This window comes from Nuphar pumila, chromosome 13, assembly GCF_984573655.1.
Source record: "Nuphar pumila chromosome 13, dmNupPumi1.hap1.1, whole genome shotgun sequence".
In the NCBI taxonomy this organism is placed as follows: Eukaryota; Viridiplantae; Streptophyta; class Magnoliopsida; order Nymphaeales; family Nymphaeaceae; genus Nuphar; species Nuphar pumila.
In genome coordinates this window covers 65,098,512-65,170,600 of record NC_143261.1, presented here as the reverse complement: position 1 = coordinate 65,170,600, position 72,089 = coordinate 65,098,512, and positions in this window count along the sequence as shown.

Below are 72,089 nucleotides of genomic sequence, written 5' to 3'. Positions count from 1 at the left end.
ATCAGGACTCTGTCCCAGAGTCCTAGTCTAGTCAGGAGTCTGTTTTGAAGTATGTTTTTATTCCATTTTCATTTATTTCCATTTGTTTTCAAAAATTAGGTCATTTCGTAGAGTCCAGTTAATTCAAGACTCTATTTCAGAGTCCTGATCGAGTTAGAAGTCTAACCCTGACTGTGTTTTTGACTTATTTCGTCAATTTTTGATAAAATCTTTCAAAAATTCTTCCATTTGAATTCTAAAATCTAAAATCTCAGAATCCTAAGAGTTCAGGACTCTAATTCGGAGTTTCAGTTCGCTTGAGACCCTATTTTCAAAGATCTTGAATTTCAAATACTAATTTTAACCCCTTTTCAAAGCCATTTTCAGTGTTTATTTCAAAATTCTTCAAAACTCGATGTGGGCCCACTCAGTTGGCACCATATCCAGAGGAGTTCTGACTCGGTTAGAACCCTATGCCATTTCAAAAATTCTAATTTTAAGTTTACTTTTGAAAATCTTTTAAAAACTCCTTCAATTTCAAGTTTTAAAATCGCTTTTTGAAAAACTCAAGTAGGGCCCACTCGGGGTGGCGCCATATTCGAGTAAGTCAGGGCTAGACTAGGGTTAGTCATTGTCCTAGTTAGGTTAGGGGTTTAGAGGAGTCAAAATCAATTTAAAAAATCCATTTTATTTAATTTTTAAACCATTGGTTTTTAAAGGTTTTAAATTCAGGTTTTAAAAACCAAATGTGGGTCCATACTAGGTGGTGTCACATTTGGACTTTTTAGGGTTTAATTAGGTATTAATTAGAGTTTAATTAGAGTTAATTTAGGGTTAGGAAACCACAAAAAATCGTTGCCCTTAGTGGATTTATTAGAAAGAGTCCTAAAAAAAATGAAAAACCTCTTAATTAACCCTAATTAAGTGACTTTTTGAAAATCTATAAATAGGGGACCTAAAGGGGGTCTTTTCTCTCTCAAATTTTCATGGGTTCTCTCTCCTCTCCAGCATCTCCACCTTCCTCCATTGCAGCTGCAAGCACCAAGGTAATATTTTTAATATTTTTTTAGTTTTATTCAATATTTTTTCATGTTTTAAATCAATTTTAGCCATTGGTGCCATCCCCTTCATGGATTAAACCATGGATTCAAGTCCAAGAACCTCAAGAGAGGTTCAAGAAAGTGATCTAACTCTGTTTCATGGTGTTTACAGGGATTCTAATCCATTAGAATCAATTTTAGCATTAGTCTTTGCATTATTAACCAATAAAATACATGATTTACACTTTTAATGGGTTAAATCTATGTTTTAAAGGTAATATTGAATTCCAGCCATTGATTCCCTGCTTTTATTTTATTTTCATGGTTTATTCATGTTTGTTTTACGTTCTATAGCATAGAAATAATTTTTATTTACTGTTTTATGGTTTATTTTATTGTTTTAATTAGTTAATGCATATTTTCTCAAGTTTCTTAGATTTCTGTGTGTTTTTTAGTTTAGAACAGAAAAGAGCATGCTGTTTCGGATTGAAATATGTGTTGTTAATTTCTGATTTTTTTATACGTGATGCATGCATATGTTATTGATATACTGTAAAAAAAACAGAGTTTTTGGACTTCGGGAACCCTATCAGAAAAATCAGACATCAAATCGGGTTTTTAAAACTTTAAAATCGTTGTTAAAATCAAGAGGGTAACTTGCTGTGATGATATTTTTCTCATCTTATATCCGATTTTAGATCTGTAAAATGGCATGGATTCATGTTAATTAGATATGTCTACTGTGAAATTTTCAGAATTTTTTATTACTGTTTAGTATTTTTCCTTTGTCGGAGACTCTGATTTTCAATTTAAAACTTGTTAGGGTTTACCAAAACCCTAATCAGACTTGTGTTGTTTATAAATCTCAAACTACAGATACGATTCATGATCTGTAAAACGTGAGTATTGTTATTTTTCTGTCAACTATTTACTATTAAAATCTCAGATATTTTGAATGAGTTCTGTTATTTATCCCGAAATTTTCAATTGAAAGTATCAGTCAGGACCAAAGTTAAAATCAATATATTCAAGTCCGGATTGTCGGATGAGTATCTCCCTGGTTTTAAAAGATTTTTCATATCTGTAAAAAAGAAAAGTTTTGTTTTCCTGTCTATTTGATCTCTGTAAAATTTCATAGATTTTCATGGGGGTTTGACCCCTGGTTCGGGTCTTGGACTGAGACTGGTTGGTGAACTAGGTCAAAAATAGCATATTTTTAGGGTTTGATGCTATTTTTGGATTAAATTAATGCCAAAAAATTATTTTTATAATTCCAATCCAATATTAGTGTTATAATAAGTGCAGGTGCCAAATTTGATGAATTTTGGAATCTGATTGATGGCTGAATTAAGCAAATTGCAAAGCAGGGTACCCGAAGAATTCCAAAACACTGCAAAAATCACAAAATTTGTGATATTCTTGGATTTTTGTGTATAAGCATATATTTTTAGGGTTTAATCATATTCATAATCATATTAGGATACTTTAGGTTAAATTTGATATTCATTTGATTTCATTTAGTGCATAAAACCTAAGTTTTACCAAAATATTTTCTAAAAACCCTGATTTCAAGGCCATAGTCTTGCTATCGGGGGCAATTTGGTTATTTAACCTAAATTTCGAAATCCCTAACCCTAATTTTCATATTTTTAATCATGTCATAGCATATTTAGTTTGATTTATTTTCATTTGAACCTCAAAACTTGCATTTTACCAAATATATTTCTAAAAACCCTAAATTCAAGGCCATAGTCTTGTTATTAGGGGTATTTTGGTCATTTTGACCCTAAGTTCGAAATTGCATATCTTATCTTCCTTATTTATTCAATTTTATTTCATATTTAATCATTTTGATTTAAGGGAATCATGGCAAAAAGGCTTATATCTAGCAAAATCCAGCAATTTCCTGATATTGCTGGATAAATCTAGAAAAGCCAACATATCATTACTAACAAAGTTTTCTAGTTTAGCAGGTACATTGAAGACTTTATTTTTCATGTATTTAAATTTCAATAGTGATGTAAACTAAATTAAACTTTGGAATAAGAATTTACATTTCCTGCTTAGCTTAGGCAGCATTGCATATAGTTTATTTTTTTAAATAATGTTAATGTGTGATGGATGATGATTCATGCATATTCAAACTCACTGTGATCTACATGAATGACACATACACTAGCTTTTATGAAGTTTATAAACTTGGTGGAATTCGTATTTATGGCCATAGTCAGAATATGAAGGATATCTAGATTTATGATCTTCACATTAGCCACATTCAGCCTACACTCTTAGGTTAACTTCAAAATGCACTGCATTTCTCAAAAATACAAAAAGTATTTCTCAATTCCTCAAATCCATATTCATTCATTTCATGCATTTGCCAATTCCAATTCAAATTTCAATTCAAAGAAGTTCATTTTTTCAAAATTTTCTAAGTCTATTTCAAAAATCAATTTTCTCAAAATATTGATTTGCCAATGATATTTCAAGTATTTCCCAATTTCCAAATTCGATTTTCTAAGTTATATTTTCAATTTCAAAGTTTGAATTCAAAGAAATCAAGTTTTTCAAAGTTATTTCACATTTCTCAAAATCGATTTTCACAAAACCTCTAGATTCTTCAGAAATCGATTTTTACTTTTCTCAGAAGTACATTTCAAATCCCAATTCACGATTTTCCATGTGATATCTATTCTAAGTGTTTTAGTTATTCAAAGCAAACATCATGTTTTCAAATATGCATTTTCAGAAAATTCATAGCACATGCCTGATTCTATGTGCATTTAGAAATTAGAATATGATTTAGATAAGTTGAATAGAGCAAAGCAGTGGATTGATCCTTGGTTTGATTACCCCTGTTAAAGGTGGCAGGAACGGTCGAACCTCGTACCGACATGCGAGTCCCATTCTACGTAATTTTCCCGCATTTTAAAACGGAGGCGAGTTATTTTCAAAAACTATTTCAAAGGTCAGTTTGACTCGCAAAAAGTTAAAAATTTTGCGATGATAACAATATCCTAAAACCAAATACCCCTCTCTTCTCCCTCTCGCCCAAAGTGTTTGGATGTGTTTGTTTTGTACACAAACTTGGCCCTGACCGTGATAAATTAGCTGCTCAAGCTACAAAATGCATATTTATAGGTTACCCCAAAAATCAAAAGGGATATCGATGTTATGATCCTACTTCTCGCCGAGAGTATGTCAGTGCAGATGTATCTTTCTTGGAATCCACTCTATATTACTCTAATACCGGTTTCCCGTTGCAGGTTGATCCAGCTGAGTCATGTCCATTACCTATACCTCCTTTTCCCTTGGAATCCGTGCCCTCATTCCCGAACCACACTTCATCCTCTTCCAGATTTCATAATCCTCCATTGGTATATGTGCGTAGAGATCCACCTCCGCAAGTGCCTCCATCTTCTTCTTCCCCTGAGGTAAGTTCTACTGACAATAATGATCTTCATGATGATGATAACAGGCCGATTGCTCTACGAAAGGGGACACGACAATGTACTTTATATCCCATGTCTCACTTTGTCTCCGAAGCCATAATTGGAAATCAGATGAAATCTTTTATTTCAGCTTTATCTGCTGAAGTTATTCCTCTGAACTATCAGCAGACAGAGCTTGATACTCGCTGGAAGATGGCTATGCAAGAAGAAATGGATGCCTTAATATCTCAGCATACTTGGGATCTAGTTGATTCCCCAGCAGATGCTGACATTGTTGGATGTAAATGGGTATATACGATAAAGTACAAATCTGATGGTTCATTTGAACGGTACAAGGCCAGATTAGTAGCCAAAGGGTATACTCAGACATATGGTATTGATTTCTTTGAAACTTTTTCTCCTGTTGCACGGATGGGTACCATTCATCTTGTTCTCTCAGTAGCTGTGCAGCATGGTTGGAACCTGTACCAATTAGATGTGAAAAATGCATTTCTATATGGGGACCTATCTGAAATTGTTTACATGCAACAACCTCCAGGATTCGAGGTTGAGGGGGAGTGTCAGAAGGTGTGTAGATTGAAAAAGGCAATTTATGGCTTGAAACAAAGTCCTCGTGCATGGTTTCAGAAGTTGTTTGAAGTGATGTCAGGTTTTGGCTTTAATAGGTCAGCAGCAGATCATACACTATTCATAAAGAAAACTAGCTCTGGCATAGTTGTTATGGTGTTATATGTGGATGACATCATTCTTACAGGTGATGATGTGAAAGTTATTGAAGCCACAAAGGCTCATCTTCAAAAACACTTTGTTACAAAAGACCTTGGTTCACTCAGGTATTTTTTGGGTATAGAAGTTGCCAGGAGCAGTGAAGGGATGGTTTCGTCTCAACGGAAGTATGTTCTTGACTTATTAAAGGAAACAGGAATGTTGGGAGCTAAACCAGCAAATATTCCCATGGACCATAAAGTTCAGTTGTTTGAAGAAGGGTCAAAACTGGTTGATAGCAAAAGCTATCGCTCCCTAGTTGGGAAACTACTATATGTAACTGTGACCAGGCCGGATATTGCTTTAGCAGTAAGTAAAGTCAGTCAGTTTATGGACAAACCAACTGAGGTACACTGGAATGCAGCTATTATGATTCTCAGATATCTAAAATCTTCTCCTGGAAAGGGGTTATTGTTCAAGAAAGGTGGAACTCTGGATATAGTGGCCTATTCTGATGCTGACTATGCAGGATCTGTAGTAGATAGAAAATCTACCACAGGATTTTGTGTGTTCCTGGAAGACAACTTGATCTCTTGGAGAAGTAAGAAGCAAAATGTGGTTTCTAGGTCGAGTGCAGAATCAGAATATTGGGCTATGGCCCAAACAACTATTGAATTGATGTGGGTTGGTACTGTTCTTCTTGATCTCCAGGTGAAGGTTTCCTCTCCCATGACCATGACGTGCGATAACAAAGCTGCAACATATATAGCGAAAAATCCTGTATTTCATGAGAGAACAAAGCACATTGAGGTTGATTGCCACTATGTAAGGGATATGGTTCAAGCGGGTCATATCACTACCCAATATCTAATGTCGGAAGACCAAGTTGCAGATATGTTCACAAAACCTCTTGCCAGACCCAATTTTTCAAAATGTTGTGACAAGCTGAGCATGATTGATATCTATGCTCCAGCTTGAGGAGGAGTGTTGAGAATAGGTGGTTTTAAGTAAAGTTATTTTACATTAAGAGGCTATTTGTAATTTAGTTTTTATAATGGGGCTTTATTGTAATTATGTCTTTAAGCCTCTCTCTATTTAACATAGAGAGAGGCCCTAATATCGAATTAAGTTCTGAGGTTTTTCTGTGCAGCCGCCTCTCTCTCTTTCTCTCTCTCTCTCTCTCTCTCCTCTCTAGGACTCGGTTCAGTTTCTACAAATCCAACATGTACAGCCAACTAAGATCACGGATTAGTATTGATCCCAAAATCAATGCTATGGATCGAGTATTCGAATCTGATGGTAGATAGATCTCACATGTTTCATTAGGACAAGACACCCGATTCATTTGATCATGGCAGATTGATTCTGCTAATTGATCATACATGGCACAGTAAAAAAAAAATTAGCAAATTTTGCTTAAAAAAAAAGCTTATGACTATTCAGCACATTTTGGTTTCACAAGATCTCTCCAAGGGGGTTTCACCATAACTCAGGATAACCTCCTCCTATAGCAACAGAGTGATAATATATTAACAATGGATTCTTCAACACAGAACGCCGACAGCTAGGATACAGGGGTAAGCTATCAGCTTGTGATAGTGGGGAATGTAAACACCCCAAATTTTCACTCACCTTCTTGACATCGCCCTCAATCGGCACATTTCAGTTCTCCGGAAGCAATGAAGGGCAAAATGGTCATTTTCTGAGATTAAACCTTGCAGAAAGTCCAAAATTTCATTCTTGAACCTCAAAATTTCCATATTTAGGTTCAGAGACATCTTCAAATGGCAAAATCTCAAAATCCTTTTTCTGGACAAAAAGCTAAAATTTTCAAGTCCGAGCTCAGAGTGACATTTCATAGAACATGCCTTTGCATAGCATTGCGTCATTTCACTGCACAGCATGTCATTTTGAGATCCAGAACTCCTGATTTTCAAATTTGTCAATCCAAATTTGATCTTTAAACTTTTTCAAATTGATTTTTTTTAAAACCCTGGGTATTCAAAATTACCATTTTTTCCCATTTTACCCCCAGGACTTTGAATTACAAAAATTTTTCTCAAGAAAAACAATCTGGATATTTGAATATTGATTTTAAAGATTTTATCTCAAAACTTTTTGCAAAAGATTTGAAATCTCTTTACAATTTTTTTTTACATTTATCCATATTTTTGCCCTGAAAACCCATTTTTTCCAAATTCTTGAAAATGTTTTATCTCGTATCTTCAAATAAATGGAGCGGGACCCGCCTTTGAACTAGCATCATACTTAGACTCTCTGGTAAGTTGTTTATTCTCAAGCGGGACCCACCTGAAGTTCATACCAATTTGCAAATTTTTCTTAATTTCTCAATATTTATTTATTTTTTTTAGCTAGTGTGCCCACACACATGTGGCACCCCAATTGAAAATAAAAGATTCTCCAAAGAAAAATAAAACTTTATTTTCCAAAAGGATTTTAAAAGTGGGTTGAGGTGGCATTTCCATAAAAGCCTCTCATTTATTTCAATATTCATTTTTTTATTTCATTCCTTTTTATTGCTTTGTTTAAATAAATTTTTTTTTTTTAAAAAGGATGCAGCCCTTAATGGCACAGCCGAATTTTCCTAAAGTAATAGATTTGATTTTGCCTAAAACTTAGGGAAATAAAACCAAATTTTGAAAAAATCATAAGGTGCGCTCCTCTTGAAACGACTGTTTCAAATTTTGAAAGAGGTAACGGAACCTCATGAAAGGGCTGCATTTTTTTTTTCAAAGGGCTGAAAGTTTTTAAAAAGAGGAGCCATTGATCGATGAAAAGGGGGAAGCTTTTGGGCTTGAGGCAGGAGATTCACCAAAGGGAGGAAGCCGATTGAATTTTCTTTTTGATTTTGCAGGGTTATTCTTCTCAAACGTGAAACTGCATCTTCTTCAACCCATCCAGCTGCTGCCTTTTCTTCAGAGCCCACCAATAAGAAACTCCCTCCAGCATAAAGGAGTAAAACCTCTCAGCTTTTGGTGGGTTGGAAGATCCATTTGCTGCAGGAAGCCCCAAACAGCTGCTGCAAGTGGACAACTGCTTGCCATCATCCTTCAGCCGTAGCAGAGGTCCAACCCACCAACAGGAGATCCAACGGTCATCCAGTCCATTTCCTTCAACCCATTCAGCTGCTGCCCTTTCTTCAGTCCACCAGGCAGAAATCCAGCAGTCTCTGCATATCCTTCACCTCACCTTCAGCCTTGCCACAGGAAATCCAACGGTTGCTGTCATTTTTCTTCAGCTCACCTGCAGAAGCTCCAGCCAACGGCTGCTCCCCATCTTCATGCAATCCAGCAGAGATTCAGCGTGAAGACCATCCTCTCCAGCCTAGTCGCAGTAGAGAAAGCAGCAGCACACGCTGCAGAAGGTCCCCAATCCAGCCCAACGTGTACCCCATTTTATTCAGCCCAGCTGCAGCAGAAAACTCCAGACAGGAGGCTGCCCATCCTTCATCTTACCTTCAACCCAGCAGCAAAGGATCAACAGAGGAACGATCCTTGCTAGCTGATCATTTGACGCAGGTCGCTGCCTCTTCTCCATTCCCCTCCTTCAACCCAGCCAGCAGAGAACTCAACGTGTTCTCCATTTCATTCAGTCCAGCTACATCACCATTTGATTTAGGTGACCATGTTTTGTTTAAAGCTTAATGCTAAATTTCTGTTTTATGAAGCTATGTGCTGGAATTTCACCATTTGATTTAGGTGATCATGTTTTATTTAAGCTTAATGCTAAAATTCCTGTTTTATGAAGCTATGGCTGGAATATCACCATTTGATTTAGGTGATCATGTTTTGTTTAAGCTTAATGCTATAATTCCGGTTTCATGAAGTTATGGCTGGAATATCACCATTTGTTTTATGAGATTTTGTTTAGCTTGCTGCTAAAATTCATGTTTTATGAAGCTATGGCTGGAATATCACCATTTGATTTAGGTGATCATGTTTTGTTTAAGCTTAATGCTACAATTCCTGTTTCATGAAGTTATGGCTAGAATATCACCATTTGTTTTATGAGATTTTGTTTAGCTTGCTGCTAAAATTCCTGTTTTATGAAGCTATGGCTGGAACATCACCATTGGTTTTATGAGATTTTGTTTAGCTTGATGCTAAAATTCCTGTTTTATGAAGCTATGGCTGGAATATCACCATTTGTTTTATGAGATTTTGTTTAGCTTGATGTTCAAATTCCTGTTTTATGAAGCTATGTTGGAACATCATCATTTGATTTATGAGATTTTGTTTAGCTTAATGCTAAAATTCTTGTTTTATGAAGCTATGGCTGGAACATTCACCATTTGATTTATGAGATCATGCTTAGCTTAATGCTAAATTCTTGTTTGCTGTATTATTATAATATCACCCCATTTGCAGCACCAATTATACATATTGTTTCATCATTTTCCACAACATTTTCACCTTTTCACTAAGCTTTTCATATCCTTTTCATGATATCCTTGAAATAGCCCATGATGCTTCCACAACCCATTTCCTGCACATATTCATTTTCTGCTGCAGGTGTGCAGTCTTGATAATTAGCCACATTCATGAACGGATATATCCATATCCGTTCATGATCTCTATGCCATATTTTTCATGCTTCATTATTGATATATAGAGGAGCTTCATATCCGATTTTACTGAAAAATATGTTATAATTTAGAAATTACAGCTTTGTAAAATCACCTACAGAAACTGTATATACCTGTATTTTCTTATTTTACCCATTATATGGAATTTCCATTAATATGTATATATTTTTCATTATATGTATATATATGTCTATATATATGTATATCTATTGTATATTTACCTATATATATACATATATATGTATATATATGTATGTTATATATATATACATATATATATATATATACTTGTATATATGTATATATATCCCTTCATGTGCACTTGTTATCACATATATTTTCTTTTCTTTTACTTCTTGTAAATATATCTTCATTATCCTATATCATTTATCATAAATTCAAGTATTTCTATATCTACATGTATATCTTCGTTGTACATAGTATATATACCCATTTTCTTGTTTATCTTGTACTAACTCTCATTTTGCAGGAAAATCTAGAAGATGCTGATTCCTTGGTTCCATTTCATTTTTTTTTACTTTATGTTAGCAATGTAACAATCCAATGTAAACCTTGGAATAAGATTTACTTTTACTGCTTAGATTAGGCCGCATCTCATATAGTTTGATTTCAGTAACATCCTGATTCTATGATGCATACATCTCAATTTTTCAAAATTCACCGTGGATGAACACGAATGGCACGTGCACCAACTCTCAGAGAGTTGATGAACTCGGTGGAGTCCATATTTACGGCCCTAGTCGGAATATAGATGAGACCCAGATCCATCATCTCTCTACCAGTCACATTGAGCCTACACTCTTAGGCTATCTTGAAAATGCACCTCATATTTCCAATGTTTTCAAAATATTGTGAATTAACTCAAATAAACCCTGAATATATTCATGGCCCCAGTCAGAATATGTGAAGGATTTACTTTGGCTTAATCCACATTTTTTCAACAATTTTTTTCAGAAATCTTTTCAAACTGCATTCATTCATTCAAATCATCTGCATCATTTGTTTTTCTCATGATTTTCTCAAGAAATTTTCACTTCATGGAATCGATTTCTCAAGAAACTATGATGATATTCGGAGTTGGATTTTCTAAATCAAAGTTTTCCTGTGATTTTCCTTGAAAATATTATTTTCTTAAGATGCTTTCAAAAGGGAATTTTCATCTTTTTCATAAAATCAAAATCGATTTTTAGAGATTTCAAGGACAATGTTTCCAGGATATCAATTTCCTATGTTTTGAATTTCTTTCTCCAATGAGTTTTCCTACAAAATTTGCTATTATTTTCCTAAGAAAATTCTCAAAATCCGAGTTTTTCCTGACAAGTGTTTTCCTTTTCAAATATTCATCTTTTCTCAAGATTTTCCTGAGATTCTCATTTCTTCATGATTTTCCAAATCTTTATAAAGTTTCTCAAGATTTTCCTGAGATTCTCATTTCTTCATGATTTTCCAAATCTTTATAAACTTTCTCAAGATTTTCTCGAGATTCTCACTTCTTCAAGATTTTCCAAATCTTTATAAACTTTCTCGAGATTTCAAACCTTCTTCGTCTGAGTTTCCTGAGAGATTGATTTCCATCTTTTTCCTGAGAAATGCTTTTCAACTCCAAATGTTTTCTAAGCATACATCATATTTTCCAATTTTACATTTTCCAAAAATCTCATAGCACATGCCTGAATTCTCTGTGCATTTAGGATAGAATACAATTTTGATAATTTCGCTAAGTCAAGCACAATTTTGGTCCTTGGTTCGATTACCCCTGTTAAAGGCAGCAGGAACGGTCGAACCTCGTACCGACAGGTCGAGCCCCATCCCAAAGATTTTCCCGCAATTTTCAAAACGGAGGCGAGTATTTCAAAACAATTTCCAAAATCCGGTCAAGTTTGAATCGCGAAAGCATTTTCCTCTCTCTTCCGCAAGGAAGAGAAGACGGGAAAAATTTTGCGACGATAACAGGTTTGGCGACCGTGATGGGACCTGTCCTTGTCTGACTTAAATTGTGCTTGACTTAGTTCAATTATGGAAATTATGTTCACAAAATGTCAGCTCTTTTACTTTTTATAACATGCGAACCTAGGAGCCTAGATTCTGACCTAGCTGACATTGACTGCATATAGCTTAGGCATGGTTTGGTAGGACCAGATTGAGGAGATATTTTCATGTTCAAATAGACTTAGGTCTGAATACAACTCTCCTCAATTTAGGATCTGAATGTAAACAATGTATGCTTCTTCAAAGATTTTCAAAAGTCTATCTCTCTAGGTTTTAGAGCCCTCTATTTCTTGCATGTGATCATTTTTTAAACCTCAATTACCTATCATTACCCGGTCTTCACGTTGATGGGCTCTCTTCCAGAACCCTAGTTCGGGACAGAGCCTCACAACTGGGCCAATTATTTGGGTTAACACCCCCCTACCACGTACCGCGGGCCACAGTCTGAAGTATATTGGTAGGCGCTCAAGGATGTTGGAAAACCTTACCTTAGAACCGGAGTTGAAATTATATGCCACGTACCTTGGATTTCGGTTCGGGTATATCGGCATAACTGGATTGGACAAAGATAATCTGAACTTAGAGTTAGGATTAGGGTCCTACAGCTATTTTCAAAATAATGCATCTAGAGTCAGCCTTTTAGGGAGTGTTGTATATGCATGAATGTTTGTGCAGGATGTGATTGTTCGTATATTACCTCTATTTCCTTACATTTTCCTAAAATATTTTCAAATACCCATATTCTCATTTTTTCCTTTTATTTTCTCAAACCTTAAAAGATTTTCCCAAATATCCAATTTCTTTCAAAACTTCAGGTGATTTTTCCTTCTTCCGTTCTACTGGATCTCGAATTTCCAGCTGCATTTTCATCCTGCCTGCAATTTTTCAAAATCATATGTTTTCTTTTATTGAATTTTCAATCATTTTGTCTATTTGCAAAATTCTTCATCTTATTTTCCTCGTGCATACCTTGATTACTGTGGTGAAAATTGTTTACCCACTTGCCTTCTCCTTATTCTAAATCCGTTTGCGGATTGTTTTCCAAGAGATATCTCTTTCCTTCAAAATGGTGTTTTTCCTCGTGGTTGACGACCTCGCCTAGGTAACAAGGCTCATTTTCCGTTGTTATTTCTCTTACAAAGAATGACAACACAATTGTCGTGATTTCAGCGGCGACTCCATCCCTAGTAATGGGATATTCTTCCAATTGTTTACCATATCGTCAATAATCATTTTCCTCCCAATCCAAAATTCCCTCAGAGTCTAATTAAGACTTTATCCTGCAGAGAGCATCCACAACATTTGATGGTTCGAACAAGGTCAGGAAGAAGAACCACATCACCACAGTACTCCTCAGCTTCAGAAGAAGAGATGGGCTCCCCACGATCCGTCAGAAGTCAAGAAGAGCAGCAAGAGGACGATGGCATAGATCCTCAGGTGTACGCGATGTTTCAGAAAATGATGAAGAGGATGATGAGTGAGCAGGCTGGAACCAGTTCAGACAAAAATCCATCTAGTCAGAAAATTAGAGATCGTGTGGCCAAGAAATCAACCAAGGAGCATGTTCAAGATACTTCGGAAGAAGAAGAATCAACAGATGATACCGAGGAAGAATGCGAGATCATTCATGGAGCAACTCGCAAACCAAAGGTACAAGCAATAGAAAAACCGCTTCAAGCACAGTTCAAAGAAATGGCCAAAGTTGTTAAAGACCTGCAAGCTCGCAACAAGGGCAAAAAAGTCTTCACTAGCGAGGATTTTTATGATGGATTAGAAGGAGACGAAGAACTGGAAAATCTGCCCCGCAAGTTCATCAAGTTCGATGGTTTTGGTGATCCCAAAGCCCATCTCGCCATGTTCTTCGCCGAATGCTCCAAATTCAAGAGAGACAATAGGGACCTATTTCTCTGTTTTCCTCGTAGCTTAGAAGGCACTGCCGCCAAGTGGTACTCCAAGCATATCAATCCAATCGAGCTGCGAGAATTCGATAAGGTGGTCAACCTATTCATTAAGCGATTTCTGTTCAATACTGAAGCGCTCCCAACATTGAGCCATCTCTGCAATCTAAGGCAAAATGAAAATGAAAAGGCAAGGGACTTCATTCGCAGATGGAGAGAGACCTGCAACAAAATGAGGGATCCTATATCAGAGAGGCATGCTTTATCGCTGATCCTGAACAACTTCTCACAACCTTTGAAAAGTCTTATCTCCACCTCGCCTTCCAAGTCTCTCATAGAGCTTACTGAACGAGCCGAGTGGCTCGAGATGGGGTTGGAGAACGGTGTCTACAATGGTATCACCCTCGTCAAGAACAATCTAGATCCAAAGAAAAAGGCAAATTTCACCTCCTCTGCCAACATCAGCCGCAATGATAACAAAGGTAGTAAGGGCAACCATGCGGATCGAGAGGAAAGACAAAATAGCAAGCTATCTCAGCCCAACTTTCCACAAAAGGAAAAGATAAAGCGTGAAGGTTGGAGTAATGATCATGTGTTCACTCTTCTCAAACAAACACTCGAAGAAGCCCTGGAATTCATGCTGACCAAGGGATTAGTGAAGCTCCCAAAGGCCACAACTCCTCCCACCATCATGGGAAGGTTCAGGAATCAGTTCTGCAAGTTCCATCGGGCAGTGGGGCATGACATTGATCATTGTTTTGTCTTTAAAAATATTGTTCAGGATTGCATCGACAAGAGCCTCCTTGCTGAAGATGAAGAAGAAGACGAGATGGCCATCTTGACCAAGCCTTTCCCAGATCATTCAGAAAATTGATGATGTCAAAGTTTCCTGTTTTCTTCCTTTCGTTATGCCAGTCACCTTGTAGGGGCAAGTCCGCCCAGTTTTTGCAACTTTTTTGTCGAGTGCTTATAAATATGCAGTCTTTTTGTTATCAGTTCTGCTTATCAATAAAATGTCAACTTTCTTCATACAATACTTCTTTCTTTTGCCCCATTAGGGCACCTGTTTTCATTTTGAAGAATCTTCTTTGCCCATTCTTTTCAAGACGAGGGGCAATTTATGAGAGAAATGAAATTACCTATGAGGGTTTTTCAAAAATCGTGAAATTTTGAAAATTTTTCTATAAACATCTTCGTTATGATCACCAAAAAGTTTAATATTTCGGTTCAATCTTTTTCAAAAATCAACCATCGCGGTGGTCTTCTTTTTTTAAATTGGTTTTGAACCATTATCTTTTAAAATCAACCCTTGTGTTGATTTTCTTTTCTAAAATTATTGTTAAACCAATTCATCTTCAAAATCAACCCTCATGATGATCTCTCTTCAAAATCAACCCTCGTGTTGATTCCCCTTTCAAAGATCAGTTCTCACGCTGATCATTCTTCAAAATCAACCTTGCAGTTGATTTTCTTCCCAAAATGATTTCTCACTTTCAAAATAACATTCTCCTTTTACTTTAAAGATCCCATGTGAAAACACTTTCTCACTTCTCATTTTGTTTTTATCACTTCGAAGGGATAATATAATTTTGTTTCCTTTCCTCAGCATCAATAAAATTATTAAATTTGCCAATAGTTTGGCACCATTTTATTTGTGCCTCTTTCCTTTTTACAATATGTCTCTTGTAAGGAACGATCTTGAGGACATCTCTCAATCAAGAATCTTGTTACCTTATTCCTCGATTATCCTTCTTTTATTCAAAATTTTCCTTCCTAGTTACACTGGGGCATTTTTTTTTTTAAAATCTATCTTTACCTTAAAACATTCTGTATGCAGGCAGGATAAACCAATCGCTCATTTTGCATGTATATGCACCCACTTGCATTAGTTTTGCATTCATTTACATTTCATGTGCATTTGCATTAAATCTGCATCCATTTTTTTATCCCCTTCAGGTTAAGGGATAAACCTGAATCATTTTCCATGATTTTCCAATTTTTATTCATATCCCCGTTCAGGATAAGGGGTTTAATTCTGAAAATGAGACCACACACATCTAAATATGATGGTCTTTTTCATTGCAAGTCAAATAATCCAGTCCTCGAACTGGCCATTCTCAAAACTTTCAATCCCAGCTCTCGCACTGTCGATTTTCAAAATTCAATCTTTTGATTAAAGATTTTCCTTTAAGATTCGAGCCCCGACTCGGACTTTCTAGCCTTCCTTTAAAGATTTGAATTTTAACTCAAGTCTTCTTTCCTTCAAAATCTGAACTTCCCAGTTTTCCTTTGAGATTCGAGCCCCGACTCGAACTTTCCAAATTTCCTATGAATATTTGAGTTTCGACTCAAAAATCTGCATTGACCTAGTTTTTCCTTTTAAGATTTGGGTTTCGACCCAAACTTTATCTTCTTAGAAACCAAACTTCCTAGCTTTCCTTCGAAGGCTCGAGTTTTGACTCGAATCTTCCAGCTTTCCCTGTAAAACCTGAGTCCTGATTCGGATGGTCTTTCAAACCAACTTTTGAGTTAGGCTTACCTTCAAAGTCCAGCATTATGCTAAGACTTACCTTCAAAATTCCCACTTCGTATTGGATTTACCTTTGAAATTGAGTATCATCGTCATGGATGTGTGTTATCATCGCAAAATTTTACTTTTGCAAATCAAACTGACCTTTGAAAAAGATTTTTGAAAATAACTCGCCTCCGTTTTAAAATGCGGGAAAATTCCGTAGAATGGGACTCGCCTGTCGGTACGAGGTTCAACCGTTCCTGCCACCTTTAACAGGGGTAATTGAACCAAGGATCAATCTTATGCTCTACTCTATTCAACTTGTCTAAATCATATTCTAATTTCTAAATGCACAAAGAATCAGGCATGTGCTATGAATTTTCAGAAAATGCACATTTGAAAACATGATGTTTGCTTTGAATGATTGAAATATTTAGAAAATGTAAATCTTGGAAATGATATCACATGAGAAATCGTGAAATGAGATTTGAAATATACTTCTGAGAGAAATAAAAATCGATTTTGAGGAATCCTTGACATTTGGTGAAAATCGATTCTGAGAGACTTGGTTCCTCTTAATTCAAACTTGGAAATTGAAATTCTAACTTAGAAAATTTGAATTTGGAACTTGAGAAATATTTGAAATATTCTTTGAAATTGAATGCTTTTGGGAAAATCGATTTTGCTATAAGACTTAGGAGATTTTGAGAAAATGAACTTCTTTGAATTGAAATTTTGAATTGGAATTGGCAAATGCATGAAATGAATGAATATGATTTTGAGGAATTGAGAAATACTTTTTGTATTTTTGAGAAATGCAGTGCATTTTTGAAGTTAGCCTAAGAGTGTAGGCTGAATGTGGCTAATGTGAAGATCATAAATCTAAGTATCATTCATATTCTGACTATGGACATAAATACAAATTCCACCAAGTTTATAAACTTCATAGAAGATGGAGCATGTGCCATTCGTGTAGACCATGGTGAATTTGTAAAAATATGCATGAATCATCATCCATCACACATTAACATTATTTAAAAAAATAAACTATATGCAATGCAACCTAAGCTAAGCAGGAAATGTAAATTCTTATTCCAAAGTTTAATTACAAATTACATCACTATTGAAATTTAAATACATGAAAAATAAAGTCTTCAATGTACCTGCAAAACTAGAAAACTTGGTTAATGAATATATGTTGGCTTTTCTAGATTTATCCAACAATATCAGGAAATTGCTGGATTTTGCTAGATATAAGCCTCTTCCTTGATTTCCTTAAATAAAAATGATAAAGTATGAAATAAAATGGAATACATATGAAAGAGAAGATATGGAATTTCGAAATTGGGGTCAAAATGACCAAAATACCCCTAATAACAAGACTATGGCCTTGAAATTAGGGTTTTTAGAAAGATATTTTGATAAAATGCAAATTTTGAAATTTTAATGGAATAAACTCAAACCAAATATGCTATGACATGATTAAAAATATGAAATTAGGGCTACGATTTCGAAATTCAGGTCAAATGACCAAATTGCCCCCGATAGCAAGACTATGGCCTTGAAATCAGGGTTTTTAGAAATAGATTTTTGGTAAAAACTTAGGTTTTATGCACTAAATGAAATCAAATGAGCATCAAATTAAACTTAAAGCATACTAATATGATTATGAACATGATTAAACCCTAAAAATATATGCTTATGCACGAAAATCCAACAATATCTCAAAAACTGTGATTTTAGCAGTGTTTTTGGATCTTTCAGGAACCCGGTTTTGCAATTTGCTTAATTCAGCCATCAAATAGATTCCAAAATCCATAAAAATTGGTACCTTCACTTTTTATAACCCTAATGTCGAATTGGAATTATAAAAATAATTTTTTGACATTAAATTAATCCGAAAATTGCATTAAACCCTAAAAATATGCTATTTTTGACCTAATTCACCAACCAGTTTCAAGCCAAGACCTGAATCAGGGGTCAAATCTCCATGTAAATTTATTAAATTTTACAGAGACTAACTAAGAAGGAAAACAGAGATTTCCCAATTTACAGATCGGAAAAATCATCTCCGGTTAGGGAGAAACCCTTCCGGCAATCTGAGCTAACATATTTCACTCTTAACAGGGATTAAAACAGCTATTCCAGATTGAAAATACAGACATAAATATCAATCCTAAACAAAAATCTCTGAAATTTTAGTGGTGAACCGTAGACAGAAAAATAACAATACTCATTTTTTACAGATCATGAATCGGATCTGTGGTTTGGGATTTATGACTAACACAAGTCTGATTAGGGTTTTGGTAAACCCTAACGAGATTTAAATTTAAAAACAGATTCTCTAAAAGAGGAAAAATACTAAACAGTGATAAAAAAATCCGAAAATTTCACAGCAGAAAGATCTACTCAATGTGAATCCATATCACTTTACAGATCTAAAATCGGATATAAGATGAGACAGAGTCCTGATCGGACCGAAAACAAACGAAAAAGATTAAAAATGGAAGTAAAACAGACTTCAAAACAGACTCCTGACCGGATCAGGTCTCTGAGACAGAGTCCTGATCGGACTGAAACTTTCAAAATTTTGAGAAATTTGATGAATAGAGGAATTTAGAAGCGACACCACCTCAATGGGTCTCATCTGTGAATTGAAATCGATTAAAATTTGAATTTGAAATGAATCCAGATTGTTTCCTTGAGAAAATATTTCGAAATATAAAGTCCTGGGGTTGGAAAATGACAGAGTATTGAATAAAAACCCAGGTTTTGAAATTGATTTTGGAATAAAAGCTTTAAAATTCAAATCTGGATTGAATGTTTTGAAATAGGAGTGCTGGATCTCGAAAATGAGATGCAATGTCATGCAATGCTATGCAGAATACGTGCAATGACATGCAATGATCTGTGATGACTTATGAAATGTAAGTACTGGATGAGGGTGAAAATTTGGGGTGTTTACAGATGCCCCTCTTTGCTGCTAAGCCGGTTGAAAGCCGTGCTTAGTGGCAAAGAAAACACACCAAATTTGGACTATAAAAATGCCCCAGTTAGATGAATCTGACTGGGTATGAAAGAATTAGTTCAAAGGATGATGATAGATATGAAATGAAGAATAAGGAGAAAATTTTACTTCGAAAAGAAGTGAAATTCAGGTTTTGCCCTTAACCTGGATGGGACAGAAAATACCTCGTGTAGAAACGAAGCTCAGGTTTGACCCTTAACCTGACCGGGAAATGAAAATGGAATACCTCATCAAAGGAGGCTCAGGTTTGTACCCTTAACCTGATCGGGCAGAAAATGGAATACCTCATCAAAGGAGGCTCAGGTTTAACCCTTAACCTGATCGGGAAATGAAAATGAAATACCTCATCAAAGGAGGCTCAGGTTTGTACCATTAACCTGAAAGGGGACGACACCTCGTGGAAAAATGAGGCTCAGGCTTAACCCTTAACCTGAAAGGGGACGATATACGGAATCCTCAAATGAAGAAACCATGATGGGACCTTCGAATTTTGCACAATAAATCCGAGAGGGGTTTGCAAAAGGAAGAAAGGGGGTTCCCTAAAGCTTGAAAAGGGATTGATCTTGGACGTCTCATTGCTAAGACTGAATGGCTTTTAAGACAGATGGCCTTTTGCGGAAAATTCAGGTTTAACCGTTAACCTGAACGGGAAATGTCTATGGTGGGATAGTGGGGAGCACAGGGAAGTGTGCGAATCTGAGAGCCCAGGCACTCAGATCAAAACAAGAAGGGAAGGATCTTGGACAACTCCCGTCATCCGATCCTAAAAGGGATAACAACAACGCCTGGATACATCAAAATAAACATCAAGTTCTCACTTCATGTCAGGATAACTTAAAAAGATTGCCAATAAGATAAAAAATTGTAGTTAATTCAAGAATGATAAGCACATATATATATGAAAAATATTCCCTCTTTTCTACCTGAAGTATTACCTCCGACTGGGCTTAACTCCGTAGAATCAAGATTCGAATTCAAATTACTTGCAATTGACTTTCCTTCAAGGAGGCTATCAATTTCATTGATATGGACGAAAAAGAATGTATTCTTGATATTGCGAGAGCTATTAACGAAAGGATATTGATAAAAGAATTTCTCAAAATTAAAGAAGATTCTTGATAGATTCGGCAGTCTAATATCCTGAGATTCTTTTCTCATGATGATCTTTCTGCACTCTTTTTTGACAGAATTGGAGCTCTCTTGGATTTTTTGGGAATTACATCATCCTTCATTTTGGAGATGTCCTGGCTTTTCTCTCTTTATTTTTTTTGGAAGGGTACGTCACAAACTCCTTCATCTCAGAGATGTTCCGATCCTTCTTCTCTTTCAGGGATTATATTGACGGTTATTAGCTCATTGGTTGGGAATCTCTTGATGATAGCAGAAATTAAATATCTTTTAGGGTTTGTCGGTAGGCTCATCACACTCGCCTTCATCTCGACGGTGATCTGAACTTTCCCTGGAAGGATCCGTCACAAACTCCGTCATCTTGGAGATGATCCAAATCTTCTTTAGCCCTGGGGGTCGACTCGTCTAATTCGCCTTCATCTTGACGACAGTTGAGAGATCCCTTTTGCAGATATTTAATTGCAGCTTAGGTGATGGAGGAGATGTGGAGATTGAGTGGATTTTTCTGTATCACCCAGGATATTTTGACTGCTTATTTTCCAAGAATGGTCTTTAAAAATATGCCATTGACTGCGATCAATATCAATCACTTCTGGCTTTGCAATAACATTGAATTTTCTTTGTTGGCCATATCGCGGATTTATTCTTCATCCTTTTGGTTGGCCAATAGAAAGATTTTGAATTTTGAATCCTTTTTCACAAAAGCTTTGTCCTTTCGTAAGTAATACTAAAGGTATTCTGAGGTACAATTTTATGCAGTAAAGATTTTGAGATCAACAACTATTTTTCATGACAAATTGGCAAAATATTCCTGAAATCCTTGGTGAAAGAAATCACTTGAGATCTAAATGACACATCCGTGGCTAGATTCTTCTCTCCTTTCCCCAAAGGAGAGACTCAGAAATTGGAAATAGGATATTGGATGACCTGGAGATCAAAATTGTGATTTGGTCTACTGGAAGCGACATGGGTTCTGTAGGGATTCATCCTAAGAATGACATTGGTTCACTGGGAACAACATGAGTTCGATAGGTATTCAGCCTAAGAACGACATTGGTTCACTGGGAACGACATGGGTTCAATAGGGATTCAGCCTAAGAACGACATTGGTTCAATTGAGAACGGCATTGGTTCACTGGGAACGACATGGGTTCTGTATGAATTCAGCCTAAGAACGACATGGGTTCACTGGGAACGACATTGGTTCACTGGGAACGACATGGATTTTGTAGGGATTCAGCCTAAGAACGACATTGGTTCAATTGAGAACGACATTGGTTCACTGGGAACGACATAGGTTCTGTAGGAATTCAGCCTAAGAACGACATTGGTTCAATTGAGAACGACATTGGTTCATTGGGAACGACATGGGTTCAATAGGGATTCAGCCTAAGAACGACATTGGTTCAATTGAGAACGGCATTGGTTCACTGGGAACGACATGGGTTCAATAGGGATTCAGCCTAAGAACGACATTGGTTCAATTGAGAACGGCATTGGTTCACTGGGAACGACATGGGTTCAATAGGGATTCAGCCTAAGAACGACATGGGTTCAATTGAGAACGACATTGGTTTGCTGGGAACGACATGGGTTCAATAGGGATTTAGCCTAAGAACGACATTGGTTCACTGGGAACGACATGGGTTCTGTAGGGATTCAGCCTAAGAACGACATTGGTTCAATTGAGAACGACATTGGTTCACTGGGAACGACATGAGTTCGATAGGTATTCAGCCTAAGAACGACATTGGTTCAATTGAGAACGACATTGGTTCACTGGGAACGACATGGGTTCTGTAGGAATTCAGCCTAAGAACGACATTGGTTCACTGGGAACGACATGGGTTCTATAGGGATTCAGCCTAAGAACGACATTGGTTCAATTGAGAACGGCATTGGTTCACTGGGAACGACATGGGTTCAATAGGGATTCAGCCTAAGAACGTGGATCAGGAGGACTTCAACCTACAAATCATATATCTAAAAAATACCAATCCAAAAGGACTTCGACCTAAGGACTGTAAAGAATATTGGAACAGGAGGACTTCAACCTACAAATCGAAATTTTTGAGAACGAGATTGGTTCGAAAGGGGTTCAACCTATGAGCCGTATTGGTTTGACAGGCGTTCAACCTACAAATCACATTGACTCTGCAGGGGTTCGACCTACGAACTATCAATTCCATAGGGATTTAACCTAAGGATCACAATTTAAGAAGGAAGGGTTCAACTTATGGGTTTTGAATTTGGAAAATAAAAATTCTTGGTTCATGATTTGAATGGACCATCATAGTTAGCTTTTCAAAGCCTGTTTTCAGGATTAACCCCTTCTCCTGAGCGAGAAAGCTTGATGCAAATGCAGATGAATGCGAATGAATGCCTGCAAATGCAAATGAATGCAAATGTATGTAAAATGATATAAATGGGTGCACATGCATGCAAAATGAGAGATTTGTTTGATCCTGCCTGCATACAGGATGTTTTGAAGACAATTTCCAAAGTAATGCCTCAGTGTAATGGGGGAATAAGAAAGGATAAGTAATTGATATTTGATGAGAATTCTCTGAGGATAACGAGGTAAAACTGACAATGAGCTTCTTGGTTGATCAGAGAGGCACTTTGAAAAAGGTTACCCCTTATAAGAAGACATTTAAACATTTGCAAATGAAGAATATAAAAGATGACGCCAGGCCATAAGGAAGATTGACAAATTTATTAATGCATTGAAGAAGGAAATAACAAATTGATAGAAGAACTGAGACTACATTGTTGCTTCAAAATGACAAAATGATGAAAGTGACATAGTCTCGACATTGTCAATTTTTAGAAAACTTGCTCAGGATGGTCGACTGGTATTTTCCTCATCTTCAATAAGGATATTCTTGTCGATGCAATCTTGAATGATATTTTTCAGGACGAAACAATTCTCAGTGTCATGCCCTACTGCCCGATGAAATTTGCAAAATCTTTCTTTGAATCTACCCATGATTGTTGCGGGATCAGCTGCTTTAGGTAAACGGATCATATCTTTTGCAAGCATGTATTCCAGAACACTCTCTAGTGTTTGGTCCAGAGGGGTGAACTTTCGATCCGTACTCCAATCCTTGCGCTTTGGCTTTTCTTGATCTTTCTCTTTATGCTGAGGACTAGATTGAAGAGGCCTATCATTGTTGGAGAACTTTCCTTTTTGGCCCTTGGATCTCTCTGAATAGTGATCATGATTTTTCTTGTTGTTTTTGCTATCATTGGCAGAAAGAGTGAAGTGAGCCTTCTTCTTCTGCTCACTCTGATTGTTACCTTGTGTAAAGATGAAGCCTTCATAAACTCCATTTTCCATGCTTAGCTCGAGCCACTCGGCTCGTTCTGTCAGTTCGATGAAGGTTTTTGACGGTGCCGTGGAAATGAGACCTTTCAAGGGTTGTGAAAAATTATTCAAGATTAGTGACAATGCATGCCCTTCTGATATCGGGTCTCTCATCTTATTGCAAGCTGACCTCTATCGGTGGATAAAATCTCGGGCCTTCTCGTTTTTTTTTCTGCTTGAGGCCGCAAAGATGACTGAGAGTCGGGAGTGCTTCAGCATTGAATAGAAAGCGCTCAATAAATAAATTGACCACTTTATCGAACTCTTTCAGCTCTATCGGGTTGATATGCTCTGCATACCACTTTGCCGCAATACCCTCCAAGCTGCGAGGGAAGCAGAGAAATAAGGCACGATTGTTCCTCTTGAACCTGGAACATTCTGCGAAGAATAGGGCGAGATGTGCTTTTGGGTCACCCGAACCATCAAACTTGATAAATTTCTTGGGGAGATTATCAAGATCATCATCCCCATCCAGTCCATCATAGAAGTCTTCACTTGTAAAGACTCTTTTGCCCTTGTCACGAGTTTGAAGATCCTTAACTATTTTCATCACATCTTTGAGTTGTGACTGCGTAGGGTCGTCAACAGACTGATTCTTGGATTTGTAGGCCGACCCCTGCCCCTGAGTCGACCTTTTGAATTCTTGCTTGTTTTCATACTCTTTGTCAGTATCATCTGCTGATTCTGACTCATCAGACATTTCCTCATGACGATTCTGCTTTTTACTGATCTTCACATTCTTGACGGCATGACCCTTATCTTTCTATTTGATCTGAGTCTGTTCAGCACTGGCTTCAGCTTGCTCTGCCAGCATCTTGGTCATCATTTTCTTAAACATGACGTACATCTGGGGATCCACGTCATCCTCTGCTTGCTGACCCTGACTACGGATTGATCGAGGTGAGTCCATCTCTTCTTCTGAAGCTACTGAGTACGCGACACCTTCAACTGATGCGGCTTTCTTTCTGGATCTTGTATCAACCATCGGGTATCGCAGATGTTCTCTTGAATATTACTGATGCTCTCTGCAGGGCAGAACTGATGGTTAGGCTTCTGAAGGAAATTTGGTTTGGAGGAAAATATTTGTTGAGAATTTTGGTAGACAATTGAAATAATATCCCATTACTAGGGATTGAATCGTCGCTGGGATTACGACAATTGCGTTGCTATTCTTTGCAAGATAAACAACTGAAAATATGCCTTGTTACCTAGGCGAGGTCGTCAAACCAATGTAAAATAAAGGAATTTTTATAGAGAGGAAAAACATGATTTTATCAATAATACACTTGACAGAGGGGAGGGGGACAGACAATTTTCCACCACTCCAGATAATCAGAAGATACACGAGGACCAGGAAAAATAGTAAGACTGACAAAAGAATCCCAGCCATGTCTGGCAGAATGGTATGCTCCGGACCACTGATCTGATGCGAGGTCGAATTCTGGCAGAACCCCGACTAGTGGACGAATCTCTACGCGCTTCTGCCTCTGAGAGAACTGCCTGACACACCGCTCTGGATGATAATATGCGCAGAAAAATGGGCCAAGTAGCCTGAATCGCTTGCCGTATGCATAAGTATATCTGAGAGGTGATTCCTGGCGATCAAAGTAGTCCCATACGACCTCTTCCTCCTGAAGGTTGTCGATCAAGAACCGGTATCGCGCAACTGGAAGAAGCTTCTCTCCATTGTATTTGAATGAACTGGCTCGGACTGGCACATGCCGGAGGAACCAAGATTGCAAGGCATAGGTGCACCCTTCGACTAGAATCGATTCTCCGAGTGCGAAACGAGTCAACCCTTGGTATAGAAAAGCGAGTGCGGTCATGGCTATCGAGAGGCGGCTGGTCTGTCGACTTCCCCATCTCCTCATAAGCTGAACTATTCTGATATCCATGTAATTCCGTCCGTCGGAAAAAAAAGCTAATCCCACCGTGCACAGAACCATCGCGTGCTGAATTCTCTCTTGAGCTGTCCTAGACAACGAACTGACTTCCACAAATGCCGCATGCTGTCTGTAGATTTCGAGCAGATCCACATATTCATTTCCATCTTCTTCAATCAGAGGCCAAGACTTGCGTCCTGTCATGCGGGCTAAGGCATCCTTAGGGTCCAGACCCTTAACATTAATCAAAAATTGTTTCTTCAATGGATCTCCAGGCTGACCGGCTGGCTCGGGCAATCCCATGATCTCTGAAAATTCATCCATCAGTACTGTCATCTCGCCCCACGGGAACCAGAAGGTAGAAGTGCTCGGATTCCACCGCTCTACTAGTGCATGGATCAAATTGCCGTTGACTGTCTGCTTTCCCACCGCGGACGCCAGTTCCAATCCACACTCGTCCAGATGGTCCGGAAACATACGAGAGAAGTTCTTGAACCATGAATAGTACCACCGGGGAAAGAAGGATCCGGTGCTGAGGAATCGATGTTCGGGAAGACTTTGTCGCACCTCGTAGGAGATGTGACCCTCAGGGAAGACTGAATCAAGCTGACTGGATGCCATCGGACTGGAAGACATGGAAATTGGAATAAGACTTGGGAAAATACAGGAAATTTGAGAAAAATGCAGGCAGGATAAAAATAAAGCAGGAAATTCGAGATCCAGAAGAAAGGAAAGATGGGAAATCACCTGGAGTTTTGAAGGAAATTAAGGGAATTTCCTGAAAATCGTCCAGGGTTTTAATATTTCATAAAATGGAGTATTTGAAAATCGTCCAAGGCTTAAAACATGGACAGTACATGGACATAGATTGGGGAATTTTGAGAAAATCGTCCAGTATTTTTAGAAAATTGGGGAAAATATGGAAAATAAAAGGAGATGACTATAACATATTCAATCACATTCTGCACAAACAAGTATGCACAAACAGCATTCTCTAAAAGCTGACTCTAGATGCACAAATTTTGAAATGACTGTAGGACGTTAATCCTAACTCTAAGACTCAGATCATCTGTATCCAATCCAGTTATGCCTATATACTCAAGCCAAGGCTCGATGTACGTGGCATAAAATCAATTTCTCTGGTTCTAGGTTCAAGTTTTCCAACATCCTTGAGCACCTACCGATATACGTTGGACTATGGCCCTTGGTACGTGGCAGGGAGGTTTTCACCCAAATAGGTGGCCCAGTTGTGAGGCTCTGTCCCGAACTATGGTTCTGGAAGAGAGCCCAGCAACGTGAAGACCGGGACAATATAGGTGGGGTGGTTTTTGAAAACATGAGCACATGCAATCAAATCAGAAGGCTCTAAAACCTAAAGAGATAGAGATTTTGAAAATTTTGAAGGAGCAAACATTGTTTTCAATCAAGCCTAGATTGAGGAGGGTTGTATTAGACCTAAGTCTATGTGAGCATGAAAATTTCCTCCTCAATATGGTCCTACCAAACCATACCTAGTCTATATGCATTCCATGTCAGCTGGGTTCAAGTCTAGGCTCCTAGGTTCACATGATATCATAAAGCAAAGCTGACATTCCATGGAAATCGATTTTGACAATTTGAACTAAGTAGAGCATTAGATTGATCAGGCAAAGACAGGTCCCATCACGGTCGCCAAACCTGTTATCATCGCAAAATTTTTAACTTTTGCAAATCAAACTGACCTTTGAAAAAGATTTTTGAAAATAACTCGCCTCCGTTTTAAAATGCGGGAAAATTCCGTAGAATGGGACTCGCCTGTCGGTACGAGGTTCAACCGTTCCTGCCACCTTTAACAGGGGTAATTGAACCAAGGATCAATCTTATGCTCTACTCTATTCAACTTGTCTAAATCATATTCTAATTTCTAAATGCACAAAGAATCAGGCATGTGCTATGAATTTTCAGAAAATGCACATTTGAAAACATGATGTTTGCTTTGAATGATTGAAATATTTAGAAAATGTAAATCTTGGAAATGATATCACATGAGAAATCGTGAAATGAGATTTGAAATATACTTCTGAGAGAAATAAAAATCGATTTTGAGGAATCCTTGACATTTGGTGAAAATCGATTCTGAGAGACTTGGTTCCTCTTAATTCAAACTTGGAAATTGAAATTCTAACTTAGAAAATTTGAATTTGGAACTTGGGAAATATTTGAAATATTCTTTGAAATTGAATGCTTTTGGGAAAATCGATTTTGCTATAAGACTTAGGAGATTTTGAGAAAATGAACTTCTTTGAATTGAAATTTTGAATTGGAATTGGCAAATGCATGAAATGAATGTATATAATTTTGAGGAATTGAGAAATACTTTTTGTATTTTTGAGAAATGCAGTGCATTTTTGAAGTTAGCCTAAGAGTGTAGGCTGAATGTGGCTAATGTGAAGATCATAAATCTAAGTATCATTCATATTCTGACTATGGCCATAAATACAAATTCCACCAAGTTTATAAACTTCATAGAAGATGGAGCATGTGCCATTCGTGTAGACCATGGTGAATTTGTAAAAATATGCATGAATCATCATCCATCACACATTAACATTATTTAAAAAAATAAACTATATGCAATGCAACCTAAGCTAAGCAGGAAATGTAAATTCTTATTCCAAAGTTTAATTACAAATTACATCACTATTGAAATTTAAATACATGAAAAATAAAGTCTTCAATGTACCTGCAAAACTAGAAAACTTGGTTAATGAATATATGTTGGCTTTTCTAGATTTATCCAACAATATCAGGAAATTGTTGGATTTTGCTAGATATAAGCCTCTTCCTTGATTCCCTTAAATAAAAATGATACAGTATGAAATAAAATGGAATACATATGAAAGAGAAGATATGGAATTTCGAAATTGGAGTCAAAATGACCAAAATACCCCTAATAACAAGACTATGGCCTTGAAATTAGGGTTTTTAGAAAGATATTTTGATAAAATGCAAATTTTGAAATTTTAATGGAATAAACTCAAACCAAATGTGCTATGACATGATTAAAAATATGAAATTAGGGCTAGGGATTTCGAAATTTAGGTCAAATGACCAAATTGCCCCCGATAGCAAGACTATGGCCTTGAAATCAGGGTTTTTAGAAATAGATTTTTGGTAAAAACTTAGGTTTTATGCACTAAATGAAATCAAATGAGCATCAAATTAAACTTAAAGCATCCTAATATGATTATGAACATGATTAAACCCTAAACATATATGCTTATGCACGAAAATCCAACAATATCTCAAAAACTGTGATTTTAGCAGTGTTTTTGGATCTTTCAGGAACCCGGTTTTGCAATTTGCTTAATTCAGCCATCAAATAGATTCCAAAATCCATAAAAATTGGTACCTTCACTTTTTATAACCCTAATGTCGAATTGGAAATATAAAAATAATTTTTTGACATTAAATTAATCCGAAAATTGCATTAAACCCTAAAAATATGCTATTTTTGACCTAATTCACCAACCAGTTTCAAGCCAAGACCTGAATCAGGGGTCAAATCTCCATGTAAATTTATTAAATTTTACAGAGACTAACTAAGAAGGAAAACAGAGATTTCCCAATTTACAGATCGGAAAAATCATCTCCGGTTAGGGAGAAACCCTTCTGGCAATCTGAGCTAACATATTTCACTCTTAACAGGGATTAAAACAGCTATTCCAGATTGAAAATACAGACATAAATATCAATCTTAAACAAAAATCTATGAAATTTTAGTGGTGAACCGTAGACAGAAAAATAACAATACTCATTTTTTACATATCATGAATCGGATCTGTGGTTTGGGATTTATGACTAACACAAGTCTGATTAGGGTTTTGGTAAACCCTAACGAGATTTAAATTTAAAAACAGATTCTCTAAAAGAGGAAAAATACTAAACAGTGATAAAAAAATCCGAAAATTTCACAGCAGAAAGATCTACTCAATGTGAATCCATATCACTTTACAGATCTAAAATCGAATATAAGATGAGAGAAATATTATAACAGCAAGTTACCTTCTTGATTTTAACCACGATTTTAAAGCTTTAAAAACCCGATTTGATGTCTGATTTTTTTGACAGGGTTCCCGAAATCCAAAACCTCTGATTTTTCTGCAGTAACTCAATAACTCATGCATGCACCACATATAAAAAAATCAGAAATAAACAACAGGTGCTTCAATCCGAAATAACATCATCTTTACTGTTCTAAACCTAGAACACACAGAAATTTAAGAAACTTGAAAAACCATGCATTAACTAATGTAAATAAATAAAATAAACCATAAAACAGTAAATAAAACTTATTTCTATGCTATAGAACGTAAAACAAACATGAATAAACCATGAAAATAAATTAAAAACAGGGAATCAATGGCTGGAATTTGATATCACCTTTAAAACATAGATTTAACCCATTAAAAAGGGTAAATCATATATTTTATTAGTTAATAATGCAAAGAATCATGTTAAAATCAATTCTAATGGATTAAAATCTCTGTAAATCATCCAAAGCAGGGTTAGATCACCTTCTTGGAGTGTTCTTGCTGATTCTTGATGGTTCTTGAGGTTAAATCCATGGTTTAATCCATGAAGATGATGGAGCCAATGGCTAAAATTGATTTAAAACATGAAAAAGTATTAAATAAAACTAAAAAATATTAAAAATATTACCTTGGTGCTTGCAGCTGCAATGGAGGAAGGTGGAGGTGCTGGAGAGGAGAGAGAGGCCACGAAAATTTGAGAGAAAAGAGCCCTCCTTTTGGCCCCCCTTAGGTCCCTTTTTATAGTTTTTCAAAAAGTCACTTAATTAGGGTTAATTAAAAGGTTTTCATTTTTTTAGGACTCTTTCTAATAAATCCACTAAAGGAAACGATTTTTTGTGGTTTTCTAACCTAGGTGGGACTCTAATTAATCCCTAATTAGCCCCTAACTAAACCTAGAAAACCCCCAAATGTGATGCCACTTGGCATCTTTCACATTTGGGTTTTTAAAACACCTTTAAAAACATTTAAAAACACTAGTTTTAAAAACTAATTTTCAAAATGAGTTTTCAAAATGGTTTTGACTCTTCTAAACCTCTAACACTAACCAAGACATCAACTAACCCTAGTCTAGCCCTGACTTACTCGAATATGGCGCCACCCCGAGTGGGCCCTACTTGAGTTTTTCAAAAAGTGATTTTAAAACTTGAAATTGAAGGAGTTTTCAAAAGATTTTCAAAAGTAAACTTAAAATTAGGATTTTTGAAATGGCATAAGGTCCTAACTGAGTTAGAATTCCTCTGGATATGGTGCCAACTGAGTGGGCCCACATCGAATTTTGAACATTTTTGAAATAAACACTGAAAATGGCTTTAAAAAAGGGTTAAAATTGACATTTGAAATTCAAGATCTTTGAAAATAGGGTCTCAAGCGAACTGGAACTCCGGGTTAGAGTCCTGAACCCTTAGGACTCTGAGATTTTAGATTTTAAAAGCCAAATGAAAGAATTTTCAAAAGATTTTATCAAGAAATGATGAAATAAGTCAGAAAACACAGTCAGGGTTAGACTCTCAACTCGACCGAACTCTAAAATAGAATCCTGAACTAACTGGACTCTGTAAAATGACCTAAATTTCGAAAACAAACGAAAAAGATTAAAAATGGAAGTAAAACAGACTTCAAAACAGACTCCTGACCGGATCAGGTCTCTGAGACAGAGTCCTGATCGGACTGAAACTTTCAAAATTTTGAGAAATTTGACGAATAGAGGAATTTAGAAGCGACACCACCTCAATGGGTCTCATCTGTGAATTGAAATCGATTAAAATTTGAATTTGAAATGAATCCAGATTGTTTCCTTGAGAAAATATTTCGAAATATAAAGTCCTGGGGTTGGAAAATGACAGAGTATTGAATAAAAACCCAGGTTTTGAAATTGATTTTGGAATAAAAGCTTTAAAATTCAAATCTGGATTGAATGTTTTGAAATAGGAGTGCTGGATCTCGAAAATGAGATGCAATGTCATGCAATGCTATGCAGAATACGTGCAATGACATGCAATGATCTGTGATGACTTATGAAATGTAAGTACTGGATGAGGGTGAAAATTTGGGGTGTTTACAGATGCCCCTCTTTGCTGCTAAGCCGGTTGAAAGCCGTGCTTAGTGGCAAAGAAAACACACCAAATTTGGACTATAAAAATGCCCCAGTTAGATGAATCTGACTGGGTATGAAAGAATTAGTTCAAAGGATGATGATAGATATGAAATGAAGAATAAGGAGAAAATTTTACTTCGAAAAGAAGTGAAATTCAGGTTTTGCCCTTAACCTGGATGGGACAGAAAATACCTCGTGTAGAAACGAAGCTCAGGTTTGACCCTTAACCTGACCGGGAAATGAAAATGGAATACCTCATCAAAGGAGGCTCAGGTTTGTACCCTTAACCTGATCGGGCAGAAAATGCAATACCTCATCAAAGGAGGCTCAGGTTTAACCCTTAACCTGATCGGGAAATGAAAATGAAATACCTCATCAAAGGAGGCTCAGGTTTGTACCATTAACCTGAAAGGGGACGACACCTCATGGAAAAATGAGGCTCAGGCTTAACCCTTAACCTGAAAGGGGACGATATACGGAATCCTCAAATGAAGAAACCATGATGGGACCTTCGAATTCTGCACAATAAATCCGAGAGGGGTTTGCAAAAGGAAGAAAGGGGGTTCCCTAAAGCTTGAAAAGGGATTGATCTTGGACGTCTCATTGCTAAGACTGAATGGCTTTTAAGACAGATGACCTTTTGCGGAAAATTCAGGTTTAACCCTTAACCTGAACGGGAAATGTCTATGGTGGGATAGTGGGGAGCACAGGGAAGTGTGCGAATCTGAGAGCCCAGGCACTCAGATCAAAACAAGAAGGGAAGGATCTTGGACAACTCCCGTCATCCGATCCTAAAAGGGATAACAACAACGCCTGGATACATCAAAATAAACATCAAGTTCTCACTTCATGTCAGGATAACTTAAAAAGATTGCCAATAAGATAAAAAATTGTAGTTAATTCAAGAATGATAAGCACATATATATATGAAAAATATTCCCTCTTTTCTACCTGAAGTATTACCTCCGACTGGGCTTAACTCCGTAGAATCAAGATTCGAATTCAAATTACTTGCAATTGACTTTCCTTCAAGGAGGCTATCAATTTCATTGATATGGACGGAAAAGAATGTATTCTTGATATTGCGAGAGCTATTAACGAAAGGATATTGATAAAAGAATTTCACAAAATTAAAGAAGATTCTTGATAGATTCGGCAGTCTAATATCCTGGGATTCTTTTCTCATGATGATCTTTCTGCACTCTTTTTTGACAGAATTGGAGCTCTCTTGGATTTTTTGGGAATTACATCATCCTTCATTTTGGAGATGTCCTGGCTTTTCTCTCTTTATTTTTTTTGGAAGGGTACGTCACAAACTCCTTCATCTCAGAGATGTTCCGATCCTTCTTCTCTTTCAGGGATTATATTGACGGTTATTAGCTCATTGGTTGGGAATCTCTTGATGATAGCAGAAATTAAATATCTTTTAGGGTTTGTCGGTAGGCTCATCACACTCGCCTTCATCTCGACGGTGATCTGAACTTTCCCTGGAAGGATCCGTCACAAACTCCGTCATCTTGGAGATGATCCAAATCTTCTTTAGCCCTGGGGGTCGACTCGTCTAATTCGCCTTCATCTTGACGACAGTTGAGAGATCCCTTTTGCAGATATTTAATTGCAGCTTAGGTGATGGAGGAGATGTGGAGATTGAGTGGATTTTTCTGTATCACCCAAGATATTTTGACTGCTTATTTTCCAAGAATGGTCTTTAAAAATATGCCATTGACTGCGATCAATATCAATCACTTCTGGCTTTGCAATAACATTGAATTTTCTTTGTTGGCCATATCGCGGATTTATTCTTCATCCTTTTGGTTGGCCAATAGAAAGATTTTGAATTTTGAATCCTTTTTCACAAAAGCTTTGTCCTTTCGTAAGTAATACTAAAGGTATTCTGAGGTACAATTATATGCAGTAAAGATTTTGAGATCAACAACTATTTTTCATGACAAATTGGCAAAATATTCCTGAAATCCTTGGTGAAAGAAATCACTTGAGATCTAAATGACACATCCGTGGCTAGATTCTTCTCTCCTTTCCCCAAAGGAGAGACTCAGAAATTGGAAATAGGATATTGGATGACCTGGAGATCAAAATTGTGATTTGGTCTACTGGAAGCGACATGGGTTCTGTAGGGATTCATCCTAAGAATGACATTGGTTCACTGGGAACAACATGAGTTCGATAGGTATTCAGCCTAAGAACGACATTGGTTCAATTGAGAACGACATTGGTTCACTGGGAACGACATGGGTTCAATAGGGATTCAGCCTAAGAACGACATTGGTTCAATTGAGAACGGCATTGGTTCACTGGGAACGACATGGGTTCTGTATGAATTCAGCCTAAGAACGACATGGGTTCACTGGGAACGACATTGGTTCACTGGGAACGACATGGATTTTGTAGGGATTCAGCCTAAGAACGACATTGGTTCAATTGAGAACGACATTGGTTCACTGGGAACGACATAGGTTCTGTAGGAATTCAGCCTAAGAACGACATTGGTTCAATTGAGAACGACATTGGTTCATTGGGAACGACATGGGTTCAATAGGGATTCAGCCTAAGAACGACATTGGTTCAATTGAGAACGGCATTGGTTCACTGGGAACGACATGGGTTCAATAGGGATTCAGCCTAAGAACAACATTGGTTCAATTGAGAACGACATTGGTTCACTGGGAACGACATGGGTTCAATAGGGATTCAGCCTAAGAACGACATGGGTTCAATTGAGAACGACATTGGTTTGCTGGGAACGACATGGGTTCAATAGGGATTTAGCCTAAGAACGACATTGGTTCACTGGGAACGACATGGGTTCTGTAGGGATTCAGCCTAAGAACGACATTGGTTCAATTGAGAACGACATTGGTTCACTGGGAACGACATGAGTTCGATAGGTATTCAGCCTAAGAACGACATTGGTTCAATTGAGAACGACATTGGTTCACTGGGAACGACATGGGTTCTGTAGGAATTCAGCCTAAGAACGACATTGGTTCACTGGGAACGACATGGGTTCTATAGGGATTCAGCCTAAGAACGACATTGGTTCAATTGAGAACGGCATTGGTTCACTGGGAACGACATGGGTTCAATAGGGATTCAGCCTAAGAACGTGGATCAGGAGGACTTCAACCTACAAATCATATATCTAAAAAATACCAATCCAAAAGGACTTCGACCTAAGGACTGTAAAGAATATTGGAACAGGAGGACTTCAACCTACAAATCGAAATTTTTGAGAACGAGATTGGTTCGAAAGGGGTTCAACCTATGAGCCGTATTGGTTTGACAGGCGTTCAACCTACAAATCACATTGACTCTGCAGGGGTTCGACCTACGAACTATCAATTCCATAGGGATTTAACCTAAGGATCACAATTTAAGAAGGAAGGGTTCAACTTATGGGTTTTGAATTTGGAAAATAAAAATTCTTGGTTCATGATTTGAATGGACCATCATAGTTAGCTTTTCAAAGCCTGTTTTCAGGATTAACCCCTTCTCCTGAGCGAGGAAGCTTGATGCAAATGCAGATGAATGCGAATGAATGCCTGCAAATGCAAATGAATGCAAATGTATGTAAAATGATATAAATGGGTGCACATGCATGCAAAATGAGAGATTTGTTTGATCCTGCCTGCATACAGGATGTTTTGAAGACAATTTCCAAAGTAATGCCTCAGTGTAATGGGGGAATAAGAAAGGATAAGTAATTGATATTTGATGAGAATTCTCTGAGGATAACGAGGTAAAACTGACAATGAGCTTCTTGGTTGATCAGAGAGGCACTTTGAAAAAGGTTACCCCTTATAAGAAGACATTTAAACATTTGCAAATGAAGAATATAAAAGATGACGCCAGGCCATAAGGAAGATTGACAAATTTATTAATGCATTGAAGAAGGAAATAACAAATTGATAGAAGAACTGAGACTACATTGTTGCTTCAAAATGACAAAATGATGAAAGTGACATAGTCTCGACATTGTCAATTTTTAGAAAACTTGCTCAGGATGGTCGACTGGTATTTTCCTCATCTTCAATAAGGATATTCTTGTCGATGCAATCTTGAATGATATTTTTCAGGACGAAACAATTCTCAGTGTCATGCCCTACTGCCCGATGAAATTTGCAAAATCTTTCTTTGAATCTACCCATGATTGTTGCGGGATCAGCTGCTTTAGGTAAACGGATCATATCTTTTGCAAGCATGTATTCCAGAACACTCTCTAGTGTTTGGTCCAGAGGGGTGAACTTTCGATCCGTACTCCAATCCTTGCGCTTTGGCTTTTCTTGATCTTTCTCTTTATGCTGAGGACTAGATTGAAGAGGCCTATCATTGTTGGAGAACTTTCCTTTTTGGCCCTTGGATCTCTCTGAATAGTGATCATGATTTTTCTTGTTGTTTTTGCTATCATTGGCAGAAAGAGTGAAGTGAGCCTTCTTCTTCTGCTCACTCTGATTGTTACCTTGTGTAAAGATGAAGCCTTCATAAACTCCATTTTCCATGCTTAGCTCGAGCCACTCGGCTCGTTCTGTCAGTTCGATGAAGGTTTTTGACGGTGCCGTGGAAATGAGACCTTTCAAGGGTTGTGAAAAATTATTCAAGATTAGTGACAATGCATGCCCTTCTGATATCGGGTCTCTCATCTTATTGCAAGCTGACCTCTATCGGTGGATAAAATCTCGGGCCTTCTCGTTTTTTTTTCTGCTTGAGGCCGCAAAGATGACTGAGAGTCGGGAGTGCTTCAGCATTGAATAGAAAGCGCTCAATAAATAAATTGACCACTTTATCGAACTCTTTCAGCTCTATCGGGTTGATATGCTCTGCATACCACTTTGCCGCAATACCCTCCAAGCTGCGAGGGAAGCAGAGAAATAAGGCACGATTGTTCCTCTTGAACCTGGAACATTCTGCGAAGAATAGGGCGAGATGTGCTTTTGGGTCACCCGAACCATCAAACTTGATAAATTTCTTGGGGAGATTATCAAGATCATCATCCCCATCCAGTCCATCATAGAAGTCTTCACTTGTAAAGACTCTTTTGCCCTTGTCACGAGTTTGAAGATCCTTAACTATTTTCATCACATCTTTGAGTTGTGACTGCGTAGGGTCGTCAACAGACTGATTCTTGGATTTGTAGGCCGACCCCTGCCCCTGAGTCGACCTTTTGAATTCTTGCTTGTTTTCATACTCTTTGTCAGTATCATCTGCTGATTCTGACTCATCAGACATTTCCTCATGACGATTCTGCTTTTTACTGATCTTCACATTCTTGACGGCATGACCCTTATCTTTCTATTTGATCTGAGTCTGTTCAGCACTGGCTTCAGCTTGCTCTGCCAGCATCTTGGTCATCATTTTCTTAAACATGACGTACATCTGGGGATCCACGTCATCCTCTGCTTGCTGACCCTGACTACGGATTGATCGAGGTGAGTCCATCTCTTCTTCTGAAGCTACTGAGTACGCGACACCTTCAACTGATGCGGCTTTCTTTCTGGATCTTGTATCAACCATCGGGTATCGCAGATGTTCTCTTGAATATTACTGATGCTCTCTGCAGGGCAGAACTGATGGTTAGGCTTCTGAAGGAAATTTGGTTTGGAGGAAAATATTTGTTGAGAATTTTGGTAGACAATTGAAATAATATCCCATTACTAGGGATTGAGTCGTCGCTGGGATTACGACAATTGCGTTGCTATTCTTTGCAAGATAAACAACTGAAAATATGCCTTGTTACCTAGGCGAGGTCGTCAAACCAATGTAAAATAAAGGAATTTTTATAGAGAGGAAAAACATGATTTTATCAATAATACACTTGACAGAGGGGAGGGGGACAGACAATTTTCCACCACTCCAGATAATCAGAAGATACACGAGGACCAGGAAAAATAGTAAGACTGACAAAAGAATCCCAGTCATGTCTGGCAGAATGGTATGCTTCGGACCACTGATCTGATGCGAGGTCGAATTCTGGCAGAACCCCGACTAGTGGACGAATCTCTACGCGCTTCTGCCTCTGAGAGAACTGCCTGACACACCGCTCTGGATGATAATATGCGCAGAAAAATGGGCCAAGTAGCCTGAATCGCTTGCCGTATGCATAAGTATATCTGGGAGGTGATTCCTGACGATCAAAGTAGTCCCATACGACCTCTTCCTCCTGAAGGTTGTCGATCAAGAACCGGTATCGCGCAACTGGAAGAAGCTTCTCTCCATTGTATTTGAATGAACTGGCTCGGACTGGCACATGCCGAAGGAACCAAGATTGCAAGGCATAGGTGCACCCTTCGACTAGAATCGATTCTCCGAGTGCAAAACGAGTCAACCCTCGGTATAGAAAAGCGAGTGCGGTCATGGCTATCGAGAGGCGGCTGGTCTGTCGACTTCCCCATCTCCTCATAAGCTGAACTATTCTGATATCCATGTAATTCCGTCCGTTGGGAAAAAAAGCTAATCCCACCGTGCACAGAACCATCGCGTGCTGAATTCTCTCTTGAGCTGTCCTAGACAACAAACTGACTTCCACAAATGCCGCATGCTGTCTGTAGATTTCGAGCAGATCCACATATTCATTTCCATCTTCTTCAATCAGAGGCCAAGACTTGCGTCTTGTCATGCGGGCTAAGGCATCCTTAGGGTCCAGACCCTTAACATTAATCAAAAACTGTTTCTCCAATGGATCTCCAGGCTGACCGGCTGGCTCGGGCAATCCCATGATCTCTGAAAATTCATCCATCAGTACTGTCATCTCGCCCCACGGGAACCAGAAGGTAGAAGTGCTCGGATTCCACCGCTCTGCTAATGCATGGATCAAATTGCCGTTGACTGTCTGCTTTCCCACCGCGGACGCCAGTTCCAATCCACACTCGTCCAGATGGTCCGGAAACATACGAGAGAAGTTCTTGAACCATGAATAGTACCACCGGGGAAAGAAGGATCCGGTGCTGAGGAATCGATGTTCGGGAAGACTTTGTCGCACCTCGTAGGAGATGTGACCCTCAGGGAAGACTGAATCAAGCTGACTGGATGCCATCGGACTGGAAGACATGGAAATTGGAATAAGACTTGGGAAAATACAGGAAATTTGAGAAAAATGCAGGCAGGATAAAAATAAAGCAGGAAATTCGAGATCCAGAAGAAAGGAAAGATGGGAAATCACCTGGAGTTTTGAAGGAAATTAAGGGAATTTCCTGAAAATCGTCCAGGGTTTTAATATTTCATAAAATGGAGTATTTGAAAATCGTCCAAGGCTTAAAACATGGACAGTACATGGACATAGATTGGGGAATTTTGAGAAAATCGTCCAGTATTTTTAGAAAATTGGGGAAAATATGGAAAATAAAAGGAGATGACTATAACATATTCAATCACATTCTGCACAAACAAGTATGCACAAACAACATTCTCTAAAAGCTGACTCTAGATGCACAAATTTTGAAATGACTGTAGGACGTTAATCCTAACTCTAAGACTCAGATCATCTGTATCCAATCCAGTTATGCCTATATACTCAAGCCAAGGCTCGATGTACGTGGCATAAAATCAATTTCTCCGGTTCTAGGTTCAAGTTTTCCAACATCCTTGAGCACCTGCCGATATACGTTGGACTATGGCCCTTGGTACGTGGCAGGGAGGTTTTCACCCAAATAGGTGGCCCAGTTGTGAGGCTCTGTCCCGAACTATGGTTCTGGAAGAGAGTCTAGCAACGTGAAGACCGGGACAATATAGGTGGGGTGGTTTTTGAAAACATGAGCACATGCAATCAAATCAGAAGGCTCTAAAACCTAAAGAGATAGAGATTTTGAAAATTTTGAAGGAGCAAACATTGTTTTCAATCAAGCCTAGATTGAGGAGGGTTGTATTAGACCTAAGTCTATGTGAGCATGAAAATTTCCTCCTCAATATGGTCCTACCAAACCATACCTAGTCTATATGCATTCCATGTCAGCTGGGTTCAAGTCTAGGCTCCTAGGTTCACATGATATCATAAAGCAAAGCTGACATTCCATGGAAATCGATTTTGACAATTTGAACTAAGTAGAGCATTAGATTGATCAGGCAAAGACAGGTCCCATCACGGTCGCCAAACCTGTTATCATCGCAAAATTTTTAACTTTTGCAAATCAAACTGACCTTTGAAAAAGATTTTTGAAAATAACTCGCCTCCGTTTTAAAATGCGGGAAAATTCCGTAGAATGGGACTCGCCTGTCGGTACGAGGTTCAACCGTTCCTGCCACCTTTAACAGGGGTAATTGAACCAAGGATCAATCTTATGCTCTACTCTATTCAACTTGTCTAAATCATATTCTAATTTCTAAATGCACAAAGAATCAGGCATGTGCTATGAATTTTCAGAAAATGCACATTTGAAAACATGATGTTTGCTTTGAATGATTGAAATATTTAGAAAATGTAAATCTTGGAAATGATATCACATGAGAAATCGTGAAATGAGATTTGAAATATACTTCTGAGAGAAATAAAAATCGATTTTGAGGAATCCTTGACATTTGGTGAAAATCGATTCTGAGAGACTTGGTTCCTCTTAATTCAAACTTGGAAATTGAAATTCTAACTTAGAAAATTTGAATTTGGAACTTGGGAAATATTTGAAATATTCTTTGAAATTGAATGCTTTTGGGAAAATCGATTTTGCTATAAGACTTAGGAGATTTTGAGAAAATGAACTTCTTTGAATTGAAATTTTGAATTGGAATTGGCAAATGCATGAAATGAATGAATATGATTTTGAGGAATTGAGAAATACTTTTTGTATTTTTGAGAAATGCAGTGCATTTTTGAAGTTAGCCTAAGAGTGTAGGCTGAATGTGGCTAATGTGAAGATCATAAATCTAAGTATCATTCATATTCTGACTATGGCCATAAATACAAATTCCACCAAGTTTATAAACTTCATAGAAGATGGAGCATGTGCCATTCGTGTAGACCATGGTGAATTTGTAAAAATATGCATGAATCATCATCCATCACACATTAACATTATTTAAAAAAATAAACTATATGCAATGCAACCTAAGCTAAGCAGGAAATGTAAATTCTTATTCCAAAGTTTAATTACAAATTACATCACTATTGAAATTTAAATACATGAAAAATAAAGTCTTCAATGTACCTGCAAAACTAGAAAACTTGGTTAATGAATATATGTTGGCTTTTCTAGATTTATCCAACAATATCAGGAAATTGTTGGATTTTGCTAGATATAAGCCTCTTCCTTGATTCCCTTAAATAAAAATGATAAAGTATGAAATAAAATGGAATACATATGAAAGAGAAGATATGGAATTTCGAAATTGGGGTCAAAATGACCAAAATACCCCTAATAACAAGACTATGGCCTTGAAATTAGGGTTTTTAGAAAGATATTTTGATAAAATGCAAATTTTGAAATTTTAATGGAATAAACTCAAACCAAATATGCTATGACATGATTAAAAATATGAAATTAGGGCTAGGGATTTCGAAATTTAGGTCAAATGACCAAATTGCCCCCGATAGCAAGACTATGGCCTTGAAATCAGGGTTTTTAGAAATAGATTTTTGGTAAAAACTTAGGTTTTATGCACTAAATGAAATCAAATGAGCATCAAATTAAACTTAAAGCATCCTAATATGATTATGAACATGATTAAACCCTAAACATATATGCTTATGCACGAAAATCCAACAATATCTCAAAAACTGTGATTTTAGCAGTGTTTTTGGATCTTTCAGGAACCCGGTTTTGCAATTTGCTTAATTCAGCCATCAAATAGATTCCAAAATCCATAAAAATTGGTACCTTCACTTTTTATAACCCTAATGTCGAATTGGAATTATAAAAATAATTTTTTGACATTAAATTAATCCGAAAATTGCATTAAACCCTAAAAATATGCTATTTTTGACCTAATTCACCAACCAGTTTCAAGCCAAGACCTGAATCAGGGGTCAAATCTCTATGTAAATTTATTAAATTTTACAGAGACTAACTAAGAAGGAAAACAGATATTTCCCAATTTACAGATCGGAAAAATCATCTCCGGTTAGGGAGAAACCCTTCCGGCAATCTGAGCTAACATATTTCACTCTTAACAGGGATTAAAACAGCTATTCTAGATTGCAAATACAGACATAAATATCAATCCTAAACAAAAATCTCTGAAATTTTAGTGGTGAACCGTAGACAGAAAAATAACAATACTCATTTTTTACAGATCATGAATCGGATCTGTGGTTTGGGATTTATGACTAACACAAGTCTGATTAGGGTTTTGGTAAACCCTAACGAGATTTAAATTTAAAAACAGATTCTCTAAAAGAGGAAAAATACTAAACAGTGATAAAAAAATCCGAAAATTTTACAGCAGAAAGATCTACTCAATGTGAATTCATATCACTTTACAGATCTAAAATCGGATATAAGATGAGAGAAATATTATAACAGCAAGTTACCTTCTTGATTTTAACCACGATTTTAAAGCTTTAAAAACCCGATTTGATGTCTGATTTTTTTGACAGGGTTCCCGAAATCCAAAACCTCTGATTTTTCTGCAGTAACTCAATAACTCATGCATGCACCACATATAAAAAAATCAGAAATAAACAATGGGTGCTTCAATCCGAAATAACATCATCTTTACTGTTCTAAACCTAGAACACACAGAAATTTAAGAAACTTGAAAAACCATGCATTAACTAATGTAAATAAATAAAATAAACAATAAAACAGTAAATAAAACTTATTTCTATGCTATAGAACGTAAAACAAACATGAATAAACCATGAAAATAAATTAAAAACAGGGAATCAATGGCTGGAATTTGATATCACCTTTAAAACATAGATTTAACCCATTAAAAAGGGTAAATCATATATTTTATTGGTTAATAATGCAAAGAATCATGTTAAAATCAATTCTAATGGATTAAAATCTCTGTAAATCATCCAAAACAGGGTTAGATCACCTTCTTGGAGTGTTCTTGCTGATTCTTGATGGTTCTTGAGGTTAAATCCATGGTTTAATCCATGAAGATGATGGAGCCAATGGCTAAAATTGATTTAAAACATGAAAAAGTATTAAATAAAACTAAAAAATATTAAAAATATTACCTTGGTGCTTGCAGCTGCAATGGAGGAAGGTGGAGGTGCTGGAGAGGAGAGAGAGGCCACGAAAATTTGAGAGAAAAGAGCCCTCCTTTTGGCCCCCCTTTGGTCCCTTTTTATAGTTTTTCAAAAAGTCACTTAATTAGGGTTAATTAAAAGGTTTTTCATTTTTTAGGACTCTTTCTAATAAATCCACTAAAGGCAACGATTTTTTGTGGTTTTCTAACCTAGGTGGGACTCTAATTAATCCCTAATTAGCCCCTAACTAAACCTAGAAAACCCCCAAATGTGATGCCACTTGGCATCTTTCACATTTGGGTTTTTAAAACACCTTTAAAAACATTTAAAAACACTAGTTTTAAAAACTAATTTTCAAAATGAGTTTTCAAAATGGTTTTGACTCTTCTAAACCTCTAACACTAACCAAGACATCAACTAACCCTAGTCTAGCCCTGACTTACTCGAATATGGCGCCACCCCGAGTGGGCCCTACTTGAGTTTTTCAAAAAGTGATTTTAAAACTTGAAATTGAAGGAGTTTTCAAAAGATTTTCAAAAGTAAACTTAAAATTAGGATTTTTGAAATGGCATAAGGTCCTAACTGAGTTAGAATTCCTCTGGATATGGTGCCAACTGAGTGGGCCCACATCGAATTTTGAACATTTTTGAAATAAACACTGAAAATGGCTTTAAAAAAGGGTTAAAATTGACATTTGAAATTCAAGATCTTTGAAAATAGGGTCTCAAGCGAACTGGAACTCCGGGTTAGAGTCCTGAACCCTTAGGACTCTGAGATTTTAGATTTTAAAAGCCAAATGAAAGAATTTTCAAAAGATTTTATCAAGAAATGATGAAATAAGTCAGAAAACACAGTCAGGGTTAGACTCTCAACTCAACCGAACTCTAAAATAGAATCCTGAACTAACTGGACTCTGTAAAATGACCTAAATTTCGAAAACAAACGAAAAAGATTAAAAATGGAAGTAAAACAGACTTCAAAACAGACTCCTGACCGGATCAGGTCTCTGAGACAGAGTCCTGATCGGACTGAAACTTTCAAAATTTTGAGAAATTTGACGAATAGAGGAATTTAGAAGCGACACCACCTCAATGGGTCTCATCTGTGAATTGAAATCGATTAAAATTTGAATTTGAAATGAATCCAGATTGTTTCCTTGAGAAAATATTTCGAAATATAAAGTCCTGGGGTTGGAAAATGACAGAGTATTGAATAAAAACCCAGGTTTTGAAATTGATTTTGGAATAAAAGCTTTAAAATTCAAATCTGGATTGAATGTTTTGAAATAGGAGTGCTGGATCTCGAAAATGAGATGCAATGTCATGCAATGCTATGCAGAATACGTGCAATGACATGCAATGATCTGTGATGACTTATGAAATGTAAGTACTGGATGAGGGTGAAAATTTGGGGTGTTTACAATGTGTCAACTCGGATGTCAAGCGATCTCTTTTACTAAGGATTTCAAGAACACTTTGTCAATTTGTCAATCAATTACCTGTTGTTTTCAGAATTTTATTTCACAAAATTTTACCTCAGTTTACCTTCAGTACTACTTCTAAAAGGGTAAAGCTTTTGTGAAGAAGGATTCAAAATCCAGATTCTTTCTATTGGCCAACCAAAAGGATGAAGGATAAATCCTCGATATGGCCAGAAAAGAAGATTCAATGTTTTGCAAAGCCATAGATGATCGATATTGATCGCAGTTAATGACACATTTTTAAAGACCATTCTTGTGAAAATGAGGCAATGGAAATATCCTGAGCGCTAGAAAAAGAGAGAATTCATCCAAGCCCTGTCTCCTTAAAATCACCTAAGCTGCAATTAAATATCCGCAAAAGGGATCTCTCACTTGTCGTCAAGATGAAGGCGAATTAAGCGAGTAGACCCCCGGGGCCAAAGAAGATTTGAAACATCTCCAAGATGACGGAGTTTGCGACGGATTCTTCCAGGGAAAGTCCAAAGCACTGTCGAGATGAAGGCAGATGCGATGAACCTCCCGACAATCCCCAAAAGATATTTAATTTCCGCTATCATCCAAAGATCTCTAACCCATGAGCCAATATCGTCAAAGAAGAATTGAAACATCTCCAAGTTGAAGGAGTTTGTAACGTACCCTTCCAAGAAAGAGAGAAAAAGTCTATACATCTCCAAAATGAAGGAGAATGCAGCAAAAACCCAAGAGAGCCAAAAGAGCGCAGGAAGATTATCATGAGAGAAGCTCCCAGGATATCAAACTGCCACATTTATCAAGAATCTTCTTTAAATTTATGAAATTCTATTATCAATATCCTTTCATAGATTGCTTTCATGATATTAAATTCTCACTTTCTTGTTCATATCAAGGAAATTGATAACTTCTTTGAAGAAGGTCAATCGCGAGCAATTTGGATTCCAAATCTTGATTCTATGAAGTCAATCCTGTTTGGAGGTAATACTTCAAGTAGAAAAGAAGGAATATTTTCGCAACAATGAGCATCATTTTCAATTACTTTGAAATTTTCAACATTTTGACAATATTTTCTAGCTATCCTGATGTTAAGTGAGAGCTTGATGTCCATATTGATGCATCTTGACCCCTTCGAGAGAGTTTCCTTTGTCGTCTTTCACATTGTTGAAAGATTAGCCTTATCTCCGAAAGGATAGCCTTTATCATCTTTCACGTTGTTGAAAGATTAGCCTCCTCTCCGAAAGGATTACCTTTATCATCTTTCGCGTTGTCGAAAGAATCGCCTTACTCCTTTCGATCGCCTTTGTCATCTTTCGCGTTGTCGAAAGAATCGCCTTGTTCCTTTGGATTGCCTTTGTCATCTTTCGTGTTGTCGAAAGAATCGCCTTATTCCTTTCGATTACTGTGAACACCTCAAATTTTTCAAAAATTTGCAAAATGACCCTTTTCCCCTGACCTCATTTTCTTAGAAAATCAAAACGATTTCAAAGCTAAATTTTAGTCATTCTTCAGATTTTCTGAATTAAATCCCATAAGGCTATATTCAAAATCAACTCCGGATCCAAATCCAGTACTTTAAATCCATATTTCCTCAAAATCCGGATCCAAAAACCATTTCTGAAGAAATTTTCTCAAAATAGCTTTTTAAATTCTCAGAAAAATTCCTTTTTGTAAATATTTTTGTAAAAACACAAAAATTAGTTTTGACCTTTTGGTTTCTCGTAAAAATCTAGGATTTTTATTCTAAAAATACAAAAAAATTGAAAAAATAACACAAAAACCAAAAAATTGGAAAATTTTTGAGAAAAACAAATGCTTTTTTTTTTAGCTTTTTGAAAAACAAATTTCGCTAAAGACCTCTGAAGCCTTCTTTTGTAAAAAAATTGAAAGTTGAAGGGGGGTCTTTTGCAAAACCCTTTTAGGGTTTTCTTTTCGTAAGGAAAAAAAAAGAGAGGGCAGCCGGCTGGCGCCTCCCCCCTCCTTTCTCTCTCTTCCTCTCTCTCCCTCCATCAATCTTCCCCTCTCTCTCCCGTTCATCTCTAACTGACGAATCCTCCCGATTCTTCTTCTCTCTCATTAAAAAGGCACGGAAGGCCTCTTTTCCAGGGATCCGTTCTCACCCCCCCATTTGGCATTCTTCTCCTTGCTTCTTTTTGAATTTTTCGATCGATTGAAGAGAACCTAGTACGAAGCCAAGCAAGCCTGGTGCTCTCCTCTCATCGGCTGAAGGAATCGGACCACGTTTCACCCCTCCATACGCATCGCCTTCTCTTCCTCTGTTTCCCTTTTCTTTCTCTTTCCTTTTCCTTTTTTTCTTTGCTCCTTCCCCTTTTCTCTTTTGAAAAGAATTTGATCGAGCCAGCAAGAACACGAAGAGAAGGAACTCCTTCCTCTCGATCTTTGTCAATCCAGTCGATCACCACTCAAGAGAGCCATGGTAAGAGCTATCGTTTCTCCCCTTCTTTGATTATCTGCATAAATCTTCCTTGTTTACAGTATTTCTGCTTTCTGATTTCATTCCTCTTTGTTTTATTTGGTTTTGAGCACAAAGGAGAGGGTCGATCTACATATAGTAGTGTCGACCCTCCCATTGCCACAACAAATGGAACCCTCGATTCCAACATCTTACTTCTCTTCGTTCGCCTTTTTTTTTTTCCTCTTTCTCTTCTTTATTCCGTTTTCCTGTTCCTGATTTTGTTAACTTTCCTGTTCATGGTCCCATAGAGCACCCATATAGTGTTGATTTTGCATATAGCAATCTTCAACCTGTGTAAATGTGCTAACATCAAAAGGGAACGATCATGTTCTGATAATTTTTTTTTTCTTTTCTTTTCGATCTTCTGATCTTTCAATCTTTTGAAGCTTTCTGTTTATGTTTTTTTTTTTTTTTTAGGATTCTGCTGAAATATGCCATAATATTTGTTTCAATCCTCCTTGAACCGTACAATTTAATAAATTCCTGATAATGTTACCCATTGTGGATTCACCACATCAAGGGAAATGCCCTGCGTCCCTAGCCTTTTCCTCTGTTAGAAGTCGGTGGTATCCTGCTAAGATTCACCTGGATTGGCCTCATGACACCTAGTTAATTGGCTATTTCTAACATTTGTTTATACCCGACTGATATTTCTCAGCCCTCGTATCATTTCCTCCCCTTTTATTTCTGTATTTTGCTTTATCTCTGCTATCTTTGTCACCATTTTGTCTGGAGTTGCAAGGCCTGGTAAAACATACCTCGGATGATCATGCCTATGGGCGTCAGATTCATCACGTTGGACTGATGTAGATGCTGGTTAAATCACTATCAACTCGCTATCTGATCGAAGGGTTTTCTTTTTTTTTTTTCATGGTTTGGCCTAAAAAGGTAAGATTATCTTGATACCCTAAAGAATGGCAGTGCCGTCATCTTACATTCTCAAATCTTTAAGCTGTGTGCTTTTTCAGGGTCACCTTTTCTTTTTTTGTTTGCAGAACATGTAATATATGTTACATTGAGGCAATTTTTCTTTGTTAGCATATAACCTGTTTCAGATCGATTAATGTTTTTCTGTTTGTGAGATAAATAATCTGCTAAGAGCTGTGAATGTATCCCTAATAAGGATACCCCGTTTACTATGCAATGGTGAGCCACATCCACCATTTGGCAGACGTCAACTTCAGGTGGTGAAATTATTTCATTGAAGGAATCTGTGGGTACTTGGCAAATGCATACTTCACTGCTGTTACCATATGTTCCAGTGTCTTATCCTACATTGCCGTCACCACCTCTGGCCTCTTTCCCATTCACTGTCTAATACTCACAGCCCGGTCTTCCATTACTACAACGTAACTTTGTCACTGTTTGCTTCATCCATTTACAAAAATAGTTGCTGCCCCATTCATTTCCACACCACCACCACCATTGGGAAGCTGCGATATGCATCAAAGAATCCCCAATCAGGGAGTTGTTCATACTCTGGTTACAGATGAGATTCGGCGGCCTTACAGAGTGTTTTATACAATTCAGGGATCCAATAATGTGGATACATTAAAGAGCAGGATGTAAATTACTGTGTTGATGTTGCAAACGCAAAGGACGGCAAGTTCATTACTATGAACTCTAACTCAAGGACTTCATCTGAGGAAGGATTATGTAGTTAGTGCAACCAATCTTCAACATGGGTTGCAACAGGTTCAGAAACGATTGAGCTTCCAGTTTGCTCATCATCCCCACAAGGATTGTTTAGGTAAACAATTTTATAAGCCAGAAGGATCACAATATCGGAGTACTTTGTCTGTGAAAGGGAGGAGGTCTTTTCACATGATGGTGTCTATATATCTTTAACAATTGTCTACTCCAAAATATCAAAACAAAGTGGCAAATGTCCAAGGGTTTTATATGGCCATGGAGTTTATGGTGAAGTTTTAGATAAGAACTGGTGTTCTCAAGCTTACTTAATAGAGGAACTTGCCCAAGAAATGGTTGACATCTTTGGCAAAAGAGGGCATAAATTATAGTGCAGATGACCAACCTGAAGAAAATGTGATCATGGTGATTGAAGCTCCACGTCAATCTGATCTTCTAATTGAGTTGATCAAGAAGTTAAAACCACGAGTTGTCGTCACTGGCAGAATTTGAAGTTGTTACCAGTGCAATTTTTTTGAACAATTGCCAGGTACAACAAGGGAGATTGGTTCTCGGCTTTTCTTGGACATTTCAGATCATCTCTCCAGTCTTCCTGCTTCTAAAGGGGTTCTAAGAAGGAGTACAAGACGAGCTCAAATATGATGATTGGATTTGCGAAGTCTGTCATCACAACTTTTAGTGATGCTGAGCTCTCTATGAATCAAATAAGAGATTCAGCATTGATTCACATGGACATTGATCATAGTTCCTTATCTATTCCCCTGGCTGTAAAAGTGCCATCTTCGAAAGACAGAACAGGACAGAGCAAGAGACTGATGTCACTACTGTACTTCGACTGTTCATAAAGGATAGTTATGGGAATGAGATACCATAATACAACAAGCTTGTCAGAGGCAATTACTGAACATAAAGTAATTCTGAAGATAAGAGTAGAACTTTTGAATTAGATGTCAGGACAGTGTGGAAGGGACGTGCTAGATTGCTCTGATGGAATATCTGTGATGGCAAAGCCATCTGCTTACTTTGGAAATTCTATCAAACCAAATAGCTCTGAAGATGATACTAGCACCAACATCATAATTAGTAAGTCAAATATCAGGGATACCATCCTCAGAACCACAGGACTGTGCATCAACAACAGTTCGTGGACTAGAGTTCTCGGGTAATGCCGCTTCACAAATGCCTTACAAGAAGTGGAGTTCAAAAGCACATCACAGTGCATCCTGCTTTTCAAGGAGCTGGTCCTCGGCAAATAAGCGTTCAAGTCATTGAATATCTTTCCTGGCAACTTTTATTGGCATGAAAGGGGTAACTATTCTCTATAGCTTTCTTTCTTTCTTTCAGATATTGCATAAATTTTGGCATACATCTTAGTATATCATGTGTACATCTTCACCTTGCATTACTAAGCACAACCTCCTTGCATTCACTCTTAGTCATTCACTATTCATTTTTCACCTAGCACATCTTATTAGCAGCTACACTTCCACTATCTTGCTGTGCCTCACCCACTTCATAGCCGCACTATTGCACATCACTGCTGCCATTTACTCATCTGCCACACTTGCTGCATTTCTGCAATTGTGATTGCTGGAAGTGTTGCCTCTGCAAGGCCACCCGAATAGTCATCAAGTTATACTGAAGGAAGTGGTAAATGGACTCTTATCATATTTATTGCTCGTTCTTTGGGTCTACATGTTGTGGAGTATAGCTGTCACGATTTCATGGAAGTCTCTGAAAGAGAGATCGTTCTGCCACTAAGGCATGCCTTCTAGACAACTCAAAGATGTTCACCTACAACAATTCTTCTACAGCATTTTGATGTATTTTGAAGCTTGTCTTCCAGTGGGGCCTACTTATCTGACCAAGTAGGTACGATCTCTGAAGTTGCAACCGTCTTCTGCTGAAATCCTCTGTATTAAATTACACTTTCCTTGCTAATGTAAAAGATCTAGATATGCATTTGCATATCGTAAATACTTAGGTGGTATCGTTTTATCATGTGTATATACCTTTAGGAATGTATAGATTTTTATCATGTCATCAGATGGGAGATATTTCCTCCATGTGCATAACACTTCCCTGCATTGTTTCCCCTGCATATGCTATATCACCTTGCTGCCTCCACCAATGACTCCTAGGTATATGAAAGTGAAATAATAGCTGGAGCTGCTATCAAGCATAGCAGTCTCTAGCCTTTCAAGCATTATGCCTGTAGCAATACCATTACAGCTGCAATGCATCTCCAACTGTGGCTGTACCCACCCTTCCGTCACCTAAGTGTTTTACAGCCACAACAGTGTTGCTGTAAACATCTAGAGTAAAACATTTTTATGCTGCTGTAAGTATATTTCCCTTTATTACCTCAACAGCTGCTACACCAAACCCCACATACCTTCTGCTGTATTTTCCCTACCACATACATCACCACCCATGCTGCATATATGTAAATATATATATATATATACATAAATATAAATATACACCCATATCTACATGTGTATACATATCCCTATATATATATATACATACACATATCTATATAGATATGCATATATATGTATGTACATATATATCATTCTTCACATCTTAGATCATAAAAACCGTGGCATGTGAGTATCTCATATTTGGCATGTTTGAAATGTGCAATTTTCTTTTGCTTTCATATTAACTCTAAGTGTCTTGCAGGAAATATGTAGGGGATGTCATTATTGAGAGTTATAAATTCAATTTTATATATTGTAATAGCTAGACTTTAATGAGAATTTACATTTCCTGTTCTAGGTAGAATGAATGAGCATTGTAAATATCGTGAATTGCTTGTTTTTCATGCATTTTTGCCTTTATTTTTCAAATTCTCACAATGGTGAAACACGAATGACACGTGCACCATTCCGTAAGAGGTAATTGATCCTAAGTTGATGATCCACATCAATGGCCATAGTCAGGATGTGGACAAAACTTAGTATTTTTAGCTTTTATAAAATAACACTGGATCCACACTGGATCCTTTTTCAAAATCATCATATTTTCTTCAAATATTTTCTTCTTTTATCAGAATTTAACTTAAAATTAATTTAATATATATACCAATGGCCATAGTCAGGGTATATTGAGAGTTAATTTTATTTTAAATTCTATAAAAGCACCAAAAATGTATTTTATTCTTTACTTAAATTTTAATGTGGTTATTATATAATATATCCAATGACCATAGTCAGGGATATATTATATCTTCAAACTCCATTCTTAATTCATTTAAAGAATGGAATAGCTTTTCAAAATCCAATTTCAAATTATTTAAATCCATTCATCATTTAGGATAGAATTACATCATATTTTCAAAAATTCTTTTTAAAATTCAAGTGATATTAATATCTTCTTCAATCAATCTTCAATTCTTGTAAAATCCAATTCATCCTTTCATTTTTCAAATTCTATTTCATTTTTCAATCTCAAAGTTCAATTTAAACTTTTGAGATTTCAAATTCAAGTCAGATTTCAAAGTTCAATTTGACTTTGAAATTCCACATTCGTTTTTATATTCAAAACTCCAATCAAACTCAAAGTTCAATTTAACTTTGAGATTCTTGATTCATTTTCTAAAAATTCCAAATTCAAGCCCCAAATTCAAAGTCCAATTTGACTTTGAAATTTATTTGTATATTCAAAATTCTAAGTTTCATTTTCCAAGTTCAATTTAAACTTGGAAGTTCTCAATTCATCTTCTGAATTTAACAATTTCAATTCCCCTTTAGGATCCAGGATTCAACATTCATATCGGATCTCAGACTTCAGATCCAAAATCCATTCTAGGATCCAGATCCCCATTCGACTTTGGATCTCAGACTTTAGATCCAAATCCATTCTAGGATCCAGGTCCCCATTCTACTTTGGATCTCAGACCTCAGATCCAATTCCATTTTAGGATCCAGAATCCGACTCTACTTTGGATCTTAGACTTCAGATCCAAATTGCATCATGAATTCCAGACCTTAGATCCAAATCCATCTTAGGATTCAGAACCCAATTCATCTTGGATCTCAGACTTCAGATCCAAAATCCCATTTTAGGATCCAGAACCCAGTTCCACTTTGGATCTCAAATTACAGATCCAAATTTCATTTTAGGATCCAAAAATTCAACTTCATCTTGGATCTCAGACTTCAGAATCCAATTCCATCTTAGGATCCAGAGTCCAACCCTATCTTTGATCTCAGATTTTAGGTCCAAATACCATCTTGGATTCCAAATCTTGAATGCAATTTCATTCAAAAATCCAAATTCCACTCTAATTCCAAAAGCCAATTCCATTTCATTCCTGATTTCAAATCAAGTTCCCATTTCAGATCCTAAATTCAAAATTCAACTTTGAACTCTATTCAAAATCCAGATATTGGATTCGGATTTCATCTTGAAAATCCAACTTTTGCAAAATCCCATTTCTCAATTCCTTTAGATTTCCCACATTTCCTTCTAAATTCAAAACTTCAAAATTGGAATTCAATTCCATTCCAAATATTCACCCAAGTTCAAACTTCTAAATTTAAAGTCCATTTGTGACTTTGAAAATTTCCTTCTCTTTTTATCTCAAAACTTCAAAATCAAATTCCAAATTCCAGATTTATTTTCCCAAGCTCTTGATTATTCTAAAAACTTAGAACTTTAACCTTAAGTTCTAAGTTAGGAATCATTTCCTCACTTTATCAGATTCACTTGGAAGTTCTTCAAAATATTTTCAAAAAGAGCATACATCTTTGCATATTGCACAAGCATGATTCTTTGTGCATCTAGACTTAGGATAAATACTTAGATAAATTCTTTGCAAAGCAAAAGGCATAAAATTTGACCCTTGGTTCGATTACCCCTGGTAAAGGCTCCAGGAATGGTCGAACCTCGTACCGACGAGCGGATCCCGTCTCCCAGTTTTCCCGCAAATATTTCAAAAACGGAGGCGAGTTATTTCAAAATATTTTCAAAAATTAAGGTCAAGTGAGACCCACAAAAGAATTTCTCTTCTCTTCTCTTCTTTCTTTTCTCTTCTCTTTTTTCTTTCCGTCTTTTATCTTTCTCCATTCAAAAAGGAGGAAAATAAGAGGTTGGAAAGGGAAAGAGAAGGAAGAGAGAGGATATTACGAGAGGAAAAATTTTGCGATGATCACAGTTTTGGCGACCGAGATGGGACTCGTCTTCGTCCGGTCGAATTTAATGCCTTTTTATTTTGCTTTGATATTATCTAAGTCTTTATTCTACATATGTCAACTTCATTTCCATGCAAACCTTAGGAGCCTAGACTCTGTCCTAAAGCTGACATCATTGCATATAGGATTTAAGTATGGTTTGGTAGGATCATATTGAGGAGATTATTCCATGTTCACATTAGACCTAGGTCCGAAATACAACTCTCCTCAATTCTAGGAATTGAATGCAAAACAATGTATGCAAGTGTATGCTTCTCTTCATTTTAATCTATCTCTTTAGGACTTGCATTAGAGCCATCTGATTTCTTGCATTTTGAGCATATTTTGAAAACCTCCTTACCTATATTGTCCCGGTCTTCACGTTGCTGGGCTGTCTCACTGAACTATAGTTCGGGAGAGAGCCTCACAACTGGACCACTTATTTGGGTTCGCGCCCCCTACCACGTACCTAAGGGCCATAGTTCGAGGTATATCGGTAGGTGTTTAAGGATGTTGGGAAGCCATTACCTTAGAACCGGAGGAGTATTTCTATGCCACGTACTTCGAGCTTCAGCTTGAGTATATCGACATATATTGATTGGAATGAGATAATCTGAATCCTAGAGTTAGGATTAAGGTCCTTGCCCAGATTCTTCTTGCCCAAATTCTTCTCCACAACATCTATCCCAAGCTTCCCCGCCAGGGATTAGTTCCTCGAAAAATCTCTCTTCTTATCTACGCAATCTTTTCTTCTCTTCCGATAAACTGGTCATCCATTCTTTTCGACCTTTTTATTCGGTATCAAAAATTCGAGCCTCTTCTTTTTGGGTGTTTCATAACTCTCATTCTCAAATACTTCCAAGTACCACTGCACAACGAAGTCCACCTTCGTCCATCTCAAGTCCTCGATGGTACCACCTTCAATCTAAGGTCCCTGCACATGCCCGACTGTGATGAAGCAGATCCAACATCATCCTTCAATTACTTTTCTGCTATGATGGATATCGAGCAATCTGAGAATCGTATCCTTCGTAATCAAGCCGTGTTGCAGCAGACTCGCAAGCGGAATCGTGTCGACCGAACACATTCACCTCCTCCACCTTCGAGATAAACTCATTTTTTTGATCTGTAATAACTTTTAATTACTTTTGGACTGTAATATTTGGTCTGTAATAACTCTTTTACTCTGATCCCTTCCTTTTTGTCCATGACAAAGGGGGAGAAAACCTGTCTCCATTATTGGAGAAATACTCTCTTTGAAACATTTTTCAAATTTTTTATCATATTATTATTTCTATGCATAATGTCTTTTTGACAGGGGGAGCATATTTTGTCATCATAAAAAAGGGGGAGAATGTTGAGAAACTCTGTTTTGATGTCACATAATATGATACACTGTCTCATTTGATTTTATATGATATGATAATATGTCATCTTGAAAAATGTTATATTATGACTGAATAGGTTTTGCCATAAATCTAACGAGTATTTGATGCAAGGATATCTCACCCAGTAAGGATGGAGACTTCCTGTTCAAGTACAAATATGGTGCAATCCTACTCCTTGAAGAAAAAGCTTGATGAGCCATGCACTCCTAAAGTTCAAATGAAGAGATCGGCTACCTCAAGATGAAGACTTCTTTCTTCTTTAGAGTCATATGTAACAGAACCTTCAGGAACTTGCATATTACATACTCATTCATAAACACTATATCATAAAAGTATACGATAGTTTCAAAAAGCTCCTTTTTTGAAAACCAATAATTGTACCTTCTTACAACCTTTTATGAAAAAGATATTTTGTCATGTAATAATTGTACCTTACACTATATACAAGACAACATGAAAAAAGGAATGTAGGAAAAAGACAAAAACATAAAATCGGCTACATGGAGAAAACAAATATAATATGTTTTTGAAAAGACTCTAGTTATCTTCTTTAAAGAAATATTTCTAATATAAGAAGAAGACAAAAACATAAATCGGCTACACAAAAGAAAAAACAAATAAAATATGTTTTGAAAGAACGCTAGTTACCTTTTTACAAACCATAGAATGTTGACTTACTTGAAGTCATCATTCTCTTTACAAAGCATTAAATACCTCCTGTAACAAATCCTTGTTAATATCCCTCTCAAAGAATGTCGACCTTCTTTTGGTCCTCATGCTCTCTGGAGACTTTGAAAAACACACCATAAAGAAAACACTTGACATGACTATGTACAAATAAATATCTCAAAAGCACTCATTGTACTTACACTCATTTAAAGCAAAGAAGTACTAATGTACCTCAAATCATTAATTAGAATAAAGACAAAACTACAACCCAACGTTCAATGTACTATTGTAAGAAATAAACTTTTTACATAAAATATGTATTACCTAAAAATATTACAGCGACTAGTGTACCCTCTATTCTTCTTTTATGGAAAAAGGCATTCTCGAATTTCTCTAAAAGATATTTTTGAAATGACATAACATTTCACATTTCAAAAAGTTACAATTCCAAAAATGTAACGACTACTTTTTAAAAGCTATATAAACACATTCAAATAAACTATTCAAACAATGGAATGGAATAGACGTGTGAGCTTACAACGAGAAAAAATCCTATTCAATATTTGAAAAGAGAGCCTTGAAAAAGAAAGAGAAAAAGAAAAGAATGAAAAGAGAAAAAGTCAAGTCCTGCTCTTTGACAAAGAGTATCCTCTGAGTGACAAACAGAACATTCTGAGAATCCTTCATTCGTGCATTCATATCATTCTGAAGGTTCTATAGGAAGTATTGTAACTCTGTTATTCATTGTATTCCTTCTTTGTTGAAAGAAGTAGACCTCTGTGAAAAAGGGTGTTGCCCTTCTCTGTTGAGAGAAGAAGACCTCTGTGAAATAGGGTGTTGTTCTTCTCTGTTGAGAGAAGAAGACCTCTGAGGAAGAGGGTGTTGTACTATTTATCCGATGACTCGGATGTTATAGTGGAAAGCTCAAGTGGTTTGCTTGGGGACTGGATGTAGGTCTGGATACTGACCGAACCAGTATAAATTCTGTGTTTTATGTGTTGTGCCTTATTGCTTAATTATTTTATTTTATCAATCTTTATCATATTTCACTATTCACCCCCCTCTAGTGGAATTTCATTTGGTATCAGAGCAGGTTTGCTGGTTTCGACGTAACAAGTCTTCCAGCACAAATGGCATCTACTTCCTATGCTCGTGATATTGAAGGTCAACACGCATCTCGTCCACCTTTCTTCAATGGCTCCAACTATGGATACTGGAAGTGCAGAATGGCTATATTTCTCAAATCCATAGATTTTGCTGTATGGAAAATTGTTGAGCATCCATACACATCTCCATCCGCAGACTATAACTTATGGTCTGATGAAGAAAAGAAAATGGCAAACCTAAATGCAAAGGCTATGAATGCCTTATATTGTGCCATTGATCAAAACGAGTTCAATAGAATATCTATATGTGAATCTGCATATGATATTTGGCATTCTTTGGAAGTTATTCATGAAGGAACCAACAAAGTGAAAGAAGCCAAAATTTCATCTCTTGTTAGAAAATATGAGTTGTTCAAAATGAACAAAGATGAACCCATCACAGAGATGTTTACCAGATTCACCAACATCACCAACGATCTGAAATCTCTGGGTGTAACATATTCCCAGACTGAAAAGGTGAAGAAAATCTTGAGATCTCTCACAACTGATTGGGAGAAAAAGACTACTGCTATTGAAGAAGCTCAAGATTTATCTAAGCTTACTTTGGACGACTTAATAGGCAATCTTATGGCCTATGAAGTCCACATGAAAGAAAGAAGGGAAGAAGAACAACCAGTAAAGAAAACTCTAGCTTTCCCAGCCCTATCTGAGAATGAAGACTCAGATAAAGAATTAGAAATTGCGCTACTTACCAGAAAATTTCAGCGCTTCATGAGAAGGAACCGGCTTCCAAACAGGCACAAGGAAAGAAAAGATCCTAAAGAAGATCCCATGTGCTTTCAGTGTAATAAGCCAGGCCACTTGAGACGTGACTGTCCCCTTCTCAAAAGAAAGTCCAAGACTGAGGAACCAAAGAAGAGGTTCTTCAAGAAAAAGGCTCTGCATGCTCAATGGGATGATTCAAAACCATCCTCTAGTGAAGAGTCAAGTGATGATGAAGCCGAAACTGCAAATATGTGCTTCATGGCAAACGAAAGTTCGGTAAGTGAAATCTCTGATTTTTCCTTTGAAGAACTTATAGATGCTTTTCAAGAACTATTTGAAGAATCTAGAAAATTGAGTTTCAAAAATAAAGATTTAAAATATGAAAATCTAAAGCTTTCCCAAGAGAATGAAAAACTCAGCAGTGAAAATTCTGAGTTGAAAAAGGAAAATCTTATGCTTATGTCTGAAATTTCTTCTACTAGCTCCAAAACTAAAAATCTGCAAGTAGAAATTTCAGAGCTAAAAAGTAAAACTGAGAACCTCATGAAAACGGTTTTCAAGTTTACTAAAGGTAAAGAGAACTTGGATAAACGCTTATCCTCTCAGAAGGTCTCTTTTTACAAGAATGGTATTGGCTACTCTCATTTCAAAAAGCCTTCTTGTATGAATCAAAAGATCACGTTTGTGAAAAGTTCATCTAAACCAAATAAGGAGTATTATAATGATAATCTTTTTAACTCTAAAGATATAAACAAACCCAAATCCAAATGGATATGGGTTCCAAAGTCTAACAAAAAAGGACCCGATTGGGTACCAAAAAGGAGATTTACTTAATGTTTTGCAGGCTCCAAAGAAGAAGAACAAATGGATACTAGATAGTGGATGTTCAAAGCACATGACAGGACATCCAGACCTTTTTGCTGTTCTTCATCATAAAGAAGGAGGAACCGTCACCTTTGGAGATAACAACAAAGGTTTGATAATTGGTATTGGAAATATTGGTAACATAGATAAACCTCTTATCAAAGACGTTCTCCTTGTTAAAGGCTTAAAACATAACCTACTAAGTATCAGTCAAATGTGTGACACAGGTTATAATGTTAGCTTTAATCATGATGCATGCCTCATAGCGACACCAATGAAAACATCATCTTAAAAGGTATAAGAAAGAATAATATATATGAACTATACCTAGAAAACATCACAGAACATTGTCTTATAGCTAATAATGACTCTCAACATTTATGGCACTTAAGAATGGGTCATGTAAATTCTAAATACATGTCTAAATTAGCTAAAAATAAGTTAGTACGTGGGTTACCCAAAATTTCTTTTAAAAAGGATTACTTTTGTGATGCATGTCAATTAGGAAAATTATCAAAATCATCTTTCAAATCAAAAATTATCATTTCAAGTAAAAGACCTTTAGAGCTTCTCCACCTGGATCTTTTTGGTCCTTCTAGAGTAGCTAGTCATAATCACAATAAATACGTTTTTGTTATTGTAGATGACTACTCAAGATTTACTTGGGTAATATTTTTGAAAAACAAAAGTGACACGTTTTGTCAATTTGAAATCTTATGTAAAAAATTACAAAACGAAAAATCTTGTTCTATTGTTAAAATCCGTAGTGACCATGGAGGAGAATTTGAAAATGAACTTTTTGAAAATTTTTGTAACTTGCATGGTATTTCTCATAACTTTGCCTTTCCTAGAGCTACACCTCAAAATGGTGTAGTAGAAAGAAAGAATAGAACCCTTCAGGAATCTGCCAGGACTATGCTCAAATACAATAATCTTGCTAAATCATTTTGGGCAGAAGCTGTTAATACTGCATGCTACATAACAAATAGAGTTCTCATTAGACCCTTATTAAATAAAACTCCCTATGAACTATTCTATGACAGAACTCCAAGAATAGACTATTTCAAAGTCTTTGGATGTAAATGCTTTATCCTAAACACAAAAGATAGCCTGGATAAGTTTGATGCTAAATCTGTTGAAGGCATATTCTTAGGATATTCGAGTCATAGTAAAACATATAGAGTTTTCAATAAGAGTCATAATACTATTGAAGATTCTATGCATTTAGTTTTTGTGAATCTATTGATCAATCTGTTCATGAACAAACTAATGATGATGATGTTGAAAGTACAGATTTATTTTTAGATAACACAGCTAAGTCTAATGAAGATGATCATCAAAGAACATTTGTCGATATCAAAGATCATCCTCAAAAGCAGATTTTGGGAGAACTAACAAAGGGGGTTCAAACTAGAGCTCAGCTAGAACGGATTGCAAACATGGCATTCATTTCTCAACTTGAACCAAAGAAGATTGATGAAGCCATCATTGATGAGTTCTGGATGCTAGCCATGACTGAAGAACTGAATCAATTCCAAAGAAATGATGTTTGGGATCTTGTTCCTAGACCAAAGGATCATCCAATCATTGGGACAAGATGGATCTTCAGAAACAAGCTAGACGAAACAGGTAATGTTATAAGAAACAAGGCCAGACTAGTAGCTCAAGGATACAACCAGGAGGAAGGTATTGATTTTGATTAAACATTTGCTCCTGTTGCTAGACTTGAATCTATTAGAATGTTGTTAGCATATGCAAGCTATATGGATTTCAAATTATATCAAATGGATGTTAAAAGTGCTTTCTTAAATGGTTTTATAAATGAAGAAGTTTATGTAAAACAACCTCCAGGATTTGAAAATGAACAATACCCAAATCATGTTTTTAAACTCAAACGTGCTTTATATGATTTAAAACAAGCACCTCGTGCTTGGTATGATAGACTTAAAACCTTTCTTTTAAAAACTGGTTTTTCTGTTGGCAAAGCAGATTCTACATTATTTGTTAAAGTAGTGAATAATCATACCATTATTGTTCAAATATATGTCGACGACATCATCTTTGGATCTTCTAACAACACTCTTTGTGAAGAATTTTCTAAGTCCATGCAGAAAGAATTTGAAATGAGTATGATGGGAGAACTCACCTACTTTCTTGGACTGCATATTAAGCAAACCAAGGATGGAGTTTTCATCAATCAATCTAAGTATGCTCGTGAACTTCTGAAGAGGTTCAACATGAACTCAACTGCTTCAAAATCCACTCCTATGAGCACTACTACTATTTTGGACAAAGATGAAGATGGTAAGTCTGTTGATACAAAGGTATACCGAGGTATGATAGGATCACTTCTTTATTTAACTGCTAGCCGTCCAGATATTATGTTCAGTGTTTGCTTGTGTGCTAGATTTCAGTCAAATCCAAAAGAATCACATCTTAAAGCTGTAAAAAGAATAATGAGATATTTAAAAGACACAGTTGATTTTGGATTATTCTATTCAAAATCCTCTACATTTGATCTAATCTCATACAGCGATGTTGACTTTGCTGGAAGTAAATCTGACAGAAAAAACACAAGTGGAACATGTCATATGCTAGGGCACTCACTAGTATCATGGTTCAGTAAGAAACAAAACTGTGTATCCTTATCAACTACTGAAGCCGAATACATTGCTGCTAGCCTAGCTTGTACACAAGTCATCTGGATGAAACAAACTTTGAAAGATTTTGGTTTAAAATTCGAAAATACAACTATTTTATGTGATAACACAAGTGCTATAAACCTTTCCAAAAATCCTGTTTTACATTCTCGAACTAAACACATTCAAATTAGACATCACTTTCTAAGATAACAAGTCTTGAATAATATAATTAAACTAGAATTTATACCCACAGATAAACAACTAGCAGACATCTTTACTAAACCTTTAAAAAATGAAGATTTTATAAGAATAAGAAGAGAACTAGGTATATGTAAATTGAATGATATATAAAACTAAAATATTAAGTTCACTCGAGTTCACAATATTTACTAAATTCATCTTAATAAGGATAATAAAAGAACTTTAAAAATTTAATAATCATGTCTTCCTTTTACATTTTTTTTATTATTTTTTTTATTTTTACAAAAGAATCATTTCTAAGGGTCTCGAATACCACAAATTGCCTTAAAAGTTGAAACTTCATGTCAAAGTACATTCTACCTCTTGTCACATCACTTTCATAATTATTGTTTCTCATAACTTGATTTTCTCTTTACTATATAGTTACTTTAGTTACTTTTCTCTCTCTCACACATACGATTTGAATCTCCATTCATAACTTTGACTTCTTTACTATTTTCCTAAAGAAACTATGAACTCCTTCAATCGAATTCCTCCAAAAACCTTGTTCCTCAAACCAAAACTTTTATGAATAACAACACATTCTTTATGTCTTTCATTTTGTCACCTTTCAAGTACACATTAATAATCACACTTTGTCCTATCCTCCTCCACGCATACCCATGAGTACTACCTTCTTTAAATATAAGTAATTATGACACTCTTTCATATCACTCATCTCATAACATCCTTTCATCACCTTTTGTTCTCTTGTGAAAACCCCTCATACGAATAACAATCTTCTACACTTCAACCCATGCATTATATTTTAATAACACCCACTTGTTTCTTGTTTTAGTAGGCCATCATTTCTCACTTTTTCTCTTTCTCTCTCTCTCTTCACGAGTTTCTCTTTGTTTCTCTCAAAACAATTTTATGTCTAATCAAAATATCTTCTTCTTTCCATCATCATCACTCCTCTCTCTCACGATAGGCTAGCCGATCTTCAACAGAATAGTATATTCCTCATATTCAAACGATATATCTCTTTCTTTGTCCTATCAATATACTTCTCTAAAACTTGGGTCAAAAATTTGATTATTTATCCATCAATCTTTTTACATTTCACGTAAATTTTTACTATATCATCTACTATATCATAGCCTTTGTACAATCAATTATCGTCTTTAACAATCATGACCTTTTTCATATTGTATATCTTTCTCTCCAATCAAGATTCATTAAAAACTTGTCCTCAAGAAAAACTTCATCTTATGTCACTCTCACATCTCTTTTTGTCTTATTCCAAACACATTCTTCACGAATACTCTCCATAAAGTAGAAACATCTTATAAAAGGATATTTGTTTTTATTAGGCCATTATTTCACCTCATCTCTCGAAAATCTTTAAAAACCATAGAAAAATTCACTCTTTTGACTTTATCACACATCAAGTCACTCCATACATGACACAAACTCACTAGTCGATAAACTCACCCATAGTAAAATCTATATATATACTATATATTTCAATACTATGTCCTTCTCAACCTAATATAATACACTATCCTCAAACATTGATTTGATTTGTCATTCACAAGTCTCTTAACTTACTCCTCACGGATTTCCTTATTTGACTAAAATCTAAAAATCACTCACTTCCAATGTCATTCAAAACCTATCTAAATTATTTTCATTCCTCTATTTAATGGATTGGTTTATCATACACCAATTCCACTCGTATCTATCTATCATCCTACAAATTATTACCCATTTCAAACTCGCCCTTCTTAGTCCTCCTTTTCCTTACAAACTCTTGCAATGGCCTCTTCTTCCTCTAACAATGTGATTACAGCAGCAGATCTAAGGTATCCAGACTTGTTTCACAATTACAACCTACTATGCTCTCGCCCCATTCATGAAGGTAAATTGGTTAACTTTGACGACTTCATGCTCTTTGACTTAGACACCTATCTCTCTGAACTCAAACCTCTACTAGGATCTTCATCCCCAGCTGCCTATTATCCCGAACTAGTTCGACTGTTTTATACCAACTTCTCTACTGATCATGAACAAACCTCAATCACCAGCAAAGTCCGAGGAAAGCTGATGATTTTCGATGCTTCCGACCTAGGTAGAATTCTAAACCTACCTTCCACCGGTACCGACCTTAACACCCTAGTACCAATCGAACGATCGGTACTTCGAAAAATACTTCTCTGCACCAACTGCTACCAACTTCCATGGCACATGAGGAATCTCCAACCTCATGCTCAACTCCTTGCCCAGATTCTTCTCCACAACATCTATCCCAAGCTTCCCCGCCAGGGATTAGTTCCTCGAAAAATCTCTCTTCTTATCTACGCAATCTTTTCTTCTCTTCCGATAAACTGGTCATCCATTCTTTTTGACCTTTTTATTCGGTATCAAAAATTCGAGCCTCTTCTTTTTGGGTGTTTCATAACTCCCATTCTCAAATACTTCCAAGTACCACTTCACAATGAAGTCCTCCTCCGTCCATCTCAAGTCCTCGATGGTACCACCTTCAATCTAAGGTCCCTGCACATGCCCGACTGTGATGAAGCAGATCCAACATCATCCTTCAATTACTTTTCTGCTATGATGGATATCGAGCAATCTGAGGATCGTATCCTTCGTAATCAAGCCGTGTTGCAGCAGACTCGCAAGTGGAATCGTGCCGACCGAACACATTCACCTCCTCCACCTTCGAGATAAATTCATTTTTTTGATCTGTAATAACTTTTAATTACTTTTTGACTGTAATATTTGGTCTGTAATAACTCTTTTACTCTGATCCCTTCCTTTTTGTCCATGACAAAGGGGGAGAAAACCTGTCTCCATTATTGGAGAAATACTCTCTTTAAAACATTTTTCAAATTTTTTATCATATTATTATTTCTATGCATAATGTCTTTTTGACAGGGAGAGCATATTTTGTCATCATCAAAAAGGGGGAGAATGTTGAGAAACTCTGTTTTGATGTCACATAATATGATACACTGTCTCATTTGATTTTATATGATATGATAATATGTCATCTTGAAAAATGTTATATTATGACTGAATATGTTTTGCCATAAATCTAACGAGTATTTGATGCAAGGATATCTCACCCAGTAAGGATGGAGACTTCCTGTTCAAGTACAAATATGGTGCAATCCTACTCCTTGAAGAAAAAGCTTGATGAGCCATGCACTCCTAAAGTTCAAATGAAGAGATCGGCTACCTCAAGATGAAGACTTCTTTCTTCTTTAGAGTCATATGTAACAGAACCTTCAGGAACTTGCATATTGCATATTACATACTCATTCATAAACAATATATCATAAAAGTATACGATAGTTTCAAAAAGCTCCTTTTTTGAAAACCAATAATTGTACCTTCTTACAACCTTTTATGAAAAAGATATTTTGTCATGTAATAATTGTACCTTACACTATATACAAGACAACATGAAAAAAGGAATGTAGGAAAAAGACAAAAACATAAAATCGGCTACATGGAGAAAACAAATATAATATGTTTTTGAAAAGACTCTAGTTATCTTCTTTAAAGAAATATTTCTAATATAAGAAGAAGACAAAAACATAAATCGGCTACACAAAAGAAAAAACAAATAAAATATGTTTTGAAAGAACTCTAGTTACCTTTTTACAAACCATAGAATGTCGACTTACTTGAAGTCATCATTCTCTTTACAAAGCATTAAATACCTCCTGTAACAAATCCTTGTTAATATCCCTCTCAAAGAATGTTGACCTTCTTTTGGTCCTCATTCTCTCTGGAGACTTTGAAAAACACAACATAAAGAAAACACTTGACATGACTATGTACAAATAAATATCTCAAAAGCACTTATTGTACTTACACTCATTTAAAGCAAAGAAGTACAAATGTACCTCAAATCATTAATTAGAATAAAGACAAAACTACAACCCAACGTTCAATGTACTATTGTAAGAAATAGACTTTTTACATAAAATATGTATTACCTAAAAATATTACAACGACTAGTGTACCCTCTATTATTCTTTTATGGAAAAAGGCATTCTCGAATTTCTCTAAAAGATATTTTTGAAATGACATAACATTTCACATTTCAAAAAGTTACAATTCCAAAAATGTAACGACTACTTTTTAAAAGCTATATAAACACATTCAAATAAACTATTCAAACAATGGAATGGAATAGACGTGTGAGCTTACAACGAGAAAAATTCCTATTCGATATTTGAAAAGAGAGCCTTGAAAAAGAAAGAGAAAAAGAAAAGAAAGAAAAGAGAAAAAGTCAAGTCCAGCTCTTTGACAAAGAGTATCCTCTGAGTGACAAACAGAACATTCTGAGAATCCTTCATTCGTGCATTCATATCATTCTGAAGGTTCTATAGGAAGTATTGTAACTCTGTTATTCACTGTATTCCTTCTTTGTTGAAAGAAGTAGACCTCTGTGAAAGAGGGTGTTGCCCTTCTCTGTTGAGAGAAGAAGACCTCTGTGAAAGAGGGTGTTGTCCTTCTCTGTTGAGAGAAGAAGACCTCTGTGGAAGAGGGTGTGCCCCTTCTCTGTTGAGAGAAGAAGACCGCTGAGGATGAGGGTGTTGTACTATTTATCCGGTGACTCGGATGTTATAGTGGAAAGCTAAAGTGGTTTGCTTGGGGACTGGATGTAGGTCTGGATACTGACCGAACCAGTATAAATTCTGTGTTTTATGTGTTGTGCCTTATTGCTTAATTATTTTATTTTATCGATCTTTATCATATTTCACTATTCACCCCCCCTCTAGTGGAATTTCATGATTGTATGATATTCCCCATATTTTTCAAAATCCTGGGTATATATTATTCAAAATTTCCTCTTTATTTTAAAACCCAGGTGTATTTTCCTTTTTCTTCTCTTAATTTCTTCTAATTCTTTTTAATCCCGCCTGCAATTCTTCAAAAATTTCGAAATCCTTTTCTATATTCTATTCCTTACTCTCATTTACAATAAAACATCTTTTGTCAGGAGATGTCCTTTTCAAAATTAATCTTTGTTCATATTTTACTTGTTTATCCTTTTTCAGAAAAAATGCGGTTGTTGCAAATTTTGGTGACAACCCAATCCCCCGTAATGGAATGTTTTCATTCTTCAGATTATGATTTCCTCCTTTATTAAAATTTCTTCCTAGATCTTCTCTAAAAAGACCCATTTATACTCTACAGAGAGTATCAGCGTTATCAGTTGAGTCAGGCAAAAGCTCAGAGATTACACTGCTCTAAAATATCCCAGTTATAAGAAGAGAGAGTAAGGAATGGATTCTCAAAAATTTGTCAGAAAGGGAGTTCAGGACAATAGAAGTGAGATCGATCCTGCGATATACCAATTATTCAAAAAGATGATGGTTGAGATATTGTTTGAACAAGCTGAAGCCAATTGCGGAAAAGCTCTCACAGAAGAAAAGACACCTGTCACCTTCCCTCTGACTGAACACAGCCATATCAGTGCAGGAAACTCTAAAGCCAGCAGAAGCATCAATCAAGGCAACCAGGGCAGCAACTTGAGATAGCATAAAAGCCAGATTGGGAAATATTGTGAAAACCATGATAGACCTCTTCAATACAGTCCTCAGCAGAAAGGCAAGAAGCAGGAAGAACCAAAGCGTAAAGATTGGAGCAAGGATCGAGATTTCACCCCTTTAGATGAACCGCTTGACAAAATCCTCGAATACATGATGTCTAACGGATTACTCAGGCTCCCAAAAGCCGCCAGCCCTTCCACAGTCATGGAAAAATATATAGACCAGTTCTGCGGATACCATCAAGTAACAGGGCATGACACTAAACATTGCTTCATCTTCAAGAATATCGTCCAGGATTGCCTCGATAAAAATCTCTTTGTCCAAAATGAAGGAGAAAAGCATCCGGATCTCCTGAACATGCAAGCTCAGTCCAACTACCAGGCAAGGGTCAGTGTTCAGCAGAAGCCAAACAAGCCGAAGAAAGCAAAGCATGAAGGCTGGGGTTATGATTGTCAGTTTACCCCTCTAGGTCAGCCGATTGAAGAAGTTCTCCAATACCTGCTCGAGAAAGAAATGATCAAGCTCCCAAAGCAGGATGATCCCTCTGTCACCAAAGGAAAATGGAAGAATCGCTTTTGCAAATTTCATCGAGCAAGGGGGCATGACACGAAGCGCTGCTTCGTCCTCAAAAACATTGTGCAGGATTACATTGATAAAGAGCTTCTGGTACCAGAGGAAGGAGAAGAGCAGACTGCAGTTTCAGCCGAACCATTTCCATACTACTCAGAGAATTGAAACTACCAAGATTTTTCGCTTTCATCCCTTTCTGTTAGTCGCTTTGTAGGGGCAAGTCAGCCCAGTCTTTGTGATTTCTTTCTAGTTAAAATACTTGCAAATATTCAGTTCTGTCATCAACTTTTGCATATCAATGAAATGTCGATTTTCTTTATATCTTTGATATTCAATACTTTCTTCTTTTTGCTATATTGGGGCATTAAATTCCTTTTCTTTTTCAAAAATACGGGACAATCCTGACATCATTCATGAGAGAAATGATATTACCTATGAGGGTCTTTCAAAAACCATGAAAATTTTAGTTCAAATATTTTATTACAACTCATTTCATAGATCAATCCTTGTGTTGATCTCATCAACCCTTGTGTTGATCATATTGATTTCGAATTATTACATTTCAAAGATCGACCCTTGTGTTGATCATATTTTTCTACAAATTGATTTTGAATCATGGCATTTCAAAGATCAACCCTTGTGTTGATCATATTGATTTCGAATTATTGCATTTCAAAGATCGACCTTTGTGTTGATCATATTTTCTAAAAATTTGGTTTTCAAAACATTACATTTCAAAAGATCAATCCTTATGATGATCATACTGATTCTGAACCATTGCATTCAAAGATCAACCCTTGTGTTGATCATATTTTCCAAAAAATTAGTTTCAAACCATTACATTCAAAGATCAAACCTCGTGTTGATCTCATTTTCCAAAGTTTGATTTCATTACATTCAAACATCACCCCTTGTGTCGATCATATTTTCTAAAAAATTGATTTTGAATCATTACATTCAAATATCAACCCTTGTGTTGATCATATTTTCCAAAAAATTAGTTTCAAACCATTACATTCAAAGATCAACCCTTGTGTTGATCTCATTTTCCAAAATTTGATTTCATTACATTCAAACACCAACTCTTGTGTTGATCATATTTTCCTAAAAAATGATTTCAAATCATTGCATTTCAAAGATCAACCCTTGTGTTGATCATATTGATTTTGAATCATTGCATTTCAAAGATCGACCCCTGTGTTGATCATATTGATTTCGAATTATTGCATTTTAAAAATCAACCCTTGTGTTGATCATATCTTCCAAAATTGGTCTTTCAAGCCATTGCATTTCAAAGATCAACCCTTGTGTTGATCATATTGATCTTGAATCATTGCATTTCAAAGATCGACCCCTGTGTTGATCATATTGATTTCGAATTATTGCATTTTAAAAATCAAACCCTTGTGTTTGATCATATCTTCCAAAATTGGTCTTTCAAGCCATTACATTTCATAGATCAACCCTTGCATTGATCATATTTTCTAAAAATTTGGTTTTCAAATCATTACATTCAAAGATCAATCCCTTGTGTTGATCTCATTTTCCAAAAATTTGATTTCATTCAAAGATCAATCCCTTGTGTTGATCCCATTTTCCAAAAATTTGATTTCATTTCATTCAAAGATCAATCCCTTGTGTTGATCTCATTTTCCAAAAATTGATTTCATTACATTCAAAGATCAACCCTTGTGTTGATCATATTTTCTAAAAAGATTGATTTCGAATAATACATTCAAAAATCAACCCTTGTGTTGATCATATTTTCTAAAAATTGATTTCAAATCATTACATTCAAATATCAACCCTCGTGTTGGTCATATTTTCTAAAAATTAGTTTTTCAAATCATTGCTTCAAAAAAATTAACCCTCATGATGATCTCTCATGAATGATCCCTTTTAAAGATTAGCTCTCGCGGTTAGTCTTTCTTTCCCAAAAATGATTTTCTCATCTTTTTCTCTCATTTTAAAGATCCCACATGCAGGCAGGATCAAACTCTTTTTCTCAACTTTTATCAACCTTTTGTTTATCCATCTTTATCAGTTTTATCAATTTTTATTCATTTTTATTACTATTCATCCATTTTATTAATTCTTCTTGATTCTTATTTTCAAATCTATACCCTTTCAGGTTAAGGGATAAACCTGATGCCTCTTTTCCCATGAGGTATTTCTTTTTCCTTCTTTTCTTTCTTTCCCCCCTTTCAGGTTAAGGGATAAACCTGACACCTCATCCTACGAGGTCCTTCTTTCTTCAGGATAAGGGATAGTCCTGAATGTCTTTTTCTTTTGAAGCTTCATTAATCTCTGCTAAAACTTTTTCTTCATTCAATTTTATCAGTTTTATTTCTTAATTAAGTTTTATCAAAGCTTTTCACCAACTTTTTTCCTAAATTTTATTTATTCCCATTCAGGATAAGGGATAATCCTGAAACCCCTCATAGGAGCGACAATGCTACCTGTGAGAATTCTTTTAACAAAGATGATTCCCATAAAATCTCCTTGATTCTTCTCTTTCGTCAAATCTCCCATCAATTTCTATCTCTTCTCATTTGTTCTTTTAGATTTTATTTCCTCTCCAATCAAGATAAGGGGGCAATCAGATCATTCAGTCCCCTAAATGGTCATTCTCAATCCCAGGTCCGGTCCTCGCACTGGCAAATTTTCAAAACTCAATCTCTTGTCAAAAACCCGAGTTCTCACTCAGGCTTCTCCCTTTATTCTTTCATCCGAAGTTCTGAGTTCCGACCAGGACTTCCTTTTGAATCCAATCCTCGCATTGGAAATCCTTCATTCTTTTGAAAATCCGAGTTCCAGCTCGGGTTTTTCTTCTATTATTTTCAGTTGAAGTTCTGAGTTCCGACCAGAACTTCCTTTTGAATTCAATCCTCGCATTGGAAATCCTTCATTCCTTTGAAAATCCGAGTTTCAGCTCGAGTTTTTCTTCTATTATTTTCATCCGAAGTTCTAAGTTCTGACCAGGACTTCCTTTTGAATCCAATCCTCGCATTGGAAATCCTTCATTCCTTTGAAAATCCGAGTTCCAACTCGGGTTTTTCTTCTATTATTTTCAGTCGAAGTTCTGAGTTCCGACCAGGACTTCCTTTTGAATCCAATCCTCGCATTGGAAATCCTTCATCCCTTTGAAAATCCGAGTTCCAGCTCGGGTTTTTCTTTTATTATTTTCAGTCGAAGTTCTGAGTTCCGACTAGGACTTTCTTTTGAATCCAATCCTCGCATTGAAAATCCTTCATTCCTTTGGAAATCCGAGTTCCAGCTCGGGGAACTCGGGTTTTTCTTCTATTATTTTCAGTCGAAGTTCTGAGTTCCGACCAGGACTTCCTTTTGAATCCAATCCTCGCATTGGAAATCCTTTATTCCTTTGGAAATCCGAGTTCCAGCTCGGGTTTTTCTTCTATTATTTTCAGTCGAAGTTCTGAGTTCTGACCATGACTTCCTTTTGAATCCAATCATCGCATTGGAAATCCTTCATTCCTTTGGAAATCCGAGTTCCAGCTTGGGTTTTTCTTCTATTATTTTCAGTCGAAGTTCTGAGTTCCGACCAGGACTTCCTTTTGAATCCAATCCTCGCATTGGAAATCCTTCATTCCTTTGGAAATCCGAGTTCCAACTCTGGTTTTTCTTCTATTATTTTCAGTCGAAGTTCTGAGTTCCGACCAGGACTTCCTTTTGAATCTAATCCTCGCATTGGAAACCCATCATTTCTTCTACCCCTTCAGGTTAAGGGATAAACCTGATACCTCCTGCTAACAAGGTATTTCTTTCCTTCTTTCCCAGTTCAGGATACGTGGATAAATCCTGAAAACAGACCACACGCAGTTAGGATGTGATGATCCATTGAATTCAGAATCTTTCATCAAAATTTTACTTTCCTAGCTCATCTTCCCAACCCAGTCCTCGCACTGGTTATTTCTCAAATTTTTCAAATCACATATTGAGCTCATTTGGAGGGTCCGGTCCTCGCACCAATAACTTTCTACATTCGATCTTTGATCAAAATCCTTTCTTCTACAAAATTCAAGTCCTGATTTAAAATCTCCCAAAATCTGATGTATTTCAAAACATCCCAGTTTTTACTGGTCAGGTATTTCAAACGTTCCAGTTTTTTTGGTCAGGTATTTCAAACGTCCCAGTTTTTACTGGTCAGGTATTTCTTAAAAGATCCAACACTCGTTGGTCATATATTTCAAACGTTCCAGCTTCTCGCTGGTCAGGTATTTCAAACGTCCCAGCTTTTGCTGGTCATGTATTTCAAAAGATCCAACACTCGTTGGGCATGCATTTCAAACGTTCCAGCTTCTTGCTGGTCAGGTATTTCAAACGTTCCAGCTTTTTGTTGGTCAGACCCAACACTCGTTGGTTATGTATTTCAAAAGTTTCAGCTTCTCGCTGGTCAGGTATTTCAAACGTCTCAGCTTTTGCTGGTCAGGTATTTCAAAAAGATCCAACACTCGTTGGGCATGTATTTCAAACGTTCCAGTTTCTTGCTGGTCAAGTATTTTAAACGTTCCAGCCTTTGCTGGTCAGGTATTTCCAAAAAAGATCCAACACTCGTTGGTCATGTATTTCAAACGTTTCAGTTTTACGCTGGTCAGGTATTTCAAATGTTCCAGCTTTTCTCTGGTCGCGCATTTCA